Below are 60948 nucleotides of genomic sequence, written 5' to 3'. Positions count from 1 at the left end.
ACACTCAGTGTCCATCTCTGTTAGGGATCCTTACCTAGCATGGTGGCTTTCTGTGCTTTGTTCCTACCTGGGAAAAAGATGAATTTCTGGTAGATTTAGGCTCCACAAAGGGAAGTTTGAGGGCCCATGGAGTCCCCTGTACTCTTTCACTACTACCTAAGTTTTGTGAGTGCAGGAGAAGGCAGGATGCTGCCATATAGGATGCTGACCCTGACAAAGTTCTCTGTCTATCTATCTATTTATCTATCTATCTATCTATCTATCTATCTATCTATCTATCTATCTATCTATCATCTATCTATCTCTGTATCTCTGTCTGTTTCTCTGTCTCTCTGTCTCTGTCTCTCTCTGTCTCTGTGTGTCATCCCCCCCCCTCTATCTCCCTCCTTCAAGCCAACTGTGAGCCCCTTATTCATCTTCCCAGTTAGTCCTCTGTGATCTCAGCAGGTTTAACCCAGCCTGATAATTAAGCAATCCCTTTCTCCTTGGTCTAAAGCTTCCATACACTGACAAACTAATTCATACTGTCCCTGCTTAGTCTCCTGGCTTCCAAGATCCAGCAGCACTTCCTTGTCTATTAAAGGTCTCATCAAATAAAGAAAAGATGTCTGTTTGGAACTGTTCTCATTACAAAAGTGAGCTGTTCCAAGGGTTGCTGACCATTCTTCCCCCTACACAGGCCTCTCAGGGGTCAGATGTGGCAGGTGAATCCTGGCTGAAGGAGAGAGGAAGCACGGAGGTCCACATCCATGGTGCTGATGACAGGAAGACCCCTGAGGCACACAATTATATCAAGCAGTGACATTGGAGTCAGCTGTGGGAATACACTGATGGTCTTCACACCCCTGTGGATGGTGAGGGAGCCAACAGAGATTGTAGAAGGTAAAATTTGATTCCAAACTTGGGGGACATGAGGGTACAGATGGGGAGAGGGAGGGTGGCGACATGCCTATGCCAAGGAAGATTTGAGCACAGGGTTGGAAACAGGAAGTGCTTTAGCGTATGAAGGATTGGATGAGGGTAAATTATGGCTGTTCAGGGTGAGGTGAATACTTAGGGAGAGTCCAGTGAGGCTGGAAAGGTGATGTCAGAAATCCAGCCCAGTTACAGAGGACTTGCACAGCCATAGGCATTCCCTCACAGGGCCACAGGAAACCCCAGGATTGTTCTTTGCTAGGAATCAGGATGTGAACTGTGAGGAATGGTTAAGGTCTGGATTCTCCAGAGAGCTCTGATTGCACAGCCTGGCCTGGTAAGACAAGACTTCTTGAGTTTTCTCCAGCATGATGGCTATCCTCCAGATTCACAGGCTCCCAGGCGTCAAGGAAAACCCCACACAGAGTCCCGCAAAGCAGACAGAATGCTGGCCTTTGAGAAGAGAAGAAGGGTCTCTGACACGAGGAAAGTACCCAGATCTCAGAGCAGATGCTGAGGGCCCCTCACCCTGCCCCCGATCCTTGCTCCACACTGCTTCCCAGCTCATTAGAGTCACGTCTTGCCACACATACCTCTTGTCTTCACTCTTTCCTGGCATCCTCGATTAGGTATGTGTGCAGAGACAAGCCAGACCGACTGACTCCCCATCAGATGCCTCTTAGTAAGTGTGCCTTCCCCAGCATCCCTTCCAAGCAAGCCCTTTCTGTGCCCTTCCCTGGGGCACCAATCCCCCTCACCTGCTCAGGAATGAAATAGTTTGGATTGGCATGTGGAAGTTCACTCTCCTTTCACCTATGTCCCCTCATGACCCCTCATTCCTGTGCCATGTGCTATCTGCAGACCATTATGCCTTCGTAAAGGACTTGATCGTCAATGCCTCGGTCTCCAAATGTGTCGTGGGGGGTGACCAACATGTGTGGAGACTGCAGGGGAAGAACAAACTTCCATTGATTATTTATTGATTTTTTTTGAGATGTGTTAAAAAAAATTCTCGAACTCTCAATAATCCTTCTGCCTCAGCCTCCTAAATTCTGAGGTTACAAGAATGAGCCACCATGTCTGGTTATTTAGTTAAAGAATATGGCCCTAAGGCAAGGGCCTAGTTATTAGTGTATTGACACTGGTTCATTAGTAATAACAATGAACTGTAGTAATGAAGAATTAACAGGGAAAATTGGGTTCAGGACGAACGGGAATCCCCCAGACTGTCTTTAAAACCTTGTAAACAGAAACTTATGACAAAACAAAAAATGTCATAAAATACCATTCTTTTTGTTTTAAATAAATCTCTCTCATGTGTATGTGTGTCTGTGATATATGTACATGTACACATGTTTGTATGTGTGAGAGGTTAGGCATGTACATGTCTGCATGTGTGTCAAGTGCACATACTCATGTGTACAGGTGTTATGGAGCCCCAAGGTGGATACTGGCAATCTTCCTCTGTGTTTTTCACTTCATTCATTGAGGTTAGATTGCTCAATAGAATACAGAGTTTGCCAGACCAACTTGTCCGGGGGATTTCATTTCCACCTTCAGAGCCTTGGGGTTATAGGTAGGCTGCCATGCCGCCCAACAGTTAGGTGGGTTCTGGAGACCTGCAAGTGTTTTAAGCACTAAGCCACCTCCACAGCCCTATGTTGTCCTTTGCATGACCAGCACTTAGGTGTGCACGGTGCCAAAGACATCATGCACTTATAAAACCACAGCAAAGCTAAGCTAAAGGCTCAGCGACAAGAATGGGACTCAGAATGTAAGTGTCCGGAGGGAGGTGACCAGGCTGCCGTGAAGTCTTTGGTGTCTCAGTCACCCAGGGACTCAAGCCCTTCCTTTCATTCCTTTCCTCTGATGGTAGATTTGGCCTTATCTACAGAGTCTAAGGTAGCTTGTCACCACACTCGTGCTTCCAGAGGCAACCTGGAGGAAGATTGGCAGGTTTAAGTGTTCATGCACCATTTCTGCTCAAATCCCACTGGGCCAGAACATTATTCAGATGGCTTGTGGTGGAGGGCATGGGACATGCAGTGTTCACTGTGGTTGGCATTTGAGGGTAATTATAAGGTGACAATGAACAATGTGACAGTTAGCACACTGCCACATTAATGGCTTTTATAATATATAATGTAATATAATATATAATATAATTAATATAATATCTAGCTATTCATATATTGAGATGGTGCTCAGCCTTTCTGTTTGGTTTTGGTTTGCTCTTCTGAGACAGGGTCTCACCACATAGCCCCAACTGTCCTGAATCTCCCTATGTGGACCAGGCTGGCCTTGAACTTGTGAACTCCCTACATAGACTAGTCTGACTTTGAACCCTCTGTGTCTGAGTACTGGGGGTCCAGATATGAGACACTATGCTCACCTTAGCCATTAAAAAAAAAAACGGTTAGGGATGCACAATCCAAGCATTGAAGCTACCAGCTTAAGACGATGGTCCGAGACTCAAGCATCCTGACGCCTGCTCCTTCCAAGTTCCAGCCCTGTCTGCAGCCCGTGTGTGGGTTCTGTGTCCAGCACTGTACCACGCAGCCTCATCAGTGTTGGGTGTGTTCAAGAGAGTTGCTTCTCAGCTGTGGGAAAGCCTCTGCTTTCTTGGCAGGGTCTTCCCTTTAGTCAAGGAGACGGGAGTGTGGAAGAGAGGTAGAAAGGACAAGGACAGCTTCTAAGCAAGCCGGGCAGACAGAGAAAGAAACAACGACAGATAGAGGAGGAGAAAGAGAGATAAGATGGAGTAGCCAGACACTGGGCCTGGAGCCCAGGACAGAGGCCAGGAGGAGGAACAGTGACAGAATAAGACTGGAGTGTGGGATCTGTGAGGTCACCCATACTCAGGAGTGGTAGTGCACAGCTCAGCCTGGGAGGATGGGGAACAGACACTGTCTGGGCTTACCTAGCCGTCTTTGTCAAGGTGATTTCCTCTGGAATCATTAGAGAAGGGAAGAGGGGCAGGGCTGGGGTGGAAGAGAAAGAGCCCCCCTTCCCACCATGACTTCCTCCGCAGTCCATCACACAAACTCTTCAGGGCGTGGTGCTGTTTAGGGAGTAGGCTTATGACTGGGTTTATGGATTGATCTTCCTGGACTGCACGTGTCTCCACCACTTCTTCCTCACTGCTCACACAGCTATTCATGTCAAGTAGAGAGGAGGCCAAGTGCAGCCAGTAGTAGACCTGGGAGGTCTTGGAAGGCTTCATGGGAGAGGTGTCTATCTCCAAGTGCAGGGAGAGAAGGCAGGAGGAGGAAGAAGGGCCCTCTTAGTCAGGGAACCTTGTGATCAAAGGAGGATGCTCAGAGTAAAAACTGCAGAGTGGAGCAGCCAGGAGCAAGGAAGGAACGGTGGGAGGGAAGGAAGCGGGGGCTGTGCCCCGTATTGGGAACCAGCTCTGCAATAAAGAGACTTTCTCTGAGTGATAAAGGGAGTTGTTTCATGGCCTGTCTGCCGAAGATAGGGGCAGAACCAGGTGCCTGGAACTGGGTCAGTCTGACAATGGGCCACCTTCTCTGCACTCACCAGACCCCTGGACACTAAGGTCATCCTTACAAGCATGGGGGGGGGGTGCACAAGGGGCTGGTGATGAAGGCTGTCAAATCACACGTGGCCCATGCAGCACTCCACTCCTGCAGAGCTCATCCGTCTTTTTTTTTTTTAACTACCACTTTATTCTGCTTTCTTGCTAACCCGCTCCATTCTCTTCCCCGCCTGACACACTCAGTTCTGATTCTCTCTCAGTCTGGAGCCCTTCCCTTTGCTCGTCCCCTCCCCCACACTGTTGGGCTCCTTTGCGGCTTATTTCTTCACTTGGCACATTCTGCCACGTTCTACACACTGCTATATGGTGACTGGTCACCACTGAGGGTTGCGCTGGCTAGATTGTATCTTCTTGACACAAGCTATGGTCACCTGAGAAGAAGAGGGGTCCTCGACTGAAGAATTGCCACCATCAGATTGGCTCATGAGTAAATCTGGGGTGGGGGGGCTGTTTTCTTGATTGATGTGGGAGGATGGCCATGGTGGACCCTGACAATCCTGGGAGATGTAAGAAAGGGAGCTGAGTGTGAGCCTAGAGAGAAAGTCAGTAAGAAATGCTCTTCCGTAGTCTCTGCTTCAGGTCCCGCCTCCAAGATCCTGCCTTAGCTTCCCTTGAAAACAGACTATAACCAAAAAGCCAAATTATCCCCAAGTTGCTTTTAGCCAGTGCTTTACCATAGTAGCATTGTACTAACTAATACAGTGGTGACTGGAGTAGAATACTCGTAGCAGCAGACAATGGCTTAAACAAGGCTTGGTGGTGTCAGTGGAGACCTGGTTCCCTTCATGCCTTCCTGACATCTTTAGCAGCTTGGGCTTGTTGTCCATGGGCACAAGATGGTTGCAACTATTTCAGGTCATGCCTCCTCACAGAGCCATGAGAAGTCGACGAAAGGAGACTCTCCTTATAAAATTAATGGTGTCCTTTTTTTTTTTTTTTTTTGTACAACACCTCTTCCAGTTCTTCTTGTCCAGTGCTTGAACAATGGAGGAAAATGATATTGTCTGTAATTATCCCAGACTAATCCAGATTTATGCATTTGTGCTGGATTCAGCTGCCTCAGCAGATACGCCCACAGTAAGCACAGGTAAGCACATGCTAGCACATGTAAGTACATGTAAGTATATGTATGTGTGACCCCAATGTTGTCTGGGTCTTGGACACGCTGTTGGTTACCTTTTCTCATTACGGTGATAAAACACCTGGTAAAATCAGTGTCAGAGAGGAGGGTTTATTCTGGTTCATGGTTTGAAGAAATATCGTCTGTCCTGGTGGGGAAGGCACAGAGATGGGAACAAGAAGTGTCTGGTCAAAAACAAAAAACAAAAAACAAACAAAACGCCGGGCGTGGTGGCGCACGCCTTTAATCCCAGTACTTGGGAGGCAGAGGCAGGTGGATTTCTGAGTTCGAGGCCAGCCTGGTCTACAAAGTGAGTTCCAGGACAGCCAGAACTATACAGAGAAACCCTGTCTCCAAAAACCAAAAAAAACAAAACAAAACAAACAAACAAACAAACAAAACAAAACCAAACAAAACAATAACCATTAAGCTGGGCCTATGATCCTAGCACTTGGGAGCCAAAGGCAGGGGATTTCTGAATTCGAGGCCAGCCTGGTCTACAAAGTGAGTTCCAGGACAGCCAGGGCTATTCAGAGAAACCCTGTCTTAGAAAAACCAAACCAAACCAAACCAAACCAAACCAAACCAAACCAAACCAAACCAAACCAAACCAGAAACCAAAGAAGCGTCTGGTCCAATGGCATTTGTAGTCAGGAAGCTGAGACAATGATGGTTATCAACTGACTTTCTCCCTTTTTTAACTTATTTTTTCTTTTCTGACTTCAGCCTATGGATTGGCACTGCCTGTATGCAGGGCAGGTCTTCCCTCCTCCGTTAAACCTCACTGGAAACCCCACCACAGACACAGTCAGAGGTATCTCCTGAGCGACCCTAAATCTTGCCGAGTATAAATCATGATTAACCACCAGAGCCAGGAGTGTGGCGCACACACTAGGAAGCACTAGGAAGGCAGAGGAAGACAGATCTCTGAGTTCAAGGCCAGCTTGGTCTACAGAGTGAGTTCCAGGACAGCCAGGACTGTCACACAGAGAAACCCTGTCTTTTTAAAAACAAAAAACAAAACAGAAAGATTAGCCATCAGAGTGTCCAATCTAATGTTCTCCCAAGTCCAGATTCATATTTTCCATTTTTCTTCTGGATATTTCCATTTGGATATTACAAAGGGCCCCAGAATTTAACATGCCCCTAGCTAAGCACATTTCTTTGTCTTTGTTGGGGAACAACCCCCTAGCATCAGGTGGATTTGAAATGGATGAGAATTTTCCCTCACACAAATCCACTGAGATTTGGGGTTTTGATGGCTAGTGTAGAGTTTTCTCTCAGTTCCATGCTCTAGAGCAAGGGTTCTCAACCTTTGGTGGAGGTGAGGTTCAAATGGCCTCTCACAGGGGTTGCCCAAGACCAATGCCCAAGAGAGATGTTTATCTTATGATTCATAACGGTAGCAAAATTACAGTTCTGAGGTAGCAACAAACATGATTTTATGATTAGGGGTCATAGCACCATGGGGAGGAATTATAATGGGCTATAAAGCTTTGGGAAGGCTGGGAACCACTGTCGTAGGGGAATGGGACTGTTTTGAGCAGAGTAAAGAGTCTTTCTGAGGCCAACTTTCACAGAGTCTGGGCTGTCCCCACACACTGTCTGCAGGCTGGAGAAAGCCAGCTGTTCTGGTTGGGAAGCTGGAATCCTGAGAACAGAAGGAACCCAGAATTGCCACCCCAGACTAAGGCTGAAGGCTTAGGAGCTCTCCAGAGAGTCACTGGTACTGGATCACGTTCAAAGGCTGATGAAGCTGGAGTGTAGCGTCTAGGAGCCAAGGCAGGTACAAAAAGGTCGCTCCAGGAGAATCAGGCTTGGGATGCAGGTGAGCATGCCCTTCCCCTCCTGCTGGCACCATCCGGGATGGTACCACCTACATCTGTGTTGAGACTTTCCTAATGATCACACAACCCCTGGACCAATAGTCTCTGGAGATACCCTGATAGATACCAAAGCACAGCCTAGCCGTAAACACAATGAAGCATCATAACTAATTTCACTTTCAGTCTTTCCCAAAGGGCAAGAACTATAAAGTGTCCTCCTTACCCCAGGAACATAAAGTAAGCTAAGAAAAGCAATAAAGCTAAAACCCAGGTGTTCTGCCTTCTCCTTCTGGCCCTCCCTTGAACCTCAGGTTGTAGAGTCTCTTCCAAGCCTGAGGCTGGGGGTAGAAAGTAGGAATCAGAGGCAGGCAGAGTGGGGTGACCCAGTCATAGTGACCCAAAACTGTAGGTGATATGGATTGGCCTTCTGCAAGCCCGAGACTCTGTGCTCATCTCAGAGGGCTGAACTCTGCACTTGGCCTGGTTTTCTTCCCCTTTGGTCCATATCAGGCCTTTCTCAAAAATAAGTCCGTTTTCCAGGCAGGACTGAGAAGAACCTCTAATACTTCCTTGGTGGGGATGAAGTCATGGGCTTCCCCAGGCCTCCCTGCCACTGTGCAGAACTCATCATTATCCTTCAGGGAGACTTCAACATTAAAGGCTTTCTTTCCTCCCTGAAGGATTCCCCAGAGTCACCATGAACTCCCATCCTTTGTCTTTACATGGTCTGCCTTTAGCCAGGATCCATGGCCTCAGCTGACTTCTGCCATCCCCATTTTTTATGTCCAGCTTCATCCCATGGAGAATTAAAAGCAAATAAGGTCATCAAGGATAGAGTTGGGAGTGAGCTGCCCCAGAGTCAATCTTCTGCTCTGGGTTCCCAGTACCAGACACATAGTAGGTCTTTATTTTCTGAGTGAGTGAGTGAACGAATGAATGAAACTAAGCTCTTACAGATAGAGATTTGTTGACTGCAGTTGTTTTGGGGGGCAGCCTCACCAGACTGTGACGTGCTGAGGTAAGTCCTGAGGACCAGTCAACACTTCTGTCAGTCACTATGTCTTACACTCCTCCCCTTTTCTTACATGTTGCTCTCAGCTACAGAGCTGCACGGTCCAGTGTTTTACATGTATGTATGTATGTATGTATGTATGTATGTATGTATGTATGTATGTAGTGTGTGTGCTTTAATACAAACATCATTTGATGAAGGGTCTGCCTTCTTATCCAGTTGGCTTTGTGAGCTTAAACAAGTGGCATTACCTTCTGAGCCTTTATTTATTTATTTATTTATTTATTTATTTATTTATTTATTCATTCATTCATTCATTCACTTATTTTAAAGAATGCCTTATTTTATTTATATGAACAAGTACATTGTTGCTGTCATCACACACATCAGAAGAGGGCATCAGATCTCATTACAGATGGTTGTGAGCCACCATGTGGTTGCTGGGAATTGAACTCAGGTCCTCTGGAAGAGCAGTCAGTGCTCTTAACCACTAAGCCATACCCCTCCTTCTGAGCATTTAGATGGAATGATTGTCAAGATCCCTACAAGGCCCAGTAGCTCAGGATTATCCCAAGGGGACAACCTAAGGTTATTTCCTTGTTATTTTGAAGTTTTACCCCAGATTTATTTCCAGATGGATTTTAAGTTCCATTTCTGATGGGAGAGTAGAAAGAAAAGCCTATGCCTGCTATAACAGGAAATTCATTCATAGGACTTGGAACAAGACACAGATATCCTCTTTATAGTATTGGAAGCTCTACCCAGAAAAAGGAAAAAAAAAATGAAGTTATCACTGTCTGTATATGGTGTGACTGTCCACAAGAAAACAGAGCAAAGTTGTAAGATACAAAAATCAACTAAAACGAAACAAACAACCCCCCCGATAAACCCAGTTCTGTTCCATAAAATTCATAATCTTAAAATATAATTCAGCAGCCCATAACAGTAGAAATATAAAAATAAGTTCACTTAAGAATCCGAACAATCTGTACATGAGAACCTAGAAAGTATCACTGCCCACTGCTAAAGAAGACATAAACAAACAGAAGGCAGACCGCATTCATGGCTGGGAGACAATACTGTTTATAAGAAAATATTGCCCAATGAAATTCAGAGGTGAGCACTAGAAAGCCTGGAACAATTCTAAAATAGGAAATCTCTCACTAACCTTCCTGTGGATTCACAGGGACCCAGGCAACCACAACATAAAAGTGAACACACACACACACACACACACACACACACACATACACACACACACCATTCCCAACACCTTTCTGAGAAAACATCAAAGGACATTCCATGACATTGCTTTTGGCAGTGATTTTTAGCCCTGGAAACATAATTTTTAAATTGAATACATAAAATTTAAAAGCTTACATGGCTCAAAACACATTTTCAAGAGGATGAAAATACAGAGCAGAGCCACACTCAGGGCTGGAGAGCCTGCTTGGTGATGAAGAGCCGGCTTGCTGACCTATTTGTGCTCTTGCAGAGGACCCAAGTTTGGTTCCCAGCATCTGCATCAGGCAGCTCACAGCTACCTGTAACATCAGCTCTGGGAATTCTTGCACCCTCTTTTGTCATCCATAAGGTACCTGGACATAGTCACATATCTAAACACATACTTTAAAATCTTTTTTTTTTTTTTAGAAATTAAAACACACACACACAGAGAATTGGGGTGGTAATCAGCAAATTATACATCCCATAAAGATTTAATATCTAGAACACCCACCACCCAACAGCAAACGGACAACCCTATCAAACACTTGCCAATGGGCCATAAGTTGGCTCAGAGGGTAGAAGCCCTTGCCACATAATCCTGACTCTCTGAGTTCAATCTGGAGAAGCCACATAAAGGTGGGAGGAGGGTATGGACTCCACAAAGCTGTCCCCTAACGTCTCTCAGTATGCCACGCACATGCACTGCCTCCATCACCAAATACACAATAATAAATAAAAGCAAATGGGGCTTGGCAAAGAGGATATACAGGTGATCGATAAACACAGGCAAAGATACCCTGTGCCATTGGTGGAGAGGCATTAAGGAAGACTCTCCAAGTTTACCTCTGGCCAACACGTACATGCATACATATGTGCATAGCAAGCACCCCCCCCCACATGTACACATACACGCACAACACACAAACATTTTTAGGTGGTGAAATGGTGAAGATGCATGTATTGCTACAATTTTTTAAATTGCTGAAGGAAGCGACTGGAAGAGATGAGGCTTTGGTGCCCCACAGAGGCTGGCTCCTTGTCCCCCATCTGTCCATCAGTGCAGCCTCCACTTGGCTTGACCGATGCTCTTAGGTGACCCTATCTTTGTACCATTGGAAAAACCAGAGAGCAGAAGAAAGCTAGGTCTTAGCATCCCTCTGATGCCAGCTGTTCCCTGCATCAGAGAAGGACCTGCAGCTCGGCCAGTGGGAACTGGGAACCATCAGTTAACCCTGGAGCTCTCAGCACAGCTGTCTCAGCTACCTCTGCACTTCTCAAAAAGCAACTATGTCCTGTCAGGGCTCAGACCATACTCAAGGAGATCATATATGCTTGTAACCACTCTATCTGTGGCAGCTCCTCTGGTGCCACTTTCTGGCTTTCCTTTGTCCCCTTAGCCTTCATAGCCAACTGACCCAGGCTGAACATCATCCCAGAGCCAAGCCCTACCAGTGCTTCCCAGGGATCTCCGGGGCTCTCTATTCTCACGGCCACATTTGTCTCCTAAATTTTGCCCTTACAGAAGGCTTGACTCTTACATTTTGCTCTGTTCCCCATCCCATCAGTGCCTCAGCAGCTGTTTCTCCTCTGGAGTTCAGAACTGCCCCCACCCCCCACCCTAGAGCATCACTAACACAGGCTATTCTGCTCACCAGACTTTCCCAAAGGTTGGGATAACTGGCTGGTGGGACAGGGAAGGAAAAAAAATCTACACATTGAAGGTCAGACACCACTGTTCCTAGAAACTCTTTCGTTTTTTCAAGACATTGAATGGTTTTCACTGGTTATCCCCTACCCTGCCCTGAGTGCTGTAGTCCCTCCACGCAACTGGGACCCTCTGTCTAAAGACTGTCTCATGCCCTGGGTCCCAATCTGTCATTAACTTTAAGACACCTTGGTTCCTGATAAAAGTCACTCGGCCTTTAACTTTAGTATCACTCAGAGAACTATTTCTCATTGTGTATCTATAAACCCCTTTGAGGAATGTTCCTTAACTCCAGACATTGCCACTGGGTCAGTTAGTCAGGACTGCCCTGGGGTTTGTGGCTTCCCCATTTCTGTTGTAATGTGTCGTGGGTTGTAATGAGACTACAGAAGGAGACTCTACATAGCTGGGACACACTGAGCGCATCCAAGGGAGATGGAAGTCGTTGGTGACAGTCCCAGGTGTTAGGGACACAGGCATAGACATCCTGGGCCCCAGCCTCTGGAGAGTGAACAGAGGGCAAGGAATGTCACCCAATGAGATCAAGTTCACAGCCTGCCAATGCCTTTTGTGTGTAGACTGAGTGTGACAAGCATTAGAATGTGGCCAAGCAAGGCAGTGTACGCCTGGCATCCCAGCAGTGGGGAGGTCAAGGCAGCAGAATCAAGAGTTCAAGGCCTGGGGCTGGAGAGATGACTCAGTGCCTAAGATGGCTTGTTGCTCTCGCACAGGTTCTGTTTAAGCCCCTGCATGATAGTTTACAATAGTCTGAAACTCAAGTTCTTGGAGATCCAGTGCTCTCTCTGACCTCCATGGGTATCAGACATGCTGTGGGGCATGCATATACATGGAGATGAACATTCATACTCATAAACTTAATAATAATGATGAGTTCAAATCTAGTCTTCAATACATAGTCTAAGGTCAGCATGGGCTACATGAGGCTCTTTCAAAAAACAAACAGATCTTCAGCCAGAGAGAAAGTATGAGTGGCAACCTAGGTTGGGTAGGATGAGGAGAAAGGAAACCTAGCAAAAGCATTTTGGAGGGGAACAGTGTTCTTGCTGGGTTGCAGGGGAAGTAGAAGCTGTAAAGGCCATTGTCACACCCATTGAGAGGTTCAGACAGTGTGGGGATGTCACTACAGGAACACATGGACCAATCAAGGAAGACAGGGAACAAACAGCTCTCCATGCACCTGGAATGGGGAGGAGTGACAAGGTGCCATGGTTTACAGGAGGAGGGACCACACGTTAAGTGAAGCTGGAGAGATCTGTTGTCTGTTCAAGAGAGAGGACACCTATTCCCTCCACACACCACACACAGATAAGCAACTACACTCACTCATTTAAGTGTTAAAGGCTGGAGGATGGCTCAGCTGGGAAAGTGCTTGCCACTCAAGCATGAATATATGAGTTGCAGCCCTAGAAACTGGTGGTGTGAACTTGTACTTACAGCACAAAGGAGAAGGAAACTGAAGGGTGCCCGGGCCCAATGGTCAGCCAGCCCGCCTCGTGGGTGAGTGGCGGGCCATGAATGAAACTCCTAAAAGACAAGGTGGATGATATCTTAGAAGAATGCCTAAGGTTGGCCTCTGGCCTTCGTGTGCATGTACACACATTGTGGGTAAATGCATATATTCACACATGAGCATACATACACACATTTGCTCTTGCACATATGTGTGTGTGGGGGGGTGTAAACACACCCATACAAAGAAAACTCTAAATCTACAGGGAAGTATTTCTCAGAGTTGGAAACAGTTTAGCCTGCAGATTGCCTGTCTTGCATATTCTCAGCACCACACATACAAAATGCTAATCTTGGAGCTGTTAAGGAACTTAAAAAATATATTTTTAAAGGAAACTGGTGCAGTAGTTGAAAATGAATTCACTTGAAATATGTGTAATTGCCAGTAATCAGTAAGAAAAACAACATGAACCTTAAGAAAAGTAGAAATAAGACCTGTCAGACATTCCACACACAGAGATGCTCAAACTCACTGGTGACCATGCATTCAGTCAACTAGAAGACTACAAAATCTGGTCAAGGACCTGGAGAGGTGAGACAGCTTAGTGATTAACACTGGCTGATCTTCCAGAAGACCAAGGTTCAATTCCTAGCACTCATCTATAACCCCAGTTCGAGGCTTTCTGAAACCTTCTGGCCTCTTCAGGTATTAGGCATGCATATGGTGCACAGATTAACATGTAGGCAAAAACATACACATAAATAATAATTAAAATGACTTCAGCAACCAAATATCAAAGTGTAGGACCACACACCTATCACTTAGAATTCATAAAATGGTTGCAACCATCCACTTTGAAGATGCTCATGCAACCATCTGTTTTCTGTTCCTGCTGGAAATACTTGAGGCTAGGTCTGTATAAAGAAAACAATTGTTTGTTTAGTTCAAGCCTCAGAAGATAAACTTACAGACAATGTGGTGTGGGCATCTTCTTTATGCTGATGAAGCACCTTGGCGGCATCAAATGATGGCAGGTGGACTCCTGGAGGGAACGTGCCTAAGAGAGAAAGTTGGCATGGTGTTACATGAAGCCAGAGTCAGACTTGGGTTTTCCCCTTTTCATTTTGGATTCTTGTTGAGACAAACTAATGTATTCCTTTGAAAGTGCCTGGGACAGAGTAGATACTCCTAACTCTGCTGTTAGGATTGTCACTATTTGCTAGGCTCAGTGGCAGGCATCAAGAAAGAAAGGCTAGGGTCTAACTTCTGTCCTTCCTTGAAATGAACAGATGTCATTGGAGGAAATGGAAGGTGCTCAGAGAACTCACTAAGTCCTTACAAGTGACTGTTGGAAGAGCAGAACACACCAACAGGGCTGGTGGACTTGAACAGGGATATCTCCAAGAGACCGGGAGAAATGACTCGTCTTGAATCCAAAGACCCTGATCTTTTTGAGCCTTCTAAACCAAGGTAGCAAATGTGAGCCGCTAAGTCCGTACCTGTGGTATTCCCAAGCTACCACAGGATGGGATATCATGGGATGTGAGGAGACTTGGAGATGGTTGGTTAGTTTGACTAGAGAACTCACAACGGCCTTCCAGATGTGGATATAGAGACAAGAAGGTAGCTGAGTGACCTGGAGGGCTCCAGATGTAGCCACCCCTGAGGACAGGGGATGAATCTAAGTATGTGCACAGACCTTCTAGTCTTAAGAAGTTAAACCTGCCCAGGCCATGATGTTTGAGATCTTTCAGAGAGTTCAGAAAAAAATCATCTTAAGAGTGTGGAGGTCAGTTGGTGATGTGGATGCATAATCCCAGCACTTGGGAGGCAGAAGTAGGCAAATCTCTGAGATGAAGGCCAGCCTGGTCTACAGAGAGAGCTCCCCACACCCTAAAAAGAGTATGGTGGCTGAGAGTAGATGGGGCAAAAGATAAGCTTGAATTAACCAGAGTCCTTAGGTATCCTGGTTCCTGGCCCTGTCTTTATTAGGGGTCAGCCAAATGATCCCCGTAGGCTTGCATCAATGCCTGTCTCTAGGGACATGGATGGTGTGGCCAATTGGATCAGTAATCAGAAGCAAAGCCCTCAACATGTCATGGTATATACCATGGTATATTGTTACATCATTGCAATTGTCTGTCTCTTAAGCATACATTGCAAGATCTGAGTAAAGAGGCAGATATTCCCTGCTCCCCTGCTCCCCTGCTCCCCTGCTCCCCTGCTCCCCTGCTCCCCTGCTCCCCTGCTCCCCTGCTCCCCTGCTCCCCTGCTCCCCTGCTCCCCGCTCCCCTGCTCCCCGCTCCCCTGCTTCCTGCTTGGGTCAAAGGAAACCCCAAGTGCATTTATGTCTAATGCTTTGAGCCTAGCTTAGATTCTAAAGACATCTTGGCTTGCAGAGTTCTAGACCCTGGTGTTTAGAACTGAGCCTCTATAACTAGTCTGCCTGAAGCAGAAGGCGTTTCTGATATCACTGCTCTCCCCAGGATAGAAGTGGTCTTTCACCACTTGATTCTACAGTCTCTGGGCCTCAGAGCTCAAGGAGTTGAGAATGGGGAGCCGGATGAGTGCTACCGTTGCTAGCACCAGAGTCACAGGCCTCCCATAACCAGCATCAGGTGGCAGAAAAAGAAAAAGAAAAAAAGGAAAAACAAACAAATAAAATGGCTCTCTCAACTGAATTACAATGCAAGGTGGAGATTCCACGTGACTGAATTCTTGATACTTCTTGTACTCAGGGCAATCCCATATCAAAACAAATATAGACTAAACCCTGCATTCTTAGTCTCCGAGATGTTAGTTTTCTCTCCGTGAAGTAGGAATTGCTCTGAAGGCTTTCCTTTTGGCTCGAAGGGGCCGGGACTTCAAGGAGATAGGGAGGTGTGAGCCTTTGAGCACCTCTTCCTCTGCTATCAAAGCATCTTTTGCCCCAGGCTCTTGAAACCTCTTTAAAGCAGCATCATATTTTCATCAACTAAAAATTGCCCAAGAGAGACGTTGTCATTACGCGCCCTCGGTGGGAAGCTGGCACCCATCCCCACATTCCTCTATGATCACAGAGTCTTGTTGGTCCAAAGAGACCACAAAGGGCATCATTCTTCTGCCTATCTGCGGCAGTGTCTGGTAGAAATCGAAGGCATCTCAGGGGCCTCCTCCCTCTGCTCGGGCCCAGGCAGGCTCCCTAAATGCTGCCATCAACACCCAGGTCCTACAGATAGCTTATTCTATTTGCCAAGCTGACTTTTGACTAAACCACTGCTGACCCACCGAGAGGACTTTGCTCACTGGCCTACCCACCTCGCTAGTGAGTTAAATGAATAGGGCATGTCCAAAGTTCCTTGAGAAGAGGGGAGACAAGAGAAGACCTGTGAAGGAAGGTAAGGACTCCCTCCACCTGCTCACTCAAAGCTGAGGTCCACAGAGAGCAGGTATAGCCTGTATTTCCCACAATGTAGAGGAGTCCTTTTCTTTGTCTCTAACATGTAATTGGAAGTGAAAAGGACTTGGATCTGGCTCTGCCGCTGACTGAATACTTGACCTTGGGCAAACGCCTTAACCACCAAGAGCCTCAGTTTCCTTAGCTCTCAATTAGGGATAATGACACCCACCCTGCAAGGCTGCCGTGGTGCATGAGGGCTGACTAGATCAGAGCAGACTCTCAATAAATGGTCATTATAAGACCCATTAAATTGTCTTCCATAAATTCCACAAGCAGCAATTGAACACACACTCTTTATTCATTCATTCATTTGTTCAAACATCCATCTGTCCATAAAATATTTACTAACAGCATTGGGTTGTGCTCAATGGGGGTTCTATTAAGAAATAGAAAGCCTGGTTTCTGGGCTGGGGTGTAGTTCAGTGGGAGAGTGTTTACCTGACATACATGAGGCCTTGGGTTCCATCCCCAAAACTTCTGTGATGAAGGAGGTACAAGTTAAATGGGAAACAATAAAGCAGAGAGATGTTGTCGTATACAATGGGGATCAAGCTCCATAACTTTAATGCCCTGAGAGTCAAGGGGCCTAAGCCAGCAAGGTGGAACCCTCCACATTCAACCCCAGAGGGACTTACTGATGGGTGGCCACACCAGGCTCGGATCTTCAAGTGCATGAAGAGGGATTCACAGCTTTATCCTTTCTGCTGTGAAACCAAAGGTCTCTCACTTCCATGGACTCTCCTCGCCCAACTGTGTTCTCTTCTGTACATGGTCTCCCCAACCCTTTATGGATGACTGAGTTTTAAAGTGGGGTGATAAAATAGAACCCTATAAAATGCAAGGCTCACATCGCCTGCTTTTGGACTGCCAAGATTCTACAGGTAAAGATGAAGCTGAAGGACACCTTGAAGGTTGAAAAGATGGTGTTCACTGGGGAAGGAGCAACTTTGAGCAAGACTCTGAGAGCTGGAGACAACAGGACTAAGAGGAAAGCTTTGAGGAGAGTGGGTGAGGATCATTGGCTAGAGCAAGTAGGTTTAGTACAAAGTACCCATACAATTTTTATACGTTCAGGAAATTTAATGATAGAATAGCACTTGGAAGCTGGACGTGGTGGTTTCTATGTATAATACCAGTGCTTTGGGGGGCTGAGGCAGGAGAATCATTTTAATTTTCTGGAAATCCTGGGCTATGTAACAAACTTCAGGTTAGCCAGGGCTATAGCATCAACACCATGACATCACAATAAAGCAACAGCGACTTTATGTGGAGCCATGCTGATCTGGGCTTTACCTAATGGCATAATGCATGAGCCAATGTTCTAGTTTGCAGAGGTCAGAAGAGGGTGTTGCATCCCCTGGAGCTTGAGTTAGGGATAGTTGTGATTAAAGCATATTTATAATTTTTAAAAAATTAGAAAATGGTAGTTATAAGCTCCCATGTGTGCGCTAGGAACTTATCCTGGGTCTTCTACAAGAGCAACAAGTGGTCTGCAGCCAACTCTCCAGGCCCTCAGCTAGCTTTCTTATGTATCCCAGACACATCAGCCTAGGAACGGTGCTGCCCATAGTGAGCTGAGCCCTCCCATATCAGTCATCAATCAAAACAATACTCTATAGAGATAACCACGTGTCAATCTAACTGAAACAACTCTTCACTTATCCCAGGTGACTTCAGGATATATCAAGTTGACCATGAAAACTAAGCCAGGCAACTTCCTATCACTGTGATCAATACCTGAGACAATCAAGTCACAGAGCAGAGAGAGATTTGGGGTTATGGTTTCAGAGTTTCCATGACTGGTGAGGCAGCATATCAATAGTTATATGTGATACAACAAACCTGCTTACCCTAGATAGAGTCAAGGAATGAAAGACAGGGTGGGCCTGAAGGGTTCCGAAGCCCTCCAAGGACATACCCCGTGGACTTAAAATCCTTCAACCAGGCTTCACCTCTTAATGGCTCCACCTCCTCCTAACAATGCATCCCTGGGGAACCAAGTCCCTAACATGTAGGAGCTATTAAGGTAATAAATACAGCAACCATGACCTCGGGAAGGTCATGCAGCCTTTCAAATGTCAGTTTCCTCAAGGACAAATTGATGGCGATGACAGTACTGCTTAGTGATGCAGGTGGTAATGCTGTGTGAGGTTAGGGAGGGTTTATGCATGCTTTATAAACTGTAAAAAGCATCCATGCTGTGCCTAGTTATAAGGCCCGTACACCAGAGAGAATCGTATTGTTCACCAACATGACGATGAGCAAAAGTCTAGGGGGCTACCCATTCAGAACAACCTGAGTAAGAGTTTTGGCTCATTGTGTGGTTTTCAGTAATTTCTTCAGCTTCTGAGCCTTGGTTTCACCACCTAATGGGATTAATTATGCTTATTTTCTGTGCCATTATTAGATACCAGTGAAATCATATTTTGCTCAGACCGATCTTTCAGTTCATTGAAAGGAAATAAGCAAGAATATTCCAGTGCACACCTTTTTTATTTCTTTTTAAAGAAGACAGGGTTGCTGGCCCAGAACTTGCTATATAGACCAGGCTGGTTGCAAGATCAACCTGCGTCTGTCTCCTGAGTGCTGGGACCAAAGATGTCCACCACCACACCTGGTGCCAGTTCACTCCTATTCTGATCATTAGAATGTGGAAAGGAGAATTTCTCAGGAGCAAAGGACACCAACAGCCTCTGTCCCACCTGAATGGGACAGTAATGAGGAATGCAATGGCAGGAAGTGTGACTGGGTGCAGCACTATGGGAGTTACCACCTGTAGCTGAATGAGTAGCTTATGTTAGAAGTTTAACACAAAGCTCTGCACTAGCCTGTCCTCTCAAGACCCTGTGTTTGGTAGTGTGCGTGCCCCTACAGATGAGGAAAAGTCAACTCACAGGACCCACTGTAAGTAGCAGCATGAGGTGCAAAACAAGGCCAAGGATAGAGTCAACTTTTCTCCAACTCAGTCAACTGTTGGGCCCTTTTCTCCAAAACAAGGTCAATTGCTTAGGTGTCTATCAGAGAAGCCAGGAGAGCTGTTTCCGGTGAGAGAGTTGGCTGTCCGCTCTTGGGTACTGTACAGTTATCCATCCATCCATCCATCCATCCATCCATCCATCCATCCATCCATCCATCCATCCAGCTTTTGCTGAGAATGGAGCCCAGAGCCTTGTACAATGCTAGCCTAGTGTTCTACCACCAAGCCGCTTCCCTATCCCTCATCACAGCATTTAGATCAAGAAGGCTCAAAGCCATGTTCTCATGGAGAGAGCGTTATCTTCCAACATCCAGGACTCTCACTAACTTTGCCTCTCTCTGTGACAATACCCTAAATCAGAAATTTGCCTTCTCTATTTGTTGGGGCTGGGTCCGTCAACTGGTCTCTTCAAACGTCTGAGGAAGAAGCCACTGTGGAGCTCACTGGATATCTGGGATCTTTGTAATACCAGGGACAAGTTCAGAAGCACAGATGGTAACCCTGGTGGAAGCATGCTCCCTCTGTGTTCTCTGGCCCCACACCTCAGGATAACCGAGAAGACTGTGCTGCTGAGGTCTGAGGTCAATGTGGATGGGACATGCCTGCAGCCCTAACGCCCTACTCCCCTGTCCTGAAGGCACTGTTCCTGTCCACTCCACATGGTTCCACAGTCTCCGTCATTAGATGAGTCAACCATCAGGAGGGTGAAAACTAACCCCCCTGGCCAACCCCAGAGCAAGAGCAACATGTTCAAACATCCTGTCATTACCACCAGTGATAATAAGGGGAATAATGAGCAGGAATTACTTTTATTAAATAAATCAGGCAAGTGCACCTTATAACACGTTCCGGAGCCACGAGGAGGCCCTGTAAGTGCCGGGATGGCGCTGGAGCTGGGGCTGGCCTCCATTAGGAGTCGGTTTCTTTACAATTACTCGTTTGAGCCCAGCAGGTCAGGGCTCATCTCCTAAGTGTATAATAACATAAATGGATTTTCTGTTTATCAACTAGGACTTTGTAAGTGTGTGCTTCCTCCCAGTCAACTCCTCATTTTAATAGATGCGTTTTGGAAACAGCATTGGCCTTGTAGCTGGTTAAAAGGCAGTTAACTGTCTTGCTCAGTTCGAGAGAATGAGGACAGCCCGAGCTTATCCCTACATTAACCCTGTTGCCTTCTCTGGGGCCCAGTGCAATATCTGATGTGCCAGCATGGGGAGGGGGTGGAAGGGTGGGGATGAGGGGCTGGGGTGCGATGTGGTGGGAGATGGGAGTGTCCAGACACTTTTGAGAGCAGGATGTCTATGATGGCTCCATATACGTTACCTCCCCTCCTCATGGGACTGAGATAGTTTTTTTAAATGCCAGTAGTAATAGATAGGTGGGTGTGCCAGTTACTTGCTGCTATGGCAAAACGCCGGACTAGAGCAACTTGGGAAACCAAGGATTCATCTTGGCATCTGGCTTAAGAAAAGATATGGTCCACCATGATGGGAAACCATAGCAACAGCAGCACGAGGCCACACTGCATCTACAGCCAGGAAGCAGAGAGCAGACAGGAAGTGGGTCAGGCTGTAAAACGTCCAGGCTGGCCTCCCCAGGGCCCACTGCTTCCAGGGAGGTTTTACTTCCCAATGCACCACAACCTTCCATAGCAGCACAACCCGCTAGGGTCCTAGGAGTCAAACACGTGAGCCTATGTGGGAACATTTCACATTCAAACCAGAACACGGGGTATATAGAGAGCTTCTGAGTGAACTGTATCTGCCATGGTGGAGCTGGGTCTGCCACTGGGGGATTAGGGGTATGGCTCAATGGAAGAATTCTCACCCAGCATGCCCCAGGCCCTGGGTTCCAGGCCCCCAGCACTGAAACACAGAGATTTAAAAGAAGTCCACTATTGGAATTCATTCATTCACTCTTTTTTAAATTTTTTTATTAGATATTTTCTTTATTTACATTTCAAATGCTATCTCGAAAGTTCCCTGTACCCTCCCTCCGCCCTGCTCCCCTACCCACCCACTCCCACTTCTTGGCCCTGGCATTACCCTGTACTGGGGTATATAAAGTGTGCAAGACCAGGGGGCCTCTCTTCCCAATGATGGCCAACTAGGCCATCTTCTGCTACATATGCAGCTAGAGACACGAGTTCTGGGGGGTACTGGTTAGTTCATATTGTTGTTCCCCCTATAGGGTTGCAGACCCCTTCAGCTCCTTGGGTACTTTCTCTAGCTCCTCCATTGGGGGCCCTGTGTTCCATCCAATAGATGACTGTGAGCATCCACTCCTGTGTTTGCCAGGCACTGGCATAGCCTCACACGAGACAGCTATATCAGAAAGGATGGACCATCCAGAGACTATCCCACTTGGGTATCCATCCCATAATCAGTCAACAAACCCAGACCACTATTGCATATGCCAGCAAGATTTCGCTGAAAGAAATTCATTCTCTCTCTCTCTCTCTCTCTCTCTCTCTCTCTCTCTCTCTCTCTGTGTGTGTGTGTGTGTGTGTGTGTCCACACACTAGCAAGCACCTTATTAGTGAGCTGTAGTCCCCTCAGTCTTCTGACACCACATTTGACTTGATTAAGAATACATTTGGCCTTCAGTATTTTTGTGTATTTGACCTATGTATTCATGCCTTCCTTCTACTTCCCTTTATATCTCAGTAGGTTTTTTTTTGTTTTGTTTTGTTTTTTGTTTTTGTTTGTTTGTTTGTTTGTTTTTGTTTTTTCAAGACAGGGTTTCTCTGTATAGCCCTGGCTGTCCTGGAACTCACTTTGTAGACCTGGCTGGCCTTGAACTCAGAGATCCTCCTATATCTGCCTCCCGAGTGCTGGGATTAGAGAAATGTGCCACCACCACCACCGCCACTTGGTAACAAGAGTCTTCTTGGCATGTTCTTTAGTTTTAAAACAACCATTTGAAAGATAAGCACCATTAGTAAAGACAGGCCCAGGTTTCCCCGTTAGAACCTAAGTGAGCCCTGCCCTATCCCATGGCTTCTGTTTCTGTGCCTTAGCTCTCAACAGTTAAAAATGCTTGGGCTCACCGAGGAAATCAGAATGGAAGTGACTCTAGCTCTGCTCCTTTCCAATCAACCATGGAAATGGCAGAGTAGATAGCCCAAGGCGTGAGGACTGGACCATGCCAGGAAGAAAGTAATTCAAAGTGGGTTCCTCAGAAACTCACCGTGGACATACAGGGATGCTTGGTGGGAGGAGCCAGGGTGAAGGCCAGGGGTGGACTCTTGGATATTGCTACTTATTTATCCTTGTCTTTGGGGACAGGATGAGAGACTGGGCATAGAGTTGTATCACAGTAGGGTCTAAGTCAACTGCCATGCTAGTTATAATTCTACTGACTGTGAGCAATGAAAAGGTAATTACAGATCCAATTAAAATCCATATAATTAAATTAATAAACAGTAATCAGCAATTTGGGGCTACGTAAATTCGGTCTTGGGGAGGGGTCTGTTCTATTATTGACCTTTTTAGTGACGCATGTCCAGGACAATAATAAGAGGCAGACTGAGTCAGTTCCACTAATGTTTAAGCTCTCTGTAGGAGGTGACCACACCCTAACCCTTGAGTATCTCCCAGCAAGCAGGTGCTCCCTGGGAAACCCCCTGTAGAAGGAGCCAGGAAGACAAGCATGATCTCGTTATAGGATTTAGTCACCAGAGGGAGAGCTACACTCCTCAAGGCCTTGGCCTGGTACTGGCCACCGGGTCCTCTCTCACTGAGGCCTGAGTCTGCAAGGCTGAGGTCGTGAGAACAGAAGGGGACATCAATGTAGTAGCTCTGAAACTTGAGGGTCTTTAAACAGAACATCTTGCAAGGAGAAGAGCAGCTCTGTCCCCTTCCTATAAAATGTCATGTGACAAGGGACCTGTGGGGGTGGGAGTGATGAGCCCCAGGTAGCAGAGCAAAGGAGTGACCCAAGGGAAAGACTGGGCTCATGTACTTGAATCATTCCAATAACAGAAAGCCAGTTAGTGTTTTGTTTATTGTTTTTAATGTGTGTGTGTATGAAAGCGTGTGTTCGTTTGTTAGTATCTGTCTGTGTGGTATATGTAGTGTGTATGTAGTGAGTGCGAATGTGAGAGCATGTGTGACTGCTTTAGTATCTGTGTGTGTACACGCACATGCATGTGCAAGAGCACAAGGCAAGATGATCAGGAATTTAAGGAGAATCGCTTCTCAAGCCATCCTGGGATACTTGAGACCCTGTCTCAAAACTAAACAAGGGCAGATGGGGATGGCATGCCTCTAGTACAACTTTGGGAGACCAAATGGAGTGGGCACCAGTGAAACTTCTCAACTTCATACAAGAGTGTGCGCACACTCATAGGCAAGCACGCACTAAATAAATGTTTAAAAAAAGAAAAAAGAAAAAAAAACCCTAACCAACCAAACAAACAGAAACAACCAAACACCCCTGAGATTTAATACATAAAGTGGCTGCCTCTTTCCCCTCACAAACTCCTCCCATCTGCCCTAGCAGTGCTGTGGGTCTCAAGAAACCTCTGATGCTAGCTCAAACGCCAATTTTAAGTTTTTAAATTTGTTCTATTATTATTATTATAAGTTATTTTGCATTGAAAATATCTCTAATCCAAGTGCTCTGGCTGTAATGGTGGCCCCTGTTACCTGCTTAACCTTTAGTGGTGGTATCTTTTAGAGGGGGGAGTCTTGAAGATCAGAAAACTTGAGGTCTGGCAGCAGGTGGTTCCCAGGGTGGTATCCCTGTGGCTTTATCAGATGTCCATAGATGATTGATATCCTGTGTCTCTTTGAACCAGATGTTCCTCAAACTACATGGGTGAAGGGTTCTGCTATGAAAGACTTTCAACACTGATTGTGTAAGATAATTGGAATTCATTTGCTGAGCACAGATTCCTGCTAGTTTGTGGCATTTAAATGGAGGACACCAAGTTGAGACACCCTGTGGAATATAACCCATCAGCTGGCACCCTTGGGGTAGAAAGGCCTGCTTCCCACAGATATGCAGGGAGTAGTCAGCCAAGGAAAGCAGGACCCAGGCTGTCCTCGTGTGGAAGCTCAGTCTCCACACTCAGTCAGGCAGGGGACGTCCTCTGTCTGGCCCTCAGTGCTCTCATCCAGGAAGTAGGAAGATGAACCGTGGAGTAGTGTGAATTAAATTCACATCTTTACCAAGCCTGAACTCCCCCCTCTGCTTTGCTAGCAACTGGTTCCAGTTAGGATTGAGAGTAGATAAACACACCTTTTTAGTCATCAAACTACCCTTTCAACTAATCCAAAGGTCTTCCAACCAAGGAAATACATGGAGGGTTCAATACATCTTGCCTCCTGCTGCCTAAGGCTCTTGCAGAAGGAAGTTATGAAGAATGCCTGATGGAACCTGGAACACAGATTATCACCTACTTTAGGAGTGAAACTGCCTACTGGCATGTGAGGCAGGACCAGGGCTGTTACTACAGTGAACTTCCATTTACCCATACTGATTGTTATCTAGAAGCAAGATGTCCTCAGAGAGATGGACTCCTGTTATACTAAAGGATTTACAACACTGCTATTTCCCTAAACACCGACATAATATTCCGATTCCCTGGGCAGGCCCTTGGTGTTTGGCATTAGAGATTATTTTAATCTGTGTCTGTCATCCACATTGGTTGTCACTCTTGTGTTTTGCACTGGTGGTTCTCACCCCTGGTGGTAGCCTAAGACTTACCTCCTGCTGTATTTATTTGTTTAAGATAAACTTATATAAGCAGTATGGGAGAAGGTGACAGGAAAATGTCTTGGAGAGACTCAAGGGAAAGCAGTTACTTTTTGTTGTTGTTGTTGGTACTGGATTCACCTAACAGAAATCTTTTCTTCCTCATTTCACGTTTTAGGTGTATGTTGGTATAAGAAAAACAATGCTTTCTCCTAAAGAAAGAGCAAGGTTACTTGAGGCAGCCCAGATGGAGGGTCTTGTAAACAGCCCGGAGGCAGAAAGATGGGGTTGATAGATAAACTGGCCCATGATGAAAGCCATGGATTTAGATCTGTGATCAGGGACACAGAAGTTTTGGGATATGTAAGAATCTCATTTCTCTTGAGGCAGGCAGTAGATCTCCCTTCAGCTACTTTCTTCAAGGTCATGTAAAAGTGTCCATGTACTTCCTAGGCACACTCTTGAAAGGTGTGGTATAAGATCGGTGAGTAGAAGAATGGTTAGTACTGAGGACAGAGTCAAGATCAGATGTGTCAGCAGCAATGAGGTTAACCAGTTGGTTTATTTGTAGGCACTATACAGACAGGTTAAATTTCTAAATTCCAGTATGGCATATTCTCAGACTTGGATGCCACTCAATGAAATATCTACATCTTCCATGATTCATGAGTAAGATCTTGAAGGGAAAGAACAATTATCTTCCCTAAGAGATTCCCTGGGCAGGCCCTTGGTGTTTGGCATTAGAGATTATTTTAATCTGTGTCTGTCATCCACATTGGTTGTCACTCTTGTGTTTTGCACTGGTGGTTCTCACCCCTGGTGGTAGCCTAAGACTTACCTCCTGCTGTATTTATTTGTTTAAGATAAACTTATATAAGCAGTATGGGAGAAAGTGACAGGAAAATGTCTTGGAGAGACTCAAGGGAAAGCAGTTACTTTTTGTTGTTGTTGTTGGTACTGGATTCACCTAACAGAAATCTTTTCTTCCTCATTTCACGTTTTAGGTGTATGTTGGTATAAGAAAAACAATGCTTTCTCCTAAAGAAAGAGCAAGGTTACTTGAGGCAGCCCAGATGGAGGGTCTTGTAAACAGCCCGGAGGCAGAAAGATGGGGTTGATAGATAAACTGGCCCAAACCCCTACCCCTCTCGATATACTCCTCTGCCCCATACTGACATCAATCTGTATCCTCTGCCATGATTTAAGGATCATGCAGTGGTGAGAACCTTTCAAAGTAAGTTCAACCCCAGGACCCCTTCCACAGAGGTGAGGCACTGTCTAAACAATGTCACTTGAAAGATGGGTCTCTGCTCTCTGTAAGGGAATGCTCAGAGGCCCCCTCTTTGTAAAGGGTTCAAGAAATCCCTTTCATCTTTGTTTCTTTTAAGCAGCTCTAAGGGGACTTCTCTGGTGAAAACACACTGCTGCCTGCTTCCTATTCATGTGCAGGAAAAAGGGCCCCCCTTTCCCCTGCTCCCAATTGGGCATTCTTGCAGATAACTGCTCACTTACTCATTTATGATATGGAACAGTGTAAGCTTGGCTGAGAACACCACTGTCCATGCATTTAACTCCTACAGGAGAAAAGGCAGACAGATCTCTGAGCATGTAGGCATATTGTACAGAATTAAAGGAAAGCCAGGCAGAGGACCAGTCTTTGATGTTAGCCACAGTTCAGGTGCTACTCTCATTCTTAAAAGTGTGTGTGTGTGTGTGTGTGTGTGTGTGTGTGTGTGTGTGTGTGTGTGTGTGTGTTTGGGCACATAACTGAAGTGTCCTGGAAAAGCTATGCCAGAGTTGAGGATTCTGTAAACTGATTAGAACTTTGCAACTGGAGTGAGTGGGAATGATACAGATCAGAAGCCAAGATTGTAGAGAGCTGTTTTTAGCCTCCTTTATAACCTGACCTTTTGACTATCAGGTCAAACCTTTGGTGTGTACTAATTAAATAAGTTATTAACAGACCTATTGCTTCCATTAACCAGACCACCTAATGTTCCTAATATGTGTGGTGAATGCATTGACTGTCTTTGTTCTTTGACTATGAACAGGTCAAGTCTGTTTGGAATGTCATTTGGAGCAACTTAAACCCATGCTCCTAGGACATGGTCACACATATCTGGCTCTAAACACATTCTCTCTTATTTCTCTTGCAGTGAGAACTGTGCTGTTGCATCCTCAGGCAAATGATTTCTTCTGTAAATGTCTTCTTGGCATGTCTATGAAGAGACGTCCTCAGAGCCAAACTGCCTTTATCTTCATCAGATCTGTTTGCAAGAGATAATCATAGCTGACCATGTTAACTGTGACCTACTTTTATATAAGGGGCACAGTGCATCATGGGACCTTCACATGAGTATCCAGGCACCCCTCCAAGCCAGCTGTATGAAAATCTAATTGTACAAAGCCTCAAGGAGTCTGTGATGGCTAATCTTGGTTGTCAACTTGAAGACATCTAGAATCAACTGAATCCCAAGCAGCTAGGTGTTGAGAAATTTTCATGATCAAATCATCTGAGGTCAGAAGACTCACTCTAAATCTGGGCTACACCTTCTGATGGCATCCCGCATAAAAGGACACGAAATAAGGAAAGTTTTGATTTTTGCCTGCTTGTCCTCACTCTTACTGGCAAGTTCATCTAGTCTGCTGCTGTGGCATTCTTTCACTGGTGTTAGAACCTACTTCTTCATGACTGAAGACTATCTAAGATATCCAGCCATGTGGACCGAATAACTACTAAATTTATGGCCTTTTTTTTTTTTTTGGAGCAATAGATATTCATTGTTGGACTAGACAGACGACAGCCCGTTAGCCACTCTAATAAATTACCTTTAGTGTAATATTCTTTCTATCAGTTCTGTTTCTTTAGAGATCCCTGATTAATACAGAGAGGCTGGAGAATATAGATGAGAAAAGGACTAGGGCAGGGAGCTCCATCTATGTAGCCTCAGGGAAGTTATCAGCCATACTGGGTACAGATCATCCGGTGTGGCTTAAGGCTACCCATATGACTACCTGTAACACCTCACCCATTGCTATGTAATAAGCCTAACAAAGTCATTGGTTTCTAGGATGAACTTGGGTGGAATCTATTTTGGTTTGGGTTGAGGTTCTTAGGGAAGGGGTAGGTGGTGTTTACAGCCCATCCTCAGGGAAGGAATTTTAGCAACATGTATGTAATGTGTCTGGAACATTATACACTATAAACAAATGATAATTACAGCAATTTTGACTGAAGTTGTTCACAACCCATTTCTCAACAGGTCATTATCGTACACATGCTCCTAAGACAATTGGATAGTTAGAACACAACTGTTGAAATACAGGAAGTATTTATAACAAGATGAAGATTAACAGGCAGCACTCCATAGTTGGAACTTCAAATGCAAGACAGAGTCAACCACTTCTCTTGTTGCTGTGACCAAACACCAGACAGAAGCAATTTAAAGGAAGAAAGCTTTATTCTGGCTCATGGTTCAGGAGATACAGTCCATGGTGGTGGAATTTATGATTACAAGAGTGTGCAGCTGAGATTCCTTACATCTTGTGATAGAGAAGCAAAAACAAAACAAAACCAACAACTCCCCCACTCCCCAAAACGAACAAGACAACAACAAAACAATACCCGAAACCTTCAAAGGCTCACCTCCAGTGAACACATCTGTCAGTGAAGTTTCACCTCCTGAAGCTTCTGCAACATCCCAAGTATGGTTATCCAGTGGGAACCATATGTTTAGCACATGATACTGTGGGAACATTTCCCATATGTGTATCCTGGGTGTAGGCTTGACAGTAGTCATTTGCTTCACACCCCAGAACTACACCGTGCTGTATCTGCTGGAAGGTGAGGAACAAAAAGAGGGGCAGGTGGAGGAGTGGGCTTTGCTGTCTGGAGAAGCTCATTCGGCTCCCTCCTGGGAGCTCATTTGTTTCAGGTGCACAGGCTGTGCCCTCAGCAAATGGAGTTTCCTGAGGCAGAAGTTACAGAGCCACTACACCCATTCTGTGGCTACTGCCTACATGACCCAAGGTTAAATTACAAGACCAGAGCCATGGTGTCCTGGCATTTGGTGGGGTGGGATTTGGCATCTAGATACCACTGCTTTGGCTGAAAAGCATTGCCTTCTTCCTCGAGCATGTTGTTGAAGCCCACAGCAGAACCTCAAGCATGATTAATTGAGCACTTAGCTTCAGTTTTGTGAAAAATTTATGGTCTTATTCCCAGGAAAATGTCACCTAATAACATTGAGGTTGTGCTGGAGATTGGTTCTAATGCTTTGATTCAATCTGGAATCTGCATGTCCAAACGCTAAAGGGCCTTGTCCTCAGTTGGTATTTGATTGATCAATAAAGATGCCAGTGGCCAATGGCTGGGAAAAGGGAGATGGGATGCCTTAGATTTGTGAGGGTTAAGATGTATGGTGGAGGAGATGGAGAATTGCAAGGATGCCAAGGTGGGGGGAGATGGAAGAGGGGAGAGCTAGACCAGAGAGAGCCAATGAGCCATTTAATAATTCGGATAAGCGGTCACTGGCCACTTCCCTGACTGGGGAAGGATTAGAAGTGCCCAACCTTTGAGTTAGCCAAGGCATTTTTAAAGCTATGTGTATGTGTTTCATTCACAGATCCAAAAATAGTTTCTGGGCAGGTGCGACACGTGAACTGCCAGGAGCCAAAGTGTTGTAGCCAAAACTTGACGCTATAAAGATGGGATAAAAGAACATATATAAAAAGAAGTTAAAAAGCAAAACATTGTAGATCTGAGTTATTGCGCCATTACTGATAATGAGGTGAGGTGACATGTTTGGCCAGGCTCAATTGTGGGGAACAAATATTAGTAATATATACCCTTTGTCACAGAATAACATTTTGGCTGGTGAGGGGCCATGTGCATGAAAAATTCCTTGCTGACTGGTGAAGCTGGGGGTAACAAAAGACAGACTACATAATTCACATCATGTGGCCACACTTGGTTCTGCAAATGCTATACCCACCAGCTCCATGGGACTGGAGCATACATAGTTATGTATGGTGGCCCTGGTTCAATATCTTGTACTGCATAAAACAGGCATGGTAGAGCACTTGGGAGCTTGAGGCAAGAGGATCGGAAGTTTAAGATCATCCTTGGTCACACAGCAAGTCTAAAGGAAAGAAATACCTACTGAGGCATCTCTAAGGAATGTGTTCCTTTTCTTACACAAGTGGCCATAGTGACCATACACTTGAGGAGCTTGTTGGGTCCAAGTCCTTCACAGATACTCCCTGTTTTTAAAGTTCATAGCTTAAGATTCTGTCTTCAGATAGATATTTATTCTCTCAGGACTCTAACTGAGGGAGTCGAAGACTAAAGTGGGCATGCAAATGTCCTGTGGTCACACAATTCACAAGTGACAGAGAGGTTTGAACCACATCTGATGTTCAGTTCTTAAACTGCCACCTGCACAGAGCCTGAGTCAAATGGCAGCCATGGTTGGATCGTTTGTAAAGCCTTCATTTCTACTGTGATTTGTCTCTGCCATTGGACTGACTTTTAAATGCTCCAGCTGTGCTGATTGGGTAGGTAGTTTACATCACTGATGTTCCTGTGAGGCACAGTTCCCTTTATCAGATTTATATTCTCATAGAATGTTCTTACCTTTTTCCAAGCTTGATCTCTTCTTCTGTCTAGCACTTGAGGTCACTTCATATTACATAAGTGATCAATCTATTTATCAAGATAGGGTCTACTGCCCAACTTGGAGGAGAGGTCTTTGAAACAGGACTGTTATCTGTCTTGCTCTTCACAGCTTGGCACATTCCTGGGCACAAACTGAGTATTTGATCAACATATGCTGGTCAGATAAATCACTAATTAACGACAGGGAGAGGCTTGCAATCATTTCCAAGCATCATTCTGTCTATGGAACAGCTGACTGCATTAAATGGATGCCTGTTGCTTTCTTCCTGGACCAGCATGTGGAACATTGCAACACAAAGCTTAACTGGATCTGGTAGGGGAAGGGCAGGGCTGTCTTATGTGTGCATTGACAAGTCCACCAACGATCAAAGCAAGCACAGTGGTAGAAAAAAAAAACTGACTGTGCTCAAAAAATGGATAGATAGATAGATAGATAGATAGATAGATGATTGGTAGGTAGGTAGATAGATAATAGGTAGATAGACGATAGGTAGATAAATAGATAATAAATAGATGATATAGATAGATAGATGATAGATACTTAGATGATAGATAGATAGATAGATAGATAGATAGATAGATAGATAGATAGATGATTGGTAGGTAGGTAGATAGATAGATAATAGGTAGATAGACGATAGGTAGATAAATAGATAATAGATAGATGATATAGATAGATAGATGATAGATACTTAGATGATAGATAGATAGATAGATAGATAGATAGATAGATAGATAGATAGATAGATAGATAGGGGGCAGAGGCAGATAACTCTGTGAGTTCAAGGCAAGTCTGATCTACAAAGTCTGATCTGGAGTTTTAGGACAGCTAGAGTGGTAACATAGAGAAACCCTATCTGAAAGAATAAAAGACTATGAATAAGAATAAGAAAAGGAGGAGGAAGAAGAGAAGGAGGAGGGGGAGCAGGAGGAGGAGCAGGAGGAGAAGGAAAAAAAAAGAAAAAATAAAAGAGAAAAGAAAAACCGGCTGTGTTGTCAGTCAAACCGGCCCCAGTATCGAAATCCATGGTGGCATTTTGAAAAAATAAATCTTCTTGTTAGTAGCTTCAATTCTCTTTCCAGCCCTCTCTTAGCACATCTGGGGCTTCTGAAGGCAGGAACCTCATCTCTGTCATATCTAGCATTCCAGCCTCAGGTCTCTTTCAGACGACCCAGGCGTGCATGGAAGGCACTGGTGAGTTGTACTCAGTCTTGCTCTTATGTGTGGTGGGTGCCCTTCACTGAGTCAACCACCAGATCCCAGATGGCTCTCAAGGATGGGTGGCTCCAGGTAGAGGTCTTTGAGGGTCAAAGCTTTCTGCTTTGTGATTTATCTATGCAGGGCCAGAAGGTGGGAGGAGAGAGGGAGGCCACATCTGGCAGAGGGATGCAGGTACCAGAACCCCGCCCTACCAGCAGCAATGATGGAAATCCTGCCTCATATAAATTCTGCTGAAAGAGAGATTGGGTGTGGGGTGGGAGCTACAGATTAGAAAGGAAAAGGATTACAGTAGTATTCAAACTAAGTTTGAACTCCCCCTCCCCCAATGAGTCCCCTTGGCAAACTCCAGCTTAAATACCTCCTCTGCAGAATGGAGGCTACTTTCCTTTCCAGGTCCCCACCAAGTGAACTGATGTTGTGGGTGCTGAGACAAGCTCTGTGTCTAACTCAGAGGCATTACTGGTTTACATTTCAATCCACACACTGCTGCTCTGAAGACGGCATTACTAGGGGGACAGCAGGAGACACCCCAAAACCTGAGACCACTCCCTTCCCAGCTCTGAGCCAGCAGGATGCTTGACATTCCAGCCCACTGGCCTCCACTGAGGACTGGTTTACATGCAGCAGATGTTATCTTCGGGTCTTTAATGGCACTTGTTTAAGTTATTAGCACCTTAGCTCTAATCAGATTAACCTCTGTTTAAAAAGAAGTCTTGCCCCCCCCCCACCGGAAATCTAGGGGAAGAATAGTAAAGATCAGAGGTTCCCACTACTGGGAGGTCCTTAACCCTTGTGTGGCCTTACAAAATCCTGGATGAAGAGGGCTGTGAACTTGTGAGCCCCTGCAGCAGTCCCTTCTGTGGATGCCGGAGCCAGAGGATGCTGACTTGGTGAGCGGCTCCGTGCTTGGTGAGTGCTGGGGCTGCTGGGATAAGGGCATCTGTATTTATTTATATGTGAAGCCCTCAAGGTGTTTATAGGGCTTCAGTCATCCTGCCTTCCTCTATCTAAAGACAGAAAAATCCCAGCTAGCCTCTTGGGGATGCTGAAGCTCTGAGAAGGGAGGCTTTGTATGAGGGAGTCTTTCCCTAATAAATACATTTTAGTTTTTGTAGCAGTTCTGTCTTTATAAGAAAAAAGAAGTTGATAGGGGTGCAGGGAGTTCACACATGTGACCCCCCCCAGGGTGTCCCTGTTACTAATTAGCATCTCTCTCGTTTTTTCATTAGTGTACACTCATTGTGTAAACCAATGGGTTTCATTATTACGTTCTCATGCATACATGCCATGTACTCTGATCATATCCACCCTCTCAGTACCCTTCCCCGTCCTCTGGTCCCCTCCCCGCTCCTGTTGGTCTCCTTCCTGTCTCTAGGAGAGTCTTCTGCTTTCAACTCTTTAAAAAAAAATAGTCTAGATTCTCCACGTGAGAGGCATGGCTTGTTTCATGAGGAGACATCCATTTTCTTGTAAATGACAAGATTCGGTGCTTTTCACACTCTGGGTAATATTCCATTGCAGATGAACAGCCACACTTTATGGTTTGTCTGATGATGGCATCGTAACTGGCTACTGTGAATCATGGCTGTGTAAGTGTCTCTGTAGGGTGCTGACTTAGAGTCCTTCAGGTGTGTGCCCAGGAGTGCATGTATTAGGTGTCATAGTAGGTAGTTTCAGGTTTCTGAGGAATGCCCCGGGGCTCATTTCCATAGTGGCTGCATCTGTTATACCATTACCAGCAGTGGAGAAGGCTTCTTTCTGCTTTCCTGCCATCATGGCAAGCATTTGCTCGCTTCTTTTTTTGGTGGCTCTTCATTCCCACCTGCGTTGGTATGATGTGTTGCAAATGAGCAGACTCAGATACCTTGTCATTGCCAGCCGCTGGCCAGTCACTCTGTGGTTAACTCTGAGTTTTGCCTGGTGTTCCCTTGTACATTATCACAATTTCACTGACATGCGTCACACAGATTAGCGTCTCTACACTGGCGGTCTTCTGGAACACAAAAGCTGGGTTGGTTGGTCATGTGGAGTTGGGCTCTCAGTGAGGAGAGAGTGTGTTAGGAGATGGCCAGGTGGTTTGTGCTCCCAACACAAACTGCTCCATTAGAGGGAAGGTTTTGATTGTGGGCGAGAGTGAGAAAAAGACCCAGAGGCATCTGGAGGAGTCTGGAGCAAAGAGAAAAGCTGTCTGCACAGGACCAGAGCTGGGGAAGTGAGAGGGAGCAGTGGAGATAGCAAGAGAGAGCATAGAGGCAGAGTGTGTAGAGAGAGTAGTGAGAAAAGCAGGTAGGCGTGGGGACAGGCACAGGAGAGGGCTTGGGTGAGGTATGGAAGAAGGCATGGGGTGGGGCTCAGGATGGACGAATCCTAGATTATAATGGAAGCAAGTAGCTGGTGGAGAGGATGGTTTGGGGCCTAACAGTGAGGTTCCTCAGGGTCTGGCAATAGCAGCCTCAGCCTCTGGAGGAAGGGCTATGCAGTTTCTTTACTTTCTGTGTTGTTGTTGTTGTTGGTGGTGGTGGTGGTGGTGGTGGTGGTGGTGGTTCTGTTCTGTTTGCCTTTCTTTTGTGTATACATTTTCCCTCTTCTGGTTTCAAAATGAGGGGTGGGGAGATCCTTTTTTTTTTTTTTTTTTACAGAAATTTTAAGAAAGCTTATTTTACTTTATGGGTATGACTGTTTTGCCTGCATGTATGTGAACGTGCACCACGTGGGTGCCTGCTGCCCTTGGAAGTTTGAAAATGAAATCAGTTCTCCTGTAACTGAAGTTAGAGATGGTTGTGAACCACCATATGGGTGTTGGGAACTGAACCCGCTCCTCTCCAAGAGCCACAAGTGCTCTTAATCATGAAACCAACGCTCCAGCACCTGCCAGCAGCTCCTAACTTATCTATAGAAATTGTTAAAAGGCATCTCAACTCTATGGTCCCAACCTCATTCAATTCTATCAGTTTTCCTAGAAGAAACAAATCCCAGCTCAGGCCCAAGCTGAGATTTGTTTAGCATTATCTAGGTGAAAAGCCACTGTCCTAGAGGGGTGTCTGTAGTGACAGAGGGGTGTATGGAGAGATCTAGAGAGTTGGGCCTCTTTTGAGGGATCCCACTGCAGGGCAGGAAGAATCCTGGGTATGTTTCTCCTGGGGGCAGACGGTCTTATGGAAGGTCTCATCTGCTGGGGACTGTCCTGTTGGGCAGGGTGAAGACCCAAGAGTACTCGTATCAGTTATGAAACTTCTTATCAAGACTGTGACAAAACGCCTGACAAAATGACAGGGGACAAAAGGCCCATTTTGGTTTATGGCTCTGAAGATTTCAGTCCACTGTGGTGGAGCCAGAGAAGAAGCAGACGGTGATACAGGGAGCCAGGGGCCATAAGTCCCTAAGGCTCCATGCCAGGATGACTGATTTCCTCCAGCCATGTCCCACCTCCTAAAGGTTCCACAACATCCCACAAACAGCCGCTAGCTGAGACAAAGCTTTCAGACACCTGAACCTGTGGAGAGCATTTCACGTGTAAAGAACAGCTGCAGAAGCACAGGCTTACATGACAGTGACAGTCCACCATGTGTTTTGAAATAAAATCTCTTACTGGGATCTGGCTCCATGCATTAGACTAGGCTGTCCGGCAAGCTCCAGGGATTCTCCAGTCTCTGTTTTCCCAGCCCAGGGATCACAGACACCAGCCACAGCTTTTTATGTGGTGCTAGAGATTCGAACTCAGGTCCTCATGCCTGCACTTTACAGGTGGTTCTACCCATGGAGCCATCTCCTCAGCCACAGCACGTCTGTGTTCCAAAACACTGGACAGTGATTGAGATGAAAGGGAGAAGCCCATACCTCTTAGAACTCAGGGTCTTGTTCCAAATCAGCATAAACTGTGGAGCTGATGGCACAGCTTAATGGTTGAATGTGTGTCTAGCAAGCAGGAGGTTGTAAATTCAAGCCCCAAACCTCTCCTACCCATCCCCCACCAAAAAGAAAAAAAAAGAAAGAAACAGAGCAAGGGGGAAAATTGAAAATCCACAGGCTAGCTGGAGCACAGGTGCCAGTCCGGAGGGACACCCGGCAGCAGCAACAGAAACTGGTCCTTCTGTTGTTCTGTAACATTCAAGATAGGTATGAACATTGCTGACATGGGGAAAAAAATCTCCAGGGTGTTGTTAAGTGGAAAATGTCAGTACCAAAGCAACTTGGAGGATGAGATTCTCTTTATGTAAATAAAAAACAAGCACTAAAAATAGTCAGAGATGCACACATTTGAGAGCAGACGTCAGAGAGAAGGAGGGGGCCTCTGGGAGGGGATCAGCCTGGAACTATCTGGGATGGGGCGGAGACTCTGGACCATTTCCCCCACATCTCATTCTCCCTCCTCCGAAAGCACTTACGATGAGCACATGGTTCTATAATGTGAACGTAATGAAAATGTGCTTGCTTTGTCATGAGACATGAAATCCCTCTGGAGCCAAATTCTGGGCGTGGGAGAGTCGCTTACTGTGAGCGTTTGCCACATACTCTTTCTGAGCCTCAGTCTCCGCATCCCTGACCGAGGGATGATGGTATCTTATGCTCTATTATTGGATTGGGGTAATATTCAAAGAATGGAGATCTCTTGCCTGGGTGTTGGTAACATACGCGGAATTGATGAGCACAGACATTTTACTGAGTTCGGGGTTTTACTGAGTACACATGGAAATGACTTACTTCGCAGGGATTCCTGTTGAGAAAGAACGAAAGTGATCGACCCGGAAAGCACAGCAAAGACAACACTGCAGTGAGTGGGCGTAAGGGAATGACCACACCTCCCGTTTGTAGACCACACCTGCCCCTGCTTCCTTCTTGCAGAGATCCGTTTATTAAAGGCATAAGAAGCAAAGGATGTGTATGTCTTGACCCCCAACACTTCAGAACATGACCCCCTTTGCAAGGAGGGGGGCTGTAGGTGGAATTAGCTGAGACCATTGCTGGTGTAGGGTTTTTGTTGTTGTTGTTGTTTTAATTTTTTTAAGATTTATTTATTTTATACATGTGAATGTTTGCCTACATGTATGTCTGTGCACCACATTCTTGCCTGGGGCACTCAGAGGCCAGAAATGGGCACTGGATTTCCTGGAAATGGAATTGGAGATGGTTGCGAACCATCTTGTAGGTGCTGGGAATTGAATCCCAGTCTTGTGAGAGAGCAGTACATGGTCCTAACTGTTGAGCATCTTTCCAGCCCAGTGGTCTTAATGTAATAGTATTGGTAGCTGGGAAAGAAGAGGAAAAAGAGACAGACACATAGGGCAGGGTGCTGTGCAGCTAGTGAGGGAGAGGAAGCACTGAGGTGAGCAAGGTTGAGGATTCTCAGCAAATCACCAGAGATAGAAAGAAACAAGGATAGTGCATCCCTCCCTGAGAGGTTCAGGAGGATGTAGCCCTGTCACATCTCCCTTTTGGACTTTTGGCTTTCAAAACTGGGAGGAAAGAGGTGTCTGTCTTTTGTGTGTATGTGTGTGTGTGTGTTGGGGGGAGATCATGAATACATGTTTGTAGTATACATGCACATGTGTGTGTGTGTGTGTATGTGTGTGTGTGTGTATGTTTGTGTGTCTATCCATCTTATTTCTTTTTGTTATGCCTGCCTCTGCCTCCCAAGTACTGGGATTAAACACCACCACACCTAGCCCATTAGTATGAATTTTTATTTTATGTGTGCAAGTAAGTCTTTTGCCTGCAGATATGTGTTAGGATAAACTGGGGGTAACTTTGGCATGACTTGGTGGAGGGGGGGCTAGTTCTACAGTCAAACCATGCAACATGTCTAGTGTAAGAGGTTTATTAGGGGTGGGAGAAGAGTGAAAGGCCTTCTCAGAGTGGGGACATGAGAGACAGAGACAGAGACAAACAGAGAGACAGAACATGACAGAAAGAGCAATCTAAGGTAGCTGGGGCCTTTTTAAAGTGACCCTGACACTTTGCAACCATAGCCACAGTAGAAATGTGCTCCTGGCAGCAGTGGGTGATGACCCAAGCTGCTGCCTCTGAATTCCTGAAAGGCCAGTCAGTCCAGTGGGTCGAGCATGGAACCTAATTTACCACAATATGCATACTCATCACTAGTGTGTCTGCGGTCAAGCCAGTCGGATGAGGGAGTCAGAGTCCGCTGGAAATGAGGTTATGGATGGGTCCGAGCCACCATGTGGGTGCTGGGAACTCAACTGAGGTCTTCTGCAAGGACAATATGTGTCTTCAACTTGTGAGCCATTGTTCCAGACCTACCTTGTTTATTTGTTTATTCATTCATTCATTCGTCCGTCATTCATTTAGAGACCGTGTCTCTCATTACACCCATTTATTCCACTAGGCCAGTGAACTCCAGGGATCCTCATTAGTCATAGATGCCTGGTTATGGAGACTCTGCACAAGCATTCATTAAATCTACTCTCTGGACTATAAGGTCTCTCACTGGCCCAAAGTGACAGTGCTGGATAGTTTTATGTCAACTTGACACAGACTAAAGTCATTTGAGAGGAGAGAACCTCAGTTAGGAAAGTGCCTCAGGCTGTAGGAAAGCCTGTAGGGCCTTTTCTTAGTAAGTAATGAATGGAGGAAGACCCAGCCCATTGTGGGTGCTGCCATCCCTGGACTGGTGGTCCTGAGTTCTATAAGAAAGCTGAGCAAGCCAGAGAGAGCAAGGCAGTAGGCAGCACCGCTCCACAGCCTCTGCCTCCAGGTTCCAGCCTTGTTTGAGTTCCTGCCCTGACTTCCTTCAATGATGGACTGTCATGTGAAAGCGTAAGCCAAAAACCCCATTTCCTCCCCAGGATGCTTTGGTTATAGTGTTTTCATCACAGTGATAGTAACCTTACCTTAGCTAAGGCAATGACTCCAGTAAGGTAAAAATTTGGGTTGTATGTTCATGCCTTTGATTGTGATTCTCCAGCTGTCTGAGATCTCTCACTCCCTGTTTTCCACAAAGCAGAGGGGGCCACATACCTTCCTAGATAACTTGTTTGTCTTCAGCTCCACCACTTAGTGTTTCTCCTGGCATGAGGTTCCACTTTGAATGGGAAATGTCCCTCACGGTCTCACTGGTTCAAAGTTTGGTCTCCAGCTGGGAATACTGTTTTAGGAGATGGTGGCACCATTAGTAAGTGTAGTAGGACTACTGGTGGTAGAGTTTCACTGGGGGATGGGAGTACACTGGGGGTAGAGGGTGTCACTGTGGGTAACGGTGTCATCGGGGGTGTACTAAAGGCAGGGGTGTCACAGAGAGTAGTGGGGTATCAATGGCAACAGGGCTTTGAAGCTTTCAGTCCAGCTTCTTCCACTTCCTGGTTTGGTATCTTGAGAACAGCTGGTCACTGAGTGCTTCCACGGACTGGTTCCTGCAACCATGCCTTCTTCACCACCACAGACTGAAGTCTCTGGCAACCAGCAGCCACAGTGAATCTTTCCCGCCTGAAATCACTTCTGTCAGGAATTTTGTAAGAAATGAGAAGAACAGTCATCTCTGTGACTCTCCTTCTAGATCTCAGAACTAATAAGCCAGAACTCCAGCCCCTTTCTCCAGTAGGCTTGGGCAAGAGATGCTGGGTGCTCCTGGTGCACATTTGCACCAACACAGTCTCTCAAGAGTCACAAAACCAAGAGCCAGGAAACAATCAGAAGACTGCACTAGAATGCACTTTGGGATGGGAGATGGTCTACATGCATAGGGTACTAAAAGCTAGGTAGTGTGAAGACACCCCCCCCATTACATTCCTCCCTCCTGGCTTTTTTCTTCAAAGACAACCAATTTTCTCCTCCTCCTCCTCCTCCTCCTCCTCCTCCTCCTCTTCTTCTTTCTCCTTCTCCTCCTCTTCTTTCTCCTCCTCCTCTTCATCTTTCTGCTTCTTCTTTCCTGTCTGTCTGTCTGTATCTCTTTCTCTCTCATACACACACAGAGACACACAGAGTGTATTTCATGCAAGTGTTAGTGTATTATTTCCCCACATCTTGCTTTTCACTTGATGAAGTACTTTACCGTGTTTTCTGTTCCCTCCCATGTCTCTGTTAATGAGGATTCTTGCCATGCTGCCTAGCCTGACTTTGAACCCCTGTATGCAGCAGTTATTGTTTCAGTCTGCATGCTTATCCATGCACTGGGCTTGGCTCACCCATGTAATGCAGGATGTCACATTTCATGAATGTAAACTGCAAACAGATTTACAGAATAGATGCCTAGACATGAGATAGTTTATTCAAAGGGTAGTAGAGTTTGTAATTTAGATAGCTTGGAGAAAGGTGCTTATCAATAAATAAAATTATTGAAGCAGATATGGTGGTGCATGCCTACAATCCCAAACATGCAGAAGGCCCAGGAAGATGATGAGTCTAAGGCCAGCCTGGGCTATACCGTGAGACCCTATCATCCCAAATGCATCCAGTTTGTCATCTCATCAATGGTGTCTGAATGTCTGTTCCCACATCACTATAAGCAGGTTATCAAATCTAAGACAAAAGGTTGAAATTTTCAACCTTCTATAAGAGAAGGTGGTGTTCTTATAGCTTTAGATGTCCTTTCTTTCCTGAGAAATGGAGTTAGCATCTTTTTCACAGTTCAAGTGCTTTTAGATTCACATTTTCGTGTTTTTATTGGCATATATTACACATACTAATGGGTGTCATTGTGAATGTATGCATGCATTTGGTCACATTTAATCACTGTCTTCTCTTGTCTCCCTCCTATTCCTGTTGCTCTGCTTTCCAACTAAGTCCCCTTCTGCTTTCATATCTTTAAAAGATGCTTTTAACAACTCAATGAGTTCCACTTGGGTTGCAGGGAGGAGAGATTCTTTATAGGAGTGTGGGTGAGTTGCCCGTAGCTTCCGCACTGAAGAAAACCTCTCTCCTCCTAGCAACCATCAACTGCTTATAGATCTTCATGGAGATCTCTCGAGATCCTCCTCATTCCACAGGAGGATGCTGACATGACCAATCTTGAACAACAATCACAGCTCTGTGAATTCAAGAGTGCTGTGGCTAAGTCATATCCAGAAGTCCCACAACACCCCAGCTCTCACATTCTGTCTGGGCTCTCTTCTACAATGTTCTTTGAACCTCAGAAACCATAATGTAGATGTACTGTTTATAGATGAGCATTAAATAATCACTTATTCTCAGCACTCAGATCAGTTATGAATCCAGGCAGTTACCACTGGGGGGGGAAAAAAAAGGTTTGCTGACCGTATGGAAACAAACATAATTATTTCAAAGGCAATCTCCGTGGTTCATTTAGCAAAACAGCAGCTGTAGATTCCCTGTTAGCCTCCCAACCATGGGCTTCTGCCCAGGTTTATTCTGCCAGATGCAAATTCTGTCCTGTGGAGCGGGCCTCAGTTCTAATCAGAAGGCAATTCTTCTGCCGTAGCTGACTTGGCAACATTGCACCAATGGTCACAACTTACCTGGCCAGGCAGTCATGTAGCATGGCTTCTCTTTTCTATCAACTGTCCCCATTTTAACACCCCCGTTAGGTTATTGGGATTTTTTCTCTTTATTAGTTGTATCATTTTATATATTAAGTCTTAAAATATAAACCTTAGTAATCAAGGAAAGTAGCATTTGCCTATCGTAAGTTCAAATTCCCAGTCATTGTATATATCTTGGCATTTTGCCAGGTAATAATTATTATTCCTAATAATTATTTATTAATTATAACTAACAATAACATTTAATGTATTATATTAATAAATGATGATTATTATTTTGCTTTATACATATTGTACAAAGGTTTTGTAGACTAAAACTCACTAACCTACCATCCTTTCACATGAGATTATGAAAGAGTTCTAACATCTACTTTGATTAAGAAGTTTATGATTTCATTTAAATCTTTCAGAGGTCAGAATCTTTCTTGGAGTTGCTGACACAGGCGTAACGACGGCTGTTGTTTCTTCACATGGCTGCCCATGAACTAACACTATCCAAGCCATGTGCAGCATTCTCTTGTGCCCCTGAATCTGCTTCTGGATTTTTCCACTGGCTCTGCGTGGACTTTACAGTCACACTGCTCTCATTATCAAGGAGTTACAATCAGTTTTTAAACCTGGTACTTTTAGCCTTCCTTGTTACTCTAACCCTCCCCCACCAGTTTCCTGGTTATTCTTGATAATTTTTCCACATGAATTTTAATACTAGCTATTTAGTTCCCTCATTTAGAATGTCCTTTTGGTATTTTTATTGGGATCATATGAAATTTATAGGTCCCCTATTTTTGATAACTTTATGATGATAAGAATCTAAAATCGAGGCAAATTTTAGCATTGTTAGGCCTTTGTGTCCTTCAGTTGCATTAAAATTGCAAACTATAAATCCTGTATACTTCTTTTTACGTTTACACAAGAGTTTTATTTTTTGTTGCTATTTTAATTGGGATCTTTCCTTTGTTATAGCTTCTAATCAGCTGTTTTTGTAGATCTGAGTGCTGTTTGACTTCCATATATAAATGAAATGTATTAAAATCTCTGTGTTTATAATGCCTTTAGTTTGTCCTTCTATTCCCAGAAAATTCCAGAAGGCTGCAAAGTCTAGTTATGGTCATATCCAGTGAGAACTGGATTGTGTGCAGCTGAGAGCTAAGAATAGTTTTTGTAGCATTAAGGTTGGAGTCAGTTGAACAACACCAACTTAGTAGGTGTGAGAGACCCTGTGTTTTATCCTCAACAGTATGAAAACAAGAATCCATAAATATCAGTAAGTAAAAGGATTAAATTAAGTATGGTGATACAGGGCTGTTATCCCACCATACTGAAACCTGGGGCTGGAGGATTACAAGCTTGAGGCCAGGCCAGCTACATAGCACGATCATACAATATCTCAAAAAAGAACAGCAACACGAAAGAGGATGCAAGAGGAGGAGGAGGGAGAAGGAGGAAGAAAAGGAGGAAGAGGAGGATGAGAGAAGAGAGGGGAGAGAGAGAGAGAACCTGTATCTAGTGGTACATATCTGTAATTTCAGCTATTTAGGAGACTGAGCTAGGAAGTTTATAAGTTCAAGGCCAACCTGGGTTCCAGAATGAGCTCAAGTTCAGGTGGCCAGTGCAAAACCTTCTCTCAAAACTTAGAAGTCAGAAAAACAAAGTTAAGTGTATTCCTCAGTGGTAGAGTACTTGCCTGGTATGCCTAAGGCTCTAGTGCTGCCAGAAAACGATAATGTTAAAAAAAAAAGACTTGATGGAGAGATGGCTCAGTGGTTAAAGAGCACTGGCTACATTTCCAAAGGACGTGAGTTCAGTTCCCAGAATCCTCACTGTGTTCACTATAACTCTAATTCTGGGGATATGGCACCCTGGGTATACAAGTGATATACATTCTCAGATACATACATACGGACATATAAATTGAAAAAAGAAAAAGCAGTCTTTTCTTTTTAGAAAAGGACACGTGATAGAGATTTCTGGCTAACTCCAGAGAGTTGCTCTCCAATGCATCCCTGTCTATCTTTCCCTAGCACTGGAGACTAGGCAGGCCCTGGCACAACTCACCTATGTGTCGCCGTCCTTTTTAAATATGGTCTTCCTACCTACACCACAGATTCTTTCCCAATGATTCTCTAGGCTGCAACCAGAGCAGTCCTTTTAAACAGAAACTTGATCGCATTTACAACCCTCCAGTGGCCTCCACTGCCAGTTGGTCTCCTTAATAAGTCTGAACATTTCCCTCATTCGCTGGCTTCCTTCTCTGCCTACGGCTACCCACTTTCCACCCCTGGCTTTATAACCTTTCTAACTTGCAGTTTTCAAATTGCCTACCCCATTGGCCCATAAAACCCACAGGTGTGTTTCATTTGGCACATACAGTTTGTTTTAATTTTTCTTCAAGTTGTGCAAATGTTTAAAACCAGAGGGTTTCTCATTTTTAAAAAGTCCATGTTTTTATATTCATTTGAAAAATTAGAGTAGAAATGATCACACCTCCTGCAGCTCACATGGCCATACCATCCTGGAGTGCAGGCTCGCTGTCATGGCCACACCATTCTGGAGTGCAGGCTGGCTGTCCTTTTGGTTGGGACCTCAGTATTCCCTTTTCAGTTTTGGTTCCCTGTGCCTCTGTGACACTGACCTAAGTACCAAATGAAAGTACTGGTCCTGATCATTCTGCTGGCAAAATGCTCTCTACCTGGCTGGCTCTTGCTTCTCCTGGGGCACAGGGTAAGGGGTAAGGTGTGTCTTGGGTTTCTTTTTTATTTAAATAATTTATTTTATGTACATAGATGTTTTGACTGCACGTATATTTGTGTGATGGTGTCAAATCCCCTGGAACTGGAATTACAGACAGTTGAGTCCTGCCACATGGGTGCTAGAAATTGAACCCTGGTCCTTTGGAAGAGCAGTCATTGCTATTAATTGCTGAGCCATCTTGGGGGACTGACTGTTTCCCAAGATAGTAGGAGGAAGGCTCCTGCAAAAGGAAGAGAAGAGGACCCCAGGAATCTGTCACTTCACCTGTGTCCCTTGAGAGGAACCTGGCATGTCCAATCTCACAGTATCGAGCTGCTCCCTGTGTTCAGGGTTTATATGGGCTGTCTTCTTTCTCTTTATAACACAAAAAACCAAGTCCATTAACAATTACCACAGGCCTAAAAGACACCAGCTACCATGTTAAGGGTGAATGTGTGTGAATATGTAATGTATAACCTTTATCCTGGGAAGAACACATGACTCACTGGAAAAAAATTGCAAGAATGCAAATAACTAAAATATTTAAGAGCTGTGAGAAAACCATGAACAAAGGCTCAATGGGAGCATGTTTGTAAGACTCACAGTTCCTGCTAAAGGAATACAGAAAAGCCAATGAGGGACATGCACAAGCTAAATATTGGAGAAGAGGCAAACTTGTCACATACACAACTGCCAAGGAAGGCTTCACATGAAGGGAGGTGCCATGAGGATTCCCTGTTACAAGGACCTTAGCTGAGCAGTTTCAAAATATATACCATGTAGAGATGGAAGGATGCTCTGCAGGTAAGAGCGTTTACCTGATACTCTTCCAGAGGGCCCAGGTTCAGTGGCATCTCCCAACTGCCCAGAACTCCAATTCTAGAGGATCTGATACCCTCATTTTGTATCCAGAGGTATCGCCCATACATGATACATATACATATATTCAGGCACTCACACATAAAATAAAATGAATATTAAAAAAATACAGCAAGTCAGATGTGGAGGACAATGGAAATCCAAGGACTCAAGAGGATGAGGCAAGAGAAATGAAGGCTTTCAGCTGGTTTGGTTCACATAACGAGTTCAAGACCACCCTGAGACTCCTGATGACTAGTCCTCATTGATGGACTTAAAATTACCCAGGCTGCCTTGGAGCAGGTCTTCAAAAGTACTTCCAAAGAGGTTTGACTGAGCAGGGAAGCCTCACCTTGAACCCAGGCACTAGCCCAGGGATTGGACGCCATACTAAAGAAAACTGAATGCCAGCATGCCCCTATTCTCATTCTGATGAGATAAGGAGGCACAAGGATGGGCAAGGGAGGGCAGAGAGCACATGATGGAGCAGCAGCAGCTTTGGCCCTATACTTTCTTTTCTTCTCATCATTGTCTAGGTGACTGCACAAACGCATCATAGAATCTAGTTCTGTGTTGCTCCGTTCAAGGGACACCCAGAGGATGAGAGCATCTGCTCAGAAAGAAGACTAGAAGACAGCCTTCTGGCTGGGTTTGGAGGAAAAGCACAGAAGGGGCCATCAACCCAACCTTGTGACACACTGGGATCTGGCTTGCGGGTAACCACCCCACACAACATGAGGAATGACTGCAAGGATGAATGGGTTGCTTCTTCGATGGCTCTTTCTAAGCCTTGTTGCCCCCTGCCCCCATTTTCTCCCATGCCTAATGGACTTTTAAGAGGCACTTACCTTTGAATGAATAATTATGGAACAACGGAAACCCCAAAGACCCTCAGGGATGTAGGTACCATGGGGGATCCTCAGGCACCATGTGGATATTAGGTCTTCTTCCAGGTGAGAGAATGAGACTGGTCCCTCAGTGGTCCCGTACTAGCGATCCCAGGAGCATCTACATTTCTGAAGATGGAGTTTCCCATATCCATTGGCTCCATCTTTCGGAGGCACCCCCAGGGCTGAGATAAATCATGTCCGTCTGTCCCAGAGAGAGCCTTGGGGAATGAGACGGAAAAAGACTTCAGTCTGATTCACAAAGTTTGAGTCTGTGGGGCTGGAATGAGTGTGGGTTGGGGAAGGGCTTCCAGTCTGGGTGAACACATGTGTGTGGCTCTGTGTATGGGATTCCAGGATGGGAAATGTTTTACATAAAGTGAGTGTCTAGTCAAGTTCACTTCCTCTCCCATCTGCCCCTTTCTCCAAAGTGTAGTGTCCCTTTCTTCCTCTGGATGTCCTTCACATCCCTCCCAGCTAGAAAGAGGGGCACAGGGAGGGGACTCCAAGCCACCTGGGTGGGAGCCCTGGGTACCCCTGTATTCAGATGCCTTATGCGTGAAGTCACATCCTCTCTCTCTGCACATGAAAGGCAGCAGAGGCCTGAAATGGATACAGACTGAGAAGGGCTGGGATTTTACTTGGCTGGGGCTGGAATTATGTAACACTGATGTGGGCGATGAGGCCCACCTTCCAGTTCTCCCAGCAACTGAAAGGCTACAAAGCAACATCTTCTGGACCATCTCTTAGGAACCAGGAAGCATTGACTAGGTGGAAGAGGGCGGGCTAGTTAGAGAGTGGCAAGGGATGCAGAGGACAGAAGAAGTGAAGGGACCTAGGAGCCTGGAAGCAGGAAGAACACAGCTTTAAAAACCAAGTCTTGTGTGGTAGATCTCCCAAAATCAGAGGTGAGATCTCAAGAGGATGGGACCCCTCACCACACAGAGATGTCTGTGCTAGAGAAATCCATCTGTATCCCTGCGGCTGAAAAACCCAGGCTGATCATTCTTAAAACAGGGAAAGAGAAGAGAGCGAAGAGGGTCATAGTGTAGACACAATTGTACCAGAAATAGTTTTGAAAATTCCACAAAGGCCAGTGGAAGAAGGGAAGTAAATTCTCACAGAAAGCAAATTGAAATTATCCTTGCGGGATCTAAGAAAGAGTGAGCAGGCACCTTCCATGTCTGCCCAGGAAAGAACTACTGAGCATGAACACAGTTGAAGAATTATGGGTTAAGATCCCTTCAAGTGTGGACACCAACGTGGGTGCAAAGATCAGAAAAATATGTGCAAACTACTCAAAAAATATTTGGGATAAACCTTCCTGTGACCCTGGGAATGTCCACGGGAGTAACTGAGAAATCCACAGAATTTGATATCTAAAGGAAATCACAGGAAAGATGAGATATATACCAGCGTGCAGTCAAGCAGAGTACACACCTACACGTCCAGGCCTGGGGTTAGAGCTGGATCAATGGGCACTCTGGAGAGGATTTTCCAACCTGGTAATGTGAGCACAGGCAAGATTCGTCAGACCAGTGGTGGTTTTTAACAGGTCCAGAATGAATGATTCTTTTATTTCTTGTTATGGGAAAGCTCATAAGAGGGTAGAAAAAGCTAAATATTATATGCAGGAAGTAATATTAGTAAATCAAATAAAAGACTGGTTTCTAGGACGCAAACAGAGCAATCTAAACATGGGTTTGTCTGATACAAAGCTAAGCCTTCCTGGAAGAGATGAGATACTTGAAATATGGAGCGTAAAGTAGTATTGCATCCCCATAGAGGAAGTACGGCAGAAATGAACTCTACATGGAGGGCTGACGCATTTCATTACATGTGGGAAAAGGTGCAGTAAGAAGTGTTTGTAGAGAAACTGGCCCCTCCAGGGAGGGCGAGTGCCTAGAACCTCAGCACTCAGAAGCACTAAGGGCAAGCTAGGGCTACATGGTGAGTTCAAGACTAGTCAGGACTTCAGAGTAAAACCTTGTATCAAACGAGGAGTAAGAGGGAAACTAGAAGGGTGGAGAGGAAGGAAAAGAGGCGGAAAAGAAGAGTGGGATGATACACGGGCATTAAGTGAATAATTCTCTCATTTAATGAGTGCCTGCAAGTGATAAAGATAACCTCCATGGGGGTATTCAATGAACTCCAGAGGCAGTCAAAGTGGGCCTCAGAGGCATCCTGAAAGAATCAAAAAGACTGTATCTTCTCAGACCCTGTGGATCCCTGCCAGGACCTTTGGCTGAGTCTGCGGAGTGTAGTTCTCCAAGAGCTGGGATCTGTTCACTGTACAGCCAACAGTGTTCACCTCCTGACTCCATCTTGTCAGTAATCTTTGGATTCCTTTGAGGTGAAGCCCAGGAGAGACTTGGAACTTGGTAATTGTTGATCCCCATGAGCAGGGGTAGTAGAAGCCATTCTCATTTGGGATAGCCCAGGCTGGCCATTGTCAAGATCCCTCATTCCACATTGCCACTCCAAGGCTCTTCTGAGACCCAGCAAATGAGACATGGGACGGGAGGGGGGCATGGATTTATTCAAGCTTGGTAATAGTGTGATTTATTTAACCAGTTCCCTAGAGATGGACGTTAATGGATTTAACCTTTCGCTCCTACAAATAACACTGCAATGGACTATGCAAACTATCCTCTGTGAATGTGTGAGTGCATTTGTAGTTCAAATTTCTGGAAACTTCCCAGTTGGGTTGAACAATATTGAACAAATATTTGAAGAGCGCCGGTTTTGAAGGGGTAGCCGGTATTAGGGAAAGCTTGCTTGTCTCTGTCTGGCCCTGTTCCCCAGTATGAACCATAGAGGGAAAAAAACCCCAAACTCTCCCTCTTTTCATCACTAAAGATGAGCAACAATTATTAGTGCAGCTTGTGGCTCAAGCAGGCACTCACACTGTCCAGGTGACAGAGCTGCTGTGGTGAGAAGGGACCCAAGGGCTTGCTTTGTCATTCATCAGGTGTCAGACCCCAGCTTAGTTATACCCAAGAGTCTCAATTCTCTTACACAAGTCATAGTTTTAGAGAAGTCAGATACCATTTGAATGACAAAATCTACATCAGGAGTAGTGGGAGAGAGCTACACTGGTAAAGTGCTTGGTGTATCAGGATGAAGACCTAAGCTTTTTTTGCCCCAGAACCTACATAAAAAAGCTGGGTGTGGCGACATTCGCTTGTAAAGCCCAGGCTGCTAAGCAGCCAGCTCAGTTGAAACAGTGAGCTCTAGGTTCAGTGAGTGACTCTGCCTCAAATAACAGAAGGAACCCTTGAAGTCGCATGAACATGTGTCTGTACACGTGCACATACACACACACGTAACATTAGCAGCAAGGTTCAGGTGGACATTCTATGTATTGGAGATCTTCCCAAGAAAGACCTGTGTAGCATTGACCAAAAGTCTCAACATGAAAAAAACAAAACAAAAACAAAAACAAAAAACAAAACAGCAACAGCAACAACATCGGAAAAACCTATATGGCAACTCTGACTTAGTAGGCAAGACATGGCTACTGCCATCTTGAAATCAGACCATCTGCAATCACCCACAGGAGATGCTTATGTGACAGTGTCCATTAACTTCCTCACACAAAAGGAGAGCGGGCATGAGATCTGCTCCACAGATTCTGGTCACTAACCGCTACCTGCCCCAGGACCAAGCTACACGAAATCCTGCCCTAGGGGTACCTAGTGGATGCTTAAGCATTTAAAAAGGCTGACTAGAGTTAGGACACATGGGATCCACCCACGTTGGAGTGAACTTTTTAGTGATGTAGCCCCTTGAGATTCACACATGCTCCTGTATGTAACCCCAATAAACTCAGTGGATCACCAAGCTGAACTTGGATGGAATTCGAGTTTGAGGCCAACCTGGACTACATGGTGAGTTCAAAGACAGCCAAGGCTATGTAGAGAGACCATGTTGCAAACATACAAACAAATAAAAAAAACCTATAAATAAATAATAAATAATGAATAAATAAATAAATAGGAACAAGGATATATTATTATTTTCCTAAGAAATTAAACGATGACACTCTCCAAAATGGTAGCAATTTATGGCTGTTAAACAACTGGAATATTCCGGGTGGTGGTGGCACACGCCTTTAATCCCAGCACTTGGGAGGCAGAGGCAGGCGGATTTCTGAGTTCAAGGCCAGCCTGGTCTACAGAGTGAGTTCCAGGACAGCCAGAGCTATACAGAGAAACCCTGTCTCGAAAAAACAAAAACAAAAACAAACAAAAGAAACCAAACCAAAACAACAAAAACAACTGGAATGTAGCTGGTAAAACAGGTAGCTGGTAAAACAGATACACCAGAAGTGCAATGTACACACTAGGCTTCAAAAATGCAAATTAGTCCATCAGCAGCTTTCATATTGACCCATGTTGAAATACGCTTGAGATATGAAGTTAAATTAACAAAACTACATTCTAAAATTAATTACACCTTTCTAAAACACTTTAAATATAGCTACAAGAAGTTTTTGAATTAACTACATAGCTTGAACTGCATAGCTAACAAATATTTCAATGTGAGTGTGTTTTTGTAGGATAGAGGGAGCTGAAGAGACATGACACCTAAAAGCAAGAGCTGACCTAGACTTGACGCGGTGCTAGAAGAGGGGAAAATACCATATAGGACTTATTTGGAGTCAGTTGCCTAAACTGGTATTAGAACAGTAGATTAGATGAAAGATTATGTCAATATTCAATTTCTATCATTGCTGTCGGTACTGGGTTGAGATAATTTCCCTACTGTTGGAGATGCTTAGTCAGGTATTTAGGGTTGAAGAATCTTGGGTACAGTGTGTACTGTTTCAGAAAAGCTTGTGTTTAGTACACAACTTTTTTTTTTTTAATACGAGACAGGGTTTCTCTGTGTCGCCCTGGCTGTCCTGGAACTCACTCTGTAGACCAGGCTGGCCTCGAACTCAGAGATCCACCTGCCTCTGCCTCCCGAGTGCTGTACACAACTTTTAATATAAAATGAAAGTTGTTAGAGAGAGCAAGTAATAAAATAAGTGTATTTAAAATGGTACCAGGGCTTCTTCTTCTTTGGGAAAACACCAAATGGCGGATGACGCAGGTGCAGCAGGAGGGCCCAGAGGACCCGGGGGCCCAGGATTAGGAGGCCGTGCGTGCAGCTTCCGCGGAGGATTCGGCAGCGGTCTTAGGGGCCGCGGTTGTGGCCGAGGCCGTGGCCATGGTCGAGGCCGCGGGGCTCGTGGAGGTAAAGCTGAAGACAAGGAGTGGATCCCCGTCACCAAGCTGGGCCACCTGGTTAAGGACATGAAGATCAAGTCCTTGGAGGAGATATACCTGTTCTCCCTGCCCATTAAGGAGTATGAGATCATTGACTTCTTCCTGGGTGTGTCCCTAAAGAATGAGGTTCTGAAAATCATGCCAGTGCAGAAGCAGACTCGGCCTGGCCAGCGGACCAGGTTTCAAGACTTTCGTCGCTATTGGGGACTACAATGGTCACGTTGGTCTTGGTGTTAAGTACTCCAAGGAGGTTGCCACTGCCATCTGAGGGACCATCATCTTGGCCAAGCTTTCCATCGTCCCTGTGCGGAGAGGCTACTGGGGGAACAAGATTGGCAAGCCCCACACTGTTCCATGCAAGGTGACAGGCCTCTGTGGCTCTGTGCTGGTGCGACTCATCCCTGCCCCCAGAGGCACTGGCATTGTCTCTGCTCCTGTGCCCAAGAAGCTCCTGATGATGGCCGGTATAGATGACTGCTATACTTCAGCCAGAGGCTGCACTGTCACCCTGGGCAACTTTGCTAAGGCCACCTTTGATGCCATCTCCAAGACTTACAGCTACCTGACCCCCGACCTCTGGAAAGAGACTGTCTTCACCAAGTGTTGTGTCCGGCCAGCAGATCACAGCCTGGGTTCTAGCCTGGAAAGGCATTTTGGAGACCTGGAAGAGAAGAGGGGCTAAGCACGAGAGAAAGAAATGCAGCTAAGACAAGCAGATTCTGATCAAAGCTCAATTTTACTGTTCCGCACGCAGTTATGAAGCAGGGGAAGGGGGCCCGATTCCCGCCAAATGATCTCGGGGTCCAGTAGCAGGGTGACCATGTGTATGGCTCCAAACAGCAAAGCGGGAAGCTCCACCGCTGAGCAAGCAGGTTTCAGGCTGGGGGAGGGGAGACTACAACCAAGTCTCCTTATCAGGAATTCACTGATCATCTTGTGAAAACCCGTACCAGAGTCTCTGTTCAGAGGACCCAGGCTCCAGCTGTGGCTATTACATAAGGAGTACTACTACAAATACTACATATTTGTACAAGAAAAATAAAAGAATTAAGTCTGCTGAAAAAAAAATAAAAAAATAAAATGGTACCAGGAACCTGGGTAACTCGTAGATGTGTTCTTGCTGCTATTTTTACTTTTTCAAGTGAGAAGAACAAGCAGGCACACACCTGAGCTGGTCTTTCTATGTGTTTCTTATTTCCACAAAGGGCAATACTATCTAGCTGCCCACCTTAGGGAGCTGGGAGTTCTCTTGGTTTCCTGTCCTGTTGCTATGATAAGTTACCCTGCAAAAGCAATGCTTAAGAGTGAAGAGTTTATACTTGCTCACAGTTACAGGTTACAGCCAACCATGGCAAGGAAGTCAAGGAACAGGAGCCTGATGCTGCTGGTCACAGTGTCTACAGTCAGCGGAAGAGAGCAACACAGGCCCTGCCTACTGCTCACCTCATATTCTCCACTCGGACACAATTCAGGATCCCTAAGGTTAGGGTAAGGTTAGGAGTAGGAAATGTGTCTACCCACAGTGGCCAGGCCTTCCAACATCAATGAACACAATCAAGACAGCCCCCATCTTAGTTAGGATTACTCTCACTGAGATGACGTACCATGCCCAAAAGCAACTTGGGGAGAAAAAGAGTCATTTGGTTTATGCTTCCACACCGCTGTTCATCACAGAAGAAAGACAGGGAAGGATCCTGGAGGCAGGAGCTGATGCAGAGGCCATGGAGGAGTGCTGCTTACTGGCTTGCTCACTATGGCTTTCTCAGCTTGCTTTCTTATTAAACCCAGGACCATCAGGTCAGGAGTGGACCTAGCCACAATGGGCTGGACCCTCTCCCTTCAACTACTGATTAAGAAAACGATCTGCAGACTTGCCTACAGCCCACTCCTAAGAAAGCATTGTCTCAGTTGAGGCTCCCTTCTCTCTGATGACTTTAGTTTTTGTCAAGTTGACATAAAACTAGCCAGCACGGTACCACAGACATGTCCAGTGCCCCATCTCCCAGGAAATTCTCTGTTTGGGGTTTGGGTCAGTTTCTTCCTTTTTCTTTTTTCTTTTTGTTTTGTTTTTACACTTTATTTATTGAGTGTAGCAGTCAGAGGACAATCCGTGGGAACCAATTCTCTCCTACCAGGTTGAGTTCTGGGAATTCTACTCATCAAGCTTGTGAGTCGTTACTTGCTGAGCCATCTTTCCAGCCCTAGATTTTGATAATTAACCCTAGCCATCACAGGAATGGACCCACATTAATCTTTTTCCCTCTCTTCAGCCTTCCATCCAGTCATGGACCATTCTAGAGCCTGCCTCCTTACTGTCTCTCAGTTCTGCCTCGTCTGTCTCTTCACTTCCATGGCTGTGGGCAGGTGTTTATCTCCTACCTAGACAGTTAAACCAAACTAGTTAGTCTGCTAAAAACCCACCAGGAGCTTCTCCTCATGTGCTTGATAGATGACAGCACTGAGCCAGACAGGAGCCCATGAGGGCGGGACTCTTTTTCTCTCTCTTCATTTCTGATTTTCCTGATTCACATGCATATCTGGGGGAGGGGAGAGAGTGGGGGGGTGGGTGGGGAGATAGAATGTGAGTGTATTAGTGCAGTGCACACGGGCCTCGGTTCAGAAGACAACTTCTAGGGCTGATCTTATCCTTTCACGTTGTTGGAGGCAAAGTCCCTTCATTAACTATTGTGTAAGGCAGGCAAGCTTCTGGAATTCTCTTCTATCTCTTTCTCTTTAGGTGTGATGAGATTACAGATGTATACTGACAGATCTGGTTTTACATGGGTCATGGGGATCCGAACTCGGGTCCTCACATTTGCATAGTAAGCACTTCATCTACGGAGCCAGCTCCTTAACGCTTGGGCTTTTGATCCCCCGTCTCAATTTTCCAAGTAGCTGGGATTACCCACTTGGGTTTGACACAAAACGGTTGCTACAACCACCCCAAATAGCATATCATTGTGCAATACCCAGACTTCTTACACATCAGTACCGTTGCTATAGCAACTCTGTGACCTGGAAAGCCCATCCCACTCTGTTCAGGAAGCACCGCTCAGCTGCAAGAATCACTTCTCTTAAATGAGCAAGACAATGACATAACCAAGAACTTAAAATTGGTTTCCTTACTTGCTTCATTGATGACAGTTCATGCTTTGGTGAACTTTGTTTAGCATTTTTTTTTTTTTTTTTTTTTTTGCTACGGGGTTGCCCAGGCTGTCCTCCAGCTCCTGAGCCAAAGTAATCCTCTGGTACCACAGGGCTGTGCTATATACTAGATTCAATTTAACTATTCTTATATTCACACTTATTGTCATTTTTAAAGTGAAAATTAAAGAATAAACCCTATCCCAGTACCCAAAGCTGAAAAAAATAGTCTTTGAATTATCTCATGAGATATTTCTTGATTTGAATGAGAAGGGCAGCAACTTGGAAGACCCCATTTAAGCCATGAGAAATCACCTGGTCTACTGGCATCGTATAATCCCTGGGGGTGCATGGCACTTTGGTTTCAGAGCTCTGGGCTAAGGTGTAAGGCCCTAGTGTAATCGCAAGGAAGTGTCAGATGAGTGCGGAGGGAGAACCTTCTGCAGAGGAATGAGCAAAGACCTGTTGAAAGTGTAAAGATTCAGAAGCTAAGAGGAGGGACTGTGGATTTTCCACACGATGAAAGGGGGTGCGGGGCGCAGGGCAGGCGCATGCTGGCCTGTGGACTGTGGACGTCAGGATGTCATCATCCACCATTAATAGTGGGAAAGATGGGGGAAGTCTGAACGAAGACGGCAGGTCTGATTGTAATATTGTGTTCACTGCACAACAATATAAAATTTCTGGTTTTGACCGTTGTCCTGGGGCTGTTAATATTTGAGAATATTGGGCGAAGGGGGTGGGGAACGCTGCTCTATTTTTGAAACTTCTCTGAGTTTGGAGTTATTTCAAACTTAAGTTAAGGAATGGGGTCTGCTTTGAAATATCACTTGAGAGACTGATGAATTCAAGTGTCATTTGAGATAAAAGAGTGGCCCACCTTCCCCCAGTAATTTTTCTTTCTTTTTTTATTAGATATTTTCTTTATTTACATTTCAAATGCTATCCTGAAAGTTCCCTATACCCTCTCCCCCCCCCCCCCGCTCTGCTCCCCTACCCACCCACTCCCACTTCTTGGCCCTGGCATTCCCCTGTACTGGGGCATATAAAGGGTGCAAGACCAGGGGGCCTCTCTTCCTAATGATGGCTGACTAGGCCATCTTCTGCTACATATGCAGCTAGAGACATGAGCTCTGGGGAGTACTGGTTAGTTCATATTGTTGTTCCGCCTATAGGGTTGCAGACCAGCTCTTGAGTACTTTCTCTAGCTTCTCCATTGGGGGCCCTGTGATCCATCCAATATGACTGTGAGCATCCACTTCTGTATTTGCCATGCACTGGCATAGCCTCACATGAGACAGTTATATCAGGGTCCTTTTGGCAAAATCTTGCTGGCATGTTCAATAGTGTCTGGGTTTGGGGGCTGACTATGAGATGGATCCCCTGGTGGGGTAGTCTCTGGATGGTCCACCCTTTCCACTTAGCTCCAAACTTTGTCTCTATAACTCCTTCCATGTGTATTTTGTTCCCTATTTTAAGGAGGAATGAAGTATCCACACATTGGTCTTCCTTCTTGATTTTCTTTTCTTTTTCTTTTTCTTTTCTTTTTTCTTTCCTTCCTTCCTTCCTTCCTTCCTTCCTTCCTTCCTTCCTTCCTTCCTTCCTTTCTTTCTTTCTTTCTTTCTTTCTTTTTCAAAGACAGGGTTTCTCTGTATAGCCCTGACTGTCCTGGAACTCACTCTGTAGAACAGGCTGGCCTCGAACTTAGAAATCTGCCTGCCTCTGCCTCCCAAGTGCTGGGATTAAAGGTGTGCGCCACCACACCCCACTATTTTCTTGTGTTTTGCAAATTGTATTTTGGGTATTCTAAGTTTCTGGGCTAATATCAAGTGACTTCTTTTGTGATTGGGTTACCTCACTAACCAGTAATTTTTCTTTTTTTTTTTTTTTTTTTTTTTTTTTTTTTTTTGGTTTTTCGAAACAGGGTTTCTCTGTATAGCTCTGGCTGTCCTGGAGCTCACTTTGTAGACCAGGCTGGCCTCGAACTCAGAAATCCGCCTGCCTCTGCCTCCCGAATGCTGGGACTAAAGGCGTGCGCCACCACGCCCGGCTTACCAGTAATTTTTCTATACCATTATAGTATTTTATCATGCTTACTGGTATACTGGTTGGTCTGCCCCAGAGGTCAGAGGTCCTGAATGCAAGTGAGGTGTGTGTGTGTGTGTGTGTGTGTGTGTGTGATGTGTATGGAAACCTAAGGTAAGCTCTGGTGTTACTCTTGATGACATCTACCTGGGACCTGGGACTTGCCTGCTTGGCTTGGCTGGCTCACCTGTGGAGCCCCAGGGACCTGCCTGTCTCTGCTGCTATAAGCACTGGGATTACAAGAGCGTATCACCATGTCTGGCTTCTTACATGGATGCTGGGGTTTCAACCTCAGATCTTCACACATCACCAATTGATTTGTCTCCCCAGCCCCAGCTTTGTGCAAGTTTTTATGTGAACAGAAGTTTTCAAGTCCTTTGAGTAATACCAAACCATCAACAAGATCACCATCATCATCATCATCACTGCTATTAATTGATTGAGACAGGGTCTCTCTATGTTGTGCTGGCTGACCTGGGGCCTTGTGTAGACCAAGTTGGCCTCAAACCCACAGATATCTGCCTGCTTCTGTCTCCCTAGTGCTGGGATTAAAGGTGTGGACCACCTCTGCCCAGCTAGCTTGGCTGTGCATGGGTGTGTGCTAGAATCTCACCGATATTTGAATTTGCATTTTCCCCAGAGCCTTGCTGAAGAGTATCTTTATTTGTCATGAGTAGATCATTGGTGGAGTGAATGCCAAGGTCTTTGATCCTTGAAATTGAGTTGTTTTACTTTATTTAGATAAAATATTATTTTTGGACATTTTCATACATATATAGATTTTTATTTTTACAATAGCCTTTTGAAGTTGCTCTGAGGTAAAAATATCATCCTAATTTTATTCCTAGGTTGGAGTGGTTAGCAGTGCCTAGGGATATCTTGCCTTAGGTATACCCAGGTGGCCAATCTCTCTTGCTTCCTCTTTCCTGCATCTGGGCCCTTTCAGTGGATCACCAGGTGGCCTGTCCCCCCACCCTCCCACTCTAGTTTTTCTGAACACAGCTGAGGACATGATACCAGTTTTCTGCTAATCCCAGACAGGGTTCCTGGAATCAAGGTGGGGAACCGAGGACACCTCAGAATAACCCAGGGCCCTGGCTCAGGACTCCACCCACAGGAAATCCCCTGGTCTGTGGCCCCCGAGTGTCAGTTTTGAAGGCTGCCCAGCCAGCCAGCCAGCCATGTATTAGGACCTGCTCAGGACTTTTCTGGACCTTTCTCTGAGGCTGTCAGTGAGTGGCCATCCGTGAGTGGAAGTGGGCTGTAAATTCTTTTGACGGCCACGGCTTTTGCTTCCGGGGAATTCCATTCTCAGCTTATAAAGCCCCCACAGACATCAAAACGTGCTTTCTTTCTTTCTTTAAAATTGGGAAGTTCCTTACAGCTGTCAGAGTAATGAGCGTCCTGTTTCCCTTATGACTCCATTTTACCCCCTGGGCTGTCCCGTTCAGCCCACTCCACACAAGCCATAACGAGAGTCACCATTAAAGAGTTGTTAGTTTCAATTTCTGGAGGGCAAACTCTGACTTCCTTTTACATTGTTTTAGTTCATTGCTACACATGCGAACAATGCAAAAGCCGGCCTTCCTTTAAAGCTGGATGAAGTAGGCAAAGCCTTGTGGCACTCACAGAACTGCCCACCTGGGTGCGGGTGCGGCACAGGGCCGATCGATCTTGCCTCATGGTCCGTGGACCACCGAGTATCGCCCTCTCTGCCTTGACTCCCATGCCTGCTCCCCTAATCTGTAAGTGTGCAAACTGGCTCACCTGTTGGAAGACTGGAGTCTGAAGATCCCACGCCCGCCCCTACCGGCAGGAAAGTGTGCTCTGGGGTCCCAGTTTGCAGAGCGTAGCCTAGGGTGGGGTAGTGTCTCTAAGGGCAGGGCTCTAGCATAGCAAAGGAGCCAGAGGGACCAGAGCAGAAACCATCTCCTGAGAGGTAAGGGGTACAGTGCTGGGGTTACCTCTCCTCGCCCACCCGGAGAAAACCAGTTACTAGGTCCCCTTTACCTTGCAGACATGCAGACTACACGAGGCACAAAGAACAAAGGTACTGTTCTGAAGGTTATTTCCCCTCCCCACGCAGTGAATAATACCATACTGTATGCATAGTTCTGCAACTGGCTTGTGCTCACTTAGACTGAAGTGAGGGTTTTTTTTCCACATGATTCTGTGTTTTTAACTGCCACCTGGCACCCCGTGGGTATGACTATACTGCCGTTTCTCTAAAGACAGGAGTCATTGCTTCAGACCTGGGGGTTTATACTATTATATCTACTATTACATGTGCATTCCTTAAAAATGCCGTGTGCCATAAAATTGCTCACTGAAGGTAACAGAATAAAACCTCGGAATTGGGCAGTACTGTAAAACCCACATGGCTTGGCTATAGAGCATTAACAAGACTAGTAATTGACACTTCAGGAAAGCAAGCAGCACCATGTGAGGAGACTGCCTCTAGGGACATTAAAACCCATACAGACCATTCATGTAGGAGCTGCTCTGCAGGTGTCAGGACCATGAGCCAGGTGGGCACAGGAGGAAATGCAGGCTACCTTCAAGGATGCTCTCTCTGGGGAATGAAGCCCAGTTGCAAGGCTGCCTTTGCTATTGTCTTAAAATGGAGCAGAAGAATTCTTCCTGCACAGGAGTCAAGCTGATGGCTTTTCCCTATCTGCTGCTCAAGTATCAGGGTGTCTCCCCCCACCTCTCTGCCCACCCTTCCACCTTCTCCCATCCTCCCTCCCAGTTTCCGTGCCTGCCTGCCTCAGTTTGTAAAATGACCATCTTCCTCACTGCCAAGGTGGCCGAGCTCTTTTTCCACAAATCTATTACATCAAGGTGACAGGCATGTGGTACACACCTGGGAAGTGTTTGAGGCAAGGGAAGAAGGGGCGAAGAAGGAAAGGGAGAGAAACCAAAATAAGCAAATACAATAGTTGTGGTGGTGGAGTTTGCTGATCTGCCATTTGCCAATGTGGAAACTGCTGAGCTGCAGGCTATCTCAGATCTGCAAGTTAAAAGGTACTCCAAGCCGCATGGGAGAGCTGTGCCTCAGCTGCCCTCAGGCCCTGGGCTGTGTGGGCTCCCGAGGTAAAGCCTACCTAGTTGGAGAAATTAATATCAAGTGCTTCCCCTACAGTGGATTTCCCTACCTTTAAGGAGGAAAGATTATTTAAAATCTTGTTTGAATTTTGTGAAGTGGAAATTCCCCTCCGTGTAACTTCTCACTTGCCTCAGTCTGAGGGGACGCATTAGGAGGGTCTCTGAGGGAGTGCGTTAGGAGGGTCCTGAGGGGGTGCGTTAAGAGATCTGAGACCCCGAGCATAGAGTGGCCGTAGGATCCTCGATCGATCGTCCAGCCCATTCTTTGAGCTTCTCTTCTGGTCTCCTTGGGAAGGCTTGTGGATGGCTTTAGCTTCAGAGAGGCAGGGGGTGGGGGAGGGGAGGCGATGGTCCTGATACTGCTGAGTCCAAGAGTTCTGGGACATTCTCTAACTTCAAATCCACAAGCACCATCTCCTTCATGCAGTCCCTTCTACTTTGACTCTCTGAAGGCCTCTCAGGAGCGTGCTTGCTTGTTTATGTGCTGGGGAGAAAGCCAAGGTCCCTGAGCATGCCAGGCAAGTCTTTACCATGGAGCTATATCTTCAGTCCCCAAAGTATGCTCAGAGGGGTTCGACCTTTTGGGGATCAAAAGACCCTTTCACAGAGGCTGTGTACCAGATATCCCGCACACCAGATATTTACATTACAATTCACAACAATAGCAAAATTACAGTTATGAATAGCAATGAAATGACTTTATGGCGGGGGGAGGGGTGTTCACCACAACATGAGGAACCTATTAACAGGTTGCAGCATTAGGAAGCTTGAGAACCACTGTCTTAGGATGTCTGTGTCTTGCTGGGTTTCAGGCAAGAGATAAAGAGTAACCTGCCAAGGGTCAACACCACTGAGTGTGAGGAAGACTTGAACTCAGATCTTCTGCTCTAGGAAAAGTCATAAGAGGTTGGCAAACATTTCCACTTCAGAACAAAGCAACAGAGCATCTTCCGGTGTCTTACATACTTGGGCAAACTAGATCATGGTGTTAATAACCCTTCAGGCAAGTTGCCAAATACAGTCCCTCAAATCCCAGGGAGACTTGGATATACCAACAACACTGTTCCATTCTACAATTTAGAAAACAGGTTCAGCAGATTTAGGAAAACTGCCCAGTCTCATAGCAAGTAGGAGTTCACACCAGGATTTGATCCTAGGTCCATTCACTTGGAAACACCTCGTGTTTCCCACAGCATGAAGTATGGGGTTAGAGGTATAATGTGAAGTCGTCCACTGAGCCCTCCTCTCATGACTTATAAATGAAGTCACAATGTGTGGTTAGTCTAGTAAAAGCAGTCTTCTTGGTGTGTCTGACCAAGACATCATGGTTCTGTGTCTGAAAACCTGGGGACTGCCAGCAAAATTCCCCTTGAAAGCAGATGCGCAGAGCCCCTGGACTGTTGGGAGGCAAAAGCAGCAGCTAGTTCCCAGAACTGAATGTAGGAACCTGTGACCTTTGATGGTCTCGGGGTTTGTCACAACAGCCAGGGACCATGTCCTTTGGTGAAGAATTTTGCCATTCTTGTCCCAGAAACCTGGTAAGGAATCCCAACCCAGGGATCTG

The 60948-nt window shown here is 45.6% G+C and overlaps 1 long non-coding RNA gene and 1 pseudogene across 1 annotated transcript; both read left to right on the top strand.

Annotated features, from left to right (window-relative positions):
• The first annotated feature begins 678 nt into the window (after positions 1–678).
• On the top strand, positions 679–28386 carry LOC147003800 (uncharacterized). The gene is made up of 3 exons (XR_015047562.1): positions 679–882; positions 5435–5561; positions 27108–28386. It is a non-coding gene; the product is annotated as an uncharacterized LOC147003800 (long non-coding RNA).
• Positions 28387–50853: 22467 nt separating this feature from the next.
• LOC147003799 (small ribosomal subunit protein uS5-like) lies at positions 50854–52049 on the top strand (annotated as a pseudogene).
• The last annotated feature ends 8899 nt before the right edge of the window (positions 52050–60948 follow it).

Source organism: Mus caroli, unplaced genomic scaffold, assembly GCF_978045245.1.
Source record: "Mus caroli unplaced genomic scaffold, Mus_caroli_1 scaffold_7, whole genome shotgun sequence".
In the NCBI taxonomy this organism is placed as follows: Eukaryota; Metazoa; Chordata; class Mammalia; order Rodentia; family Muridae; genus Mus; species Mus caroli.
This window is presented reverse-complemented; position numbering and strand designations above follow the sequence as displayed.